Genomic DNA, 72,089 nt, shown 5'->3' with positions numbered 1-72,089 from the left:
TTTACAATTTTATTGAAATTGCTGATCAGTTTTCTATAAATATTTCAGACTCAAGTTATCCTGCTGCAAGGCATAAAAGATATAACACCAGCATGAAACTAACAAGAGATGAGCATTTTGTGGTATTAAATGTGAGTTTTTCACTTTGCATTTTCTGATCCATCTTGTTCAAATTTGACAAAACAGCACTGATAATTACATAAAATTGAGAATGGAAATGGGGAATGTATCAAAGAGACAACAACCCGACCATAGAAAAAACAACAGAAGGTCACCAACAGGTCTTTAATGTAACGAGAAATTCCCGCACCCGGAGGCGTCCTTCAGCTGGCCCCTATATATAAGCTCTATATGCACATTCATGAATTATTGAGTTGCACTTTGAATTTTTTCAATATTTGAGTTCTTCAATTAATTACATGTATATTCTTTAATTCAATGCAGGTTAAATATTTCTTAAAGATACCCAATTATAAACATATCTCTTCTTGGTTATTTCTTGTAGACTACTGTCTCGATGACAATGGTTGACAACCAAAATGATGTGAATGAGGAAGTGAGGAGGTAGAGAAATGTATAAATGGCAAAACTTCTGAGCAAAGTAAAAGCTACAAAATAGTCAAATGCCCTAAAAACTGAAATTACAGGTGATTTCATGCTCTCATTTGACTCATGTTTTTTATACCTTATTTTCAATAATCTATAGGTACATTTGGCTAGACAAACACATATTCAGGACCACTGCATGGCTTATGGTCTCAGCATTCCAGGAAATCAGTTACAGCTTGCATGTTCCCATTCGCATGACCAACGTTGCAACAGTTGCTTAGAAACTAAAGAAGTTTAAGAGAAGGTGATTAGTGTGGCAGAAAGTAAGGAGATGGTCTTATGTAGACGAAACGCGCGTCTGGCGTACTAAATTATAATCCTGGTACCTTTGATTACTATTAACAAAGATGCGATAATGTTTAAGGTATAATTCAAGTTTTTTTTAAACCATATGTTATGCTACGTTATTTAAGAACAAAATTTAACAGCAGGAACAGAAAATAAATCAAAATCAACATCAATATCTGAAAACCGATTAAAAAATTTAAGATTACTAGTAGTTCGGAACTGTTCCATGTGTGTCCCCTCTGTCATGCTTTGTGTTGGACATAGAAATACCAGGCCTCTGTCCTACCTGTGTGTCAATCCATCTCATATATTTAAAAATAATCATCAATATTTCCCAAATGATTGATAATCAAAATATTATTTAAGAAAGATGGCAAATATTCATCCAAACCAGTAAAAAGTACTCAAATTTTGCAAAGTTTAGGGATATCCTATGAACTTAGTTTACATATGAATTTAAGGGCTGTGCAAGGACTTTTCATTAAGAAAGACCCTGTAGTAGTAATATGAATTTCATTTATTAATGACAACATATTACAAATTTTAAGAACATGTTACAACTAGTATCTCAATTGTTTGTAAAACAATAAAACAATTGAAAGGTCTTTCCTGTAAAAGTGATGTTTTCGTAATGTACTTTGTACGACCTTTCGATTGATATACGACAAGCATACTTTCTGAAACTTTCGGCTTTTAACACTTAATGACCTCATCCTCCTACATTTTTGAGATCGAAAGTAATATATATGTAACATTGAGAAGACGAGCTTTCATTTGATATGCGACAACGCCATGTTCTAGAAAGTATGATTTTAGCACTTAATAACCCTAACCAACTATTTTTTGGAGGTCGGGAATTTGATATTTCAAATATACACACATCATGACCTTTCATTTGATATACAACAACCCTATCTTAAAAGAAAATTTATTTTTTGCACTCTATGACCCCATCCAACCTATTTTTGGGAGACGTCAATTTGAAATTTGAAATGTACGCTTTATGTTCTTTCATTTGATATGCAACAATCTTACCATCTGAGAAATTTGAATGTATGCACTAAATGACCCCACCCGTCCCCCTGATAAAGCCATAAAGAAAAAATGCAAAACCACCCCCTGCATAACCAAATATGTAAATGTCAAATGTCAGTCTTAAAGCTATGAGTTATGTTGATTTTTGCTTTTTCATGTTTATTTATTATTCTCTTTATTTAGTTTCAGAAACCAGTACCAAGACTATTAGTCATGTAAGACAGAAAAGAGAAACAAGGGGTGATTAAGACAATGTGAAAATTTTCAAAAATCGCTATGAAGTTGGAAAAAGAGCAGGTTTATGAACCAGTGGACACTCTTTTTATTATAAGGAAACGTGGAACACATCTTTATAGATGTTTTGGTTATGGGAAGCCCAGGAAGAGATTTATTAATGGTTTAGTTCTCACAGTCTATCCCCCATATGCACACAGAAAAGAGCAATCAATGCCGGAGGTGGAAAAAGACACTAAAGTAGAGTTTTTAACACCAGGGAAAGACCATTTCAGTTTCAGCAGGGGTAGTGGCAAGACCCTTGCAGAAAGACAAAAGGATACGTTTGGTTCATTTAGATTTGAACATCTTATATTATCATCGTTCTTTTATTGAATTCAAATTAAACCGGTGTTATTCATTTTAAGACTAGGTAATTTTGTAACAAATTTCATTTGTGTTTTAATTTCATGAATCAGATATGAAGATTTCATTCCTTTGTCTGTTGGAAAGAGGACTGTTCCGCAGTCAACAACAAATGGAGACTGCATTTTTAATCCTATTTTCATCACATTTTATGGAGATGAAATGATGGCAATGATGCTAAAGCTGGCTGCAGAAGTCAATATGGTTGATGAATTGGTACCATTTACAATTATGCAAGTTTAATCTGTAAATGGTTCCAGTGTGTTTATAAAGTATGTCAGGAGCTCAAAGTATAAGGCCACTGTGTTATATGCATCTTTGTCATCTAAGAATACTATTTCCATGTTCATTTAAGAAATAGATATATTGAAGCCTAATACCTGGTTCACTCTGAACGGCTCATAAATATCGGGGCAAAACCAATCAATTGGAGGAACATGTTATGAGGGACGAAGAGGTATTTTTACAGAGCTGTGGAGAATATGAACCATGTTTACAATCCATATTCTTGTCCCGAAAAGGTGTAAGAAAGAGCAATTGTGTGCATATGTCATCTCTTTTGTTTGTTTTGATTATCTTCATTCTTTCTATTCTCCTTTTCTTCCAAAATGGCCAAATTAACAGTGGATAAGGATAGAAAGAAGAATATTCAATATTTATGGAAAAAGATTCTGAAAGAAATTATGGATGCCAAAACTTGGCCTACGAGTGTGAATAGATTGTTTTGGACTTTTTGGAATTTCATGTTCTTTGCAAGAGCTAAGACACTAGATGCAACATTATTTCTTGACAGTGCAAACCCCAGCAAACAATTGCAATTACTACAAATTCGTAAATTATATGCAAATGTGGAGGGAACAGCTTGGGTCAAGGAATGTTATGGAACGATAGATGACCACCATTCAAGAGATAATTAAAAAAAAAACTTCATTGACTTGTGCTTTATCTGACCTCCGTATTTCAGCAGAAGATGATTTCCTTGACTGACTTCGACAAAACTGGTTACTTTTAATGAGTTTAGATTGCGTGAAGTGCACATGAAAATGCACTCCATACAAGCGCACAAAGGCCAGTGCTGGTTATTCATTAATGTGTTCAAACGGCCATCAATTTTTATTGAGAAAATTCTTTTTACATGGTTTTGCATACAAAACAAAGAGATATGTCTTCTTTATGACGAAGTCTTCAGATGACCACACATTACACCAATCTGTAATTAGCGCGAGGATGGTATACACCCATACGGGCGAGTTATGCGAGAGTTATATAGTGTGAGCATATCAAAACCTTGTATTTGAAGGGGATGCTGACATTGTTGAAAGTTTATTTGGGTGGAAAATAAAGTAGTGGCCCATAGCTAGGAAAAGTTTTAAGACTTGAAGATGGTCTTGTCCATATACATTGGTACAAGGGGTTAAAACAGGACCATGGATCCTTCTACTAACCTGTATCAAGGTAAAAGAGAAGAGGAAAGCCTGGTGTGAGGCTGTTTATATTTAGAAGACTTTGTATCATGGTTTTAATCTGACAGAAACCAAAAAAACTCCCTTTAAAAATAAAGGAAACAGATGACACTTTTACATAGACTTTCGAAAATTAATGACACTTTTTAAAGAACAAAATTATTGTTAATGCTAATGTAGCTTTATTGGAATCCTTGTGCAATTATGAAGAAATGAACTTATAATAAATTTTTATCAGGTTATCAGAGGTATGCATGTTCCCATTTTGCAGCACCCCTGTTTAAAATTGAAGCAGTGGGCAGACTTGCTTACACAATGAAAGCATGCACTTAGGAATCATATAAATGGAATTCTGATTTTGTTAAGAAAGTTTTGTTTTGTCTGATGCTTGGTCCGTTTCTGTGTGTGTTACGTTTCGGTGTTATGTCGTTGTTCTCCTCTTATATTTAATGCGTTTCCCTCGGTTTTAGTTTGTTACCCCGATTTTGTTTTTTGTCCATGGATTTATGAGTTTTGAACAGCGGTATACTACTGTTGCCTTTATTTACCATACCCAATTTCTAAATTAAAGTTTTACAAAACAAGTACAATTTCAAAAGCCAAGACTCTATATCGGTATCGTATCCAGAAATGATGTACAACAAACCCAGTAAATCTCAGCACATTTAATGAATTATTATAAAATATAAAAATGTTGTATATATTTAATACGATTTTAATTTTTATCACGTTATCTTAGTGTTGATTTTTATTTGTAAATAATTTTGTCGCCGTGATCACTCCATTCAAAGTAGGAAACTTCCAGAATGAATTTAATTTTTCTCGTATATCACCGCTTTTTTCTTCAACACTACATTTGAAGCAAACATATGAACCTATTACACTGAAGGAACAGAATAAGACTGTTGATGATGGATCATCTCTTTCAAGTCACAATGCACAGTTAGTTTTAGAACTCCCATTCAAACTCCTGCACTAACCTCAAGTGACAGCTGTGGAAACATTCACCATTCACTCACATGTAGACCAGTTTTGTAAGCTTTTGTAAACAATTATGTCTTTTTTGGGGGTTATTTATTAACATGATAAGAACAAAATCATAATACGTAATGTATATTTTTAACTTTTTTTAGATGCAAATTCATTACCGCCAGAGTAAAAGAAAAACATATTTACAAGGACCTACTAAGCTGGCCTGTAGGGCTCTTGATATGAAACAGTACAAGACTGCACTGAACCATCTACTTCAAATTAACGAAGGATGGTATTTTGAACACGGTGATATGTTCAAACTGTATTCAATTTTGTGTGAATTGTGTACAAGCCATAACATAGCCCTAGAAGTAACAGAAATAATAAAAGAACAAGAGTGTGAGGAAATACAGAGTATTATTTTCACAGCGTCACGTCTCCAGTCCAAAATAGACATTAACTCTCCAGAAATGTCAGAATATATAGAAAACATTAAATCGTCTGCTTTCTAAAACAACACACCGAATATATGTAATTTTTTTTTTCCTATTCTTGATTAAATCGAATAAAAATATTTAGCCTAGCCTTGCTTGTTATTTTCAGATAATCAAAGATGCCCAGAAAAGCAAAACCATTGTACATGAAATATGACAAAGAAAATATGACAAAGAAAATCTGGAAAATGCCATTAAATCTATTAAAGATGGAGTTTACAGCTAAAGAAGAGCCAGTCAAGTATTTGGGGTTCCCAAAAACACAATCATTGACCATGTTAGTGGCCGGATTGAGTTGCATGTTTTTCATGTAAAACCTGGGAGGACACCAGTAATTCCAATTGAAATGGAGAATGTTGTAGCGCGAAAAGTAGTTGAGGTTGTCAATAAGGGATTCGGCATCACAAAAAAACAGCTGCAAATGAAAATATCACGATTCTGTAAATTACAAAAGATTGAGACCCCTTTTAAGAGGGGAATACCGGGAGATGACTGAAGGCGAAGTTTTAAATCTCGCCATCCTGAAATAGCTCTGAGTACTTCACACTCAGGGATGCTTAATCGGGTCGTCGTAACAAAGTATTTCGAGGATCTTGAAAAAGTCATTACTGATAACAATCTAACAGCTGTCCACATCTGGAATATGGGACGAAACGGGAAAACAATTCGAACACAACCCTACAAATGTTTATGCACGTGAAGGTTCCAGAAATGTCCCAGGCCGAACAAGTATTTCGCTGGTAAATGTTACCATACTAGCATCAGTAAATGCAGAAGGGAACGTTATGCTTCCAATGTGTGTGGTTAAAGGGAAGACCAATATATCAGTTCAATCCTTTTGTTGCTATAATACGGTTTGGTCTTTCCAAGAGCGTGCTTGGATGTGTGACATTTTTGTGTACGTAAATTGTTGTTTTTGTTTGCCCGATGTTTAGATAAAAATAAATATTGGGATTGTTTGAATTTGTTAAGTGTTCAGTTTTCACAGATTAAAGCAGGCAAGGTTTCAGATGTATAAATTGTAGTATAAAATTGGTATGGTTGGCAATGTCACAAACTAAAGTATTTATGACAATAAAACTCTGAATTTGATTGACTTTAGAGGTCTCCAGTGAAAGCAGAACAGTTGCCGAGCTGGCACCAGTTTATCTTGCTGATCCTTGACCTATTAAATACAGAAACTGTCCAGAATACGATGACCACATCGTAAACACTGTAACGAACTTCGGCAGTGTATCATCAATGGATTTATCAATAAGATACTTGAATGAAAAAGCTGATATTCAGGTAAGTGTGACTGTTTATGAACATTGTTTACAGTGCAGTCGCAAAAGTTGGTGAAATTCGATCCATTTGAAATCTGTTCGATATTCATTTCATTTGCAAACTTAATACATCTCATTTTTTTGGTATTTTGTGCGATATGTCTAAAGTAAATACATTTTTAAGTTATTGTAATTTTTTGATTGATGCAAATCGGTTTACACGTAATACGTTTTTAACTGGGTTTGTTTTCACGTAACATTTTCTATAAAGTCAATTTGTTTATGACCTTCCTTACCACCTGCTTTGCAAACCAAGTCATAAGGTCAATTGCTAAAATTATGCCCATCAGCTAGACATTTCGAGCACTTTTTGTGACGATTGCTTGTAGATGGTTGATGACGGTACATGACTGTGGCTCTGTATTTCCCTATAGTAATAGAGCGAGGAATGTCTTGGGATAAAGGACCCTGACATATGATTTTTTCACCAGTGAGGGTTTGTGATCTCATTATCATACCTAAGACGTTCTCTAAAGTAGTTCATTGTTACAAAACTCCGTTCTTCTAGAGCTCTCAATAGTTGGCCGTCATCGGCAAAGAGTGGAACATCTTTCACTCTAATTCTTACAGTGTCTATGTTCTCATATATGGTTACCCGAGGGTACCTTGAGTAAATGTTGATTTTTTACCCCGAATTTCCACTCCCTTACAGATTAGGTGGTCTCCAGCGGACTCACAATCGAGGTATATTCGCAAGAGGCCTCTTATTCGTTGAAGTCCTATAATGGAACGTACCTCAACTAAATAACCTAGGGTTTGGTACATTTCAACATTTGTAAGGTGGTTTTGTTGTGACCCGATCTGTTTCTTGAATGAAGACTGGTTTAACTCCAGTCATTGTTAAAGAGCTTATTGTCTTTGGATCAGTTTTGGTTGCTCAGCATACGACGCCATTTTTTCTTCACCCTGGCTCTCCTCATTAGATTTTGCCATTTTTCAAGAGTTTTAAGAATATTCTGGTATATTAAGATCGTCTGTAAAGTTGCTGTAGGTTTATTATTATCTACAAATTATGACCAATTTAAGGTATCATCTAATATATTTATCAAAAAGGTGGTAATTTAACTGAAAAATGTAGCACAATTGTCAAAAATGCAGTTTTAAGTTTACTGTTACCATTAATACAATTATCTTTAAAAATATGGTCGATTTAACGTATCATCTAATATATTTATCAAAAAGGTGGTAAATTTTATTGAAAAATGTGGAAAAATTGTTGGTGATGCAGTTGTAATTTTGCTGTTATATGCAATATAATTATCTATAAAGTATGGCCAATTAGATTTTCATTTTCAAGGCTTGTGTGTATTTTGTTTTTGAATGACAAATTTTACCCCTTAAATCTCCCAACTCCTTTTCTAGCTCATTATTTTCATTTAACATCATTGTAATTCTGTCATTCAAAATTTCACCTTGAGTTTTAACATGATTTTGTCAATTTTGAATTTGCATTTTACACCTTTTAAACCTGTTGTTGACATTTCTTGGGTTTAAAGAGGCAATTTCTCTCTTTAACTCATTAATAACATTACACTTATATCTAATTTCATTTTTCAGTTTCTGATAGTCTCCCATCTGGCCCTCTAAGGTTGCATTGTTCAATGTCAGCTGCTCAACTTTATCAGTAGCGTTAATTAGGGAGGCTATTCTCATTTTTCTAATTTTCTGCTGTTGAGAAGTTATAACTGTTTTCAAATTTGGTTTTGTTGATTTACCATGAGTAGTTGGGTGATGGCATTGGCAACTCATAAAAGTGAACAGATCATCAACAGCACCTGTTCTATAATGATTGAACTTCTTTTGAATGTTGTTCCATTGGAGACGAATAGATTTGATGGAAACAGATGTGTGTAAAAGTGTATTCAACCAGTATTCTGCATTTGTCCATGGCAGGTTTTTGTCATGCAATAATCTCCTTAATAGAACATCTTCCACAGACAATGAAAGTGGAAATTGGCAATATATTTCTATCAACAAGACATTCAGCAGTAATGCCATATTTTGGGTAAATCAAGGGCAATTCCAGACCAGGATCCTTCTGCAAATCTTTGAGGGTTGCTTATTTATCTCCACCACTTTCTAAATATTTTCTCACTTTTCTAGTTAAGTTGCTAATTTTTTTGGGGATAATTAAAGATGTAAGTATCATTAATTTTGTTTAGTATAAACGGCAAATTTTGTTGTACATTTTCCCCCTTAGCTACAAGTCTTTCAACAAGTAAACTGTATGGTATGTTACATCAAGAGCTGGTAAAGGTGAATCACAGTGTAAGTTGTCAAGTATATCGAGAACTGCTGACTCCCTATCGTCCACTAAAAAAAAACCACACAAAGTACTACATTGTTAAACTTTAATTTGGGATAGTTGTGTTGATATGAATTCGGTCAACTCATTTAAAGGATAAATTGGCTTGAAAGTTGGAATATATAAATAAAATAATACCCCAAATTGTTTATCTTTTTTTTCCTCACACATGCATGTACATTAAACTAAATTAACTTGAAATTAAAATTTGTTGGAGCAAATATAATTAATAACATTTAGAATGGAAATGGGGAATGTGCCAAAATGGACAACCCAGCTAAATAGCAGACAATAGAAGGCCGCCAATGAATCTTCAAAGCAGTGAGAAAATCCCGAATCCAGAGGGGGCCGTATCTGGCCCCTAAATAAAATTGTGTACTGTATTAGTTCAGAGTATGCTTTACATTTGTAAATATCTTAAAAAAACTGAAAACCGTTACTTAATTCACATACATGTATGTAGTATTGTTATTCTCATGTTAAAACTTTATTATTAGTGTAATTTATATCTTCTACATATCTCTGTAATCACATAAAGAATAAAAAAAATCATATAAAAAATTAGATATAAAACTATACTTCCCTGATATAATAACTGAACAAACTTCAAACAACAAACATAACTTCAAATAAGTAGCCACTGAAATATTAAATTAGATAAAATACATATATGTCAACTTATAAATGCATAAATAAAGATCAATAAATATTAGGCTTAATAAAATAAATATATGTGTCAAATGTTTAATGTTGAAGCAAGTAATATTAGGTACTCTTTGCTACCCCCTCCCATTATAGTAGCCACTTCAATTAATATTTAGGGTGATCATATAAAATAGAATAATATACAAATTTGACAATTAAACCCCAAAGGACACATATATATTTTTAATTTTGACCTACATAAAAAATGGAAATCAATATTGAATAACGAAGTTAAGAAGATGAAATCATTCGGGCACTCAACTGTTACAACTAATAGGTGATGCTCTTTATTTTCATCTCATGAATCCTTTAAATTATTTGGTAATATGAGAAAATACAATCCAGAATTGATTTCACAATCACTTTACTTTCTATTGCGCATGCATTGCGTTACTATAAATATCTCAGATATTCCGTAATTACCTGTGAAGTTGAGGTAAACAAAGTCAAAGGTCACGATACTTCCCAAAGAATATGTTATACTCACATATTAATAAAAATTAAATTACCTATGAACAAGTTTTGAATTAGAATCAGAAGTCTGGAAATCAGTGTACTGGAAATATAACGTAAAACCGAGATACATGTATCAACGTAAAGAATCGCTATCACATTCACTGAATGACGTTGTTGATTTTGACCGCCATTACGCTGTTTGATAAAAATAGACAACGGGGTCAATCAACTTGTTGGACAAAAAACAGTGAACCAGGCGGTATTTCTTCTTTAAACTTTACCGGAACAACAAAAAACATTGAAAGTTTATGCAGATTGGATTTTCAAATTTTTAACTTACTGTTTACATATTTTTTTCAAAGTTGTTATCAGGAAAATTATTTTGACAGTTCGTTCTTGAACCCTGGTTGGAAAGAAAATTATATTTTTAGAACCAGGGGAACATCCGCCGTTCATTGGTTGTTATTTTAAAGATGTAATTTGATTGGCTCACTGTTTCTTTTCATTGCGATCACGCGTGTACTAAATTATTTCGTTCCGTTGTACTTCAACGGGAAGTGCAGCGGCACGAACGCTAGAGTTTAGCGACGACGTTCACGATAATTACAGAATAAATCAGCAAATTCACACAAAATAGAACAGTAGGGAATAACAAAGGAGTAGGTTCAGTAAAACCCCTTTTCGGCCCAAAAATTTAGCAGTTTTAGAAAATTGTGAATATGTAATCGTTAAAAGAGGGGCGAAAGATACCAAAGGGACAAAGGGTTCCTGCATGAAGTCAGCCTCATAATAATAAAGAAACAAGTCGGCGAGTAAAGGGGCACAGTTTGTTCCCATTGGAATGCCGACAGTCTGTTGAAAAACACGTCCTCCGAACGTAACAAATATGTTGTCAATCAAGAAATCAAGCATCTTGATAATATCAGTTTCAGAGAATTTTTTGTTTGAATCAGAGTGATTCTTTATAAAAGTAGGATTTATCCCTCCCTAAGACAAGATACTTGTATCTACGTTGGCCATTCTTTTTTATGAAGCAAAGTAATATCAACTCTTTCAATTTGTCTTTTAGTTTGGAATGTGGAATACTTGTGTACAGGGTAGAAAAGTCAAAGATATTTATTGAAAAGAAGAATGCTTCTGCTACATAACTATGGGCTGATTTTGACAATATAATGCACATATATCGAGTACTAGCATCATTAAGTCATGCTAAATTACTGAAATTTTCACAATTTTTGCATTTTAGTAAAATTTTAGACGGTTTCCGTCTTAAATGAATGTGGCCGCATTCGTGTTCATCCATAATATTGAAATGTAAATTGTATTTGATGATTATAAATAATATATATAAAGATTGAGGATGAACACGGATGCGGCCACTTTCATTTTTGACAAAATCTATCTGAAAAGTGACGATATTTGGCATATTTGATAGATTTGTCATATTTAAGCTTGAATCGAAGCGTTTTTAATGACTTAATCAGTTAAAAGCTTGCACATAAACTAACTGAATCAATTAAAATAGACACTTTAGTGTTTAAAAAATGTCTAAAATCTTTCGTTAGATTCACAAAAAATTGAGGCCGAAATCAGCCCTTACCGGACCTACTCCTTTAAGGCAGTAATTTGTATTTTATTTAAGCACACAATCAGATAGAAATTAAGACATGACAGTCAAGTTTCAGTTCGTAAAAACGGCTGTTCCAATGCAAGACGTCGTGACATTGGAGTCCCTAACAATGTACACATTTTCTCTCAAAACAATTTTGTTGATAAATCAATTTTAATTTGGACTTAGTCCAGCTAGATTGTTCGAGTTTATCCCATATAAACAATTTATCAGGTGTTTCAGCATGATTTTCAACATTCTGTGTCCTGTATGGATCTACAATCAAAATTGCGATCTGCAATTAATTGCCGGTGTTGTGCAAAAAGGTCAATCACAAAAAAAGTCCCTAATCAAATGAAAATATCAAACACATCAATCTCAAAGCTTCGACACATCGCTCCAATTTACACAATACCCCAAAAGGCAATTCATGAATTTATTTTTTGACATAAGAAGCACGTTCCGAATTTTCTTTGAACAGCGTATTAAAGATTATTGGCTTTCAGGATTTTCAAAGAAAATACCAAGGATGGTTGTTTTTAAAAAAAGTCTTAAGAGGAAAAGTTTCAATGTCAATTCTGTCCTGTTGAATTTTGAAATAAGGAAGACATAAACCGCCATTTAATTGAGTGCACAGATTCAAGGCTTTTCTGTGAGCTATGTTCATATAACGCAAATAAGAGAGCTAATCTCACCTTGCACTTTAAGAAGGTTAATTGTAGTAAGGATAAGTAAGATGAATCCGAGGAAGCTGAGAGTGAGATTGATGATGAAAAGCAAATACCGATAAAAAAAATCAACTGTGAAGATTACGTGCTATATATTTCCCAGTGATCATCAAAATTCACATATGCTTGTGCTTCTAGAAGTTATGTCTAAACGTTAATTGTATTGATATTGGTTGTATCAATGGATAGTAGAATTTACATCATCTACTTATGGAGAAAAAAATTAGAGGCGTGAATACACAGAAGACAGGAGTCATAAAACCGGTACAGGAACATACTGTCTCATTTTTGTGAAAGAAAATCACACTAATATGATAATAGATTTTATCCAAAACACTCAGAAACAAACATATTTCTAAGGCAATTGGGGACAAACGTTTTTTATGCATTGATGCAGGGTGTTAATGGTTTTTATTAGTTTGTCAGTACCACGTCTATACAGACTTTAAATGTCCAAATGATCGGTCTCTGTAATCACAGGTTATCCTAAAACGGAGGAAATAAATTATTTTTTCAGTGGTGCGAGTTTGTAGTAATTTTTTTTTAATTTTTTTTTCGATTGATGCAAGTCAAGTTTTTTCTCTGTTTGACACGGATGCTACAAAAACAAAAACAATAAGTTATAAAAAAAACTATGATAATTAAAAATATTTCTTTGATTGTTCACGTTTGTAGTATTTTTATTCATTTTTCAGTGGTGCAAGATATGTCTCTGTTCTACAAGGGGTGCTAAAAAAAAGGAGCAAGTAACTAAAAAAAGAAAAGAAATCAGTCCTCAATTCCCTAATGTTTAAACACATTTCTTTGAGTTTGTAATTAGAGTTGTGCGAGTTTAATAACGTAATGCAAATTGTAGTAATTGGTATGAGTGTGCGTTGTGGGTGGTCTTGGACCACGATTTCATAAATTCCATTTCAACTAGCTTAAAACGTAAACGAATATAGTAAGGAATCAGAACTTAAATTGGTGTTTAATTAATAAAGCTACTCATCATGCTCATATTAAAGCAAATATTTTATGAATTTATAAAGTACATTACATACACACATTAGTATATAATACTTCAATTGATCGTCGGCTTGGAGACAAAAATTGCAGTCTATTAAAATTTATTATTATAGATAAGTAAAAATTGTGAAATTTCCAACTTTTTAATTAGTTCAATGTGTGGTTCCGATAATTCTTCAAACTTCCTTTTCCTAAATACTAACGAGCTACTTTTGTTTAAGCTATGGCTTTTTTGCTCTACTTCACCAAATTCCAAACTGCTAATCTAAATTAAAAAAAAAGGTTATATAACAAAAATCAATTAAGTTCAATTTATAATTTGCTAAAACAAGCAAACAAAAGTATTTTATAAAAGCAACCAGTAAACTCAAATTATAAAGATTGCATTAAACTATATACTTTGCAAATGATTTTGGTTAATTAATTTAATTGTAAAAAATAATTTACATAGTAAGTGCATGCAATGTATATTCTTTACTTCTAAACTTCTGTTTTAAATAAAGTGTAAGTATTTCCTAAATTTGTAAAATAAAAAAGGTTACAAAAAAAAAATATAAATACTTACATCTGTAAAAAACTTCTCAGCAGCCCAAGACGGAAATCTGTTTGAACTGGCTCCTCTTTCATCATTAGATACAGGAGGAAAAAGTGCATTTCTACATGCAATAGATTTGAAAATTTCTATTTCTTCTGAATCGTACTCTAAAATTCTTTTAATCTTTTGCTGATTTTCCAATATAAAAGATTGGTCTTTGACTGTAATTAAATTAGTTTATTAAATTTAGCCCGACAAGTCTACTCAACTAAAATATTATTAGTTATTTTTCTTGGAAAATGCCATAAACTGGGGAGAGTTAAATTATTAAATATCAGTAAATTATTAATCATTAAATATGTTATAATAAATACACAATCAAGTTGTGCTATAAAAATATTGTGGATGTAATTTTTCCATTTTTTTTTTTAAATAATTTATTGAAATAAATATAGTTTCAATATTACATCGTATGCGGTTGTAATGTTTGTTTTTAGTTGTAAAATGTCTCATGACACCATCTTTCAATTTGTAATACGCCAACGAGAAATAGCCCAAAAGTGAAAAAAAAACTTTCACACCATGTTTTGTACAATTGAAGGCAATCAGTATAGAGTTTGAGAAAATATTAGTGGTTATGAATCTTAACTTGATAACTTGATAAGTCCAGATTACAAGGGTAGGCAAGTGTTATTATTGTTCTTAAAATAGCTTATATCTATACTATTAAACGAGAAGACCTCATTTTGGGTGTCGCTTCTCCTCCTTCCACAATAAATTAATCATCATGCCTCTGTGTCCTATAGGTAACATGTATAGTCGTATTTGTCATCCATTCTTATAATCATTCAGTTGGGGTTATTTTGGGATAAAAACGAAAAAGAATGCGTCCGGATATTTTCCCGTCATTGGACAAAACTTTAAGTCAGATTAGACTTCCGGTTTGTGTTTTTCTGTACTTTGAACATAAAAAGACTATGAACAAAGTATATACATTTGCTTTCTGCTGTCAGTTTGAGTTCTAGCATGTATCATCCTTGCTTAACGTGTCTCAGTTTGGGTTATTTTGGGAGGAAAACGAAAATGAATAATATTTGCTATTTACTATCAATTAGTTTACAGTGGCGGATCCAGAACTTTTCATAAGGGAGGGGGGCACTGACTGACCTAAAAGTGGGGGTGGGCGTTCCTCTCATGCTTCAGTGATTCCCCATATAATCAACAAAATTTTTTCAACGCCCCCCCCCCCCCCCCCCCCCAGGGATCCGCCTATGGGTTACTATCAACGGCGGTGGAAAATAGGGGGAGGGCAAAAAATGTGCCCAGTCCCTAAGTACCTTTGTCTTTTGATATCTCTCCTGAAATTCTCCAGTCAGTATATTTTTTTTACAGTTTACATACGCTCTATTTCCCGCGATTTTGCGGGTGTGTTCTAGTATTTTTTTAAATTGATAACTTGTATTTCAACAAACATTTTTGTAAAGTAATATAACCAGTTGCTTATAAAAGAGAACGATTTTATGGTGTGTTGTATTACCTTTTGTCAGCTGTGACAAGGCTGATGTTACAGGTGCAGCTTGTGGTTGTCCACAATGCTAGTATAAAAACATGTTATAATTTGTGTTATGGGCTTTAGGACTAAAATCTATTTCTGTGTTTTTCTGTGTTACTTATAATACAGGTCAGCAGTATTTATAATGAATATATTATGGCAAATGAAATTAAAATAGAAAATAATATGTTTTTTTTTATAAGCCAGAAATCAGAGGAACTTTCCAGAGCTATCAAACAATGGATAAGGAAGAAAAAAGAGAGCGCTTCTCAAACGGTCAAAGTGCACAGACCTATTGTTGTAAGGGAAAAGAAAGGGATTACTAAAATAGCAGTTAAAATATATTTGCTACTAATTAAACGAATAAATTGATTATTAATATCCACAAAGGAATAACCAGTTGCTCCGCAGGGCGCAGCTTTATACGACCGCAGAGGTTAAACTCTGAACGATTGGGGCAAGTATGGACACAACATTCAAGCTGGATTCAGCTCTAAATTTGGATTGTGATTAAATAGTTGATACAGCATAGGTTTCTGACACAGAATGAATGTGGTCTAATGAACTTTAAAAAAAATTTGCCTTTGAGCAATTCACTATGCTGTTGAATATTAATCCTCTCAAAAAAATGTTTGAAGAAATTTTCTTTTTATTTATGAAATCTGAAATGAAAAAAATTAACCCCCAATTTTTTTTCACATCCCCTTTTCCCTTATTTCAAAACTGATCTCAATTCAAATTTCTAATGAAGTTTGCAACAATAACTACTCATTTAAATACATCATAAAATATTAAAATGTAAAAAAAGTGCTTGTTATTACTGAATGGTAAAGATTGTTTTAATCTATCAGTTGGTAGTAAAAGTGAATATACATTGTACATTGTATAAAACAATGATTTATGTTGATTCAACTACTATTCTGGACAAAGAAAGATAACTCCAATTGAAATCCAATTGGAATTTCTTGCTATTGCACAATATTGTGCAATTAGATATTTCTTGCTATTGTGCAATACTGTGCAATTAAAAATATTTGCTATTGCACAATACTGTGCAATTGAAGATTTTGAAGATTTCTTGCTATTGCTGAATACTGTGCAATTGAAAATTTCTTGCTATTGCACAATACTTAATATAATAATTTTGGATCCTGATTTGGTAAAACTTGAAAACTGGGCCCATAATCAAAAATCTAAGTACATGTTTAGATTCAGCATATCAAAGAGGCCCAAGAATTCAATTTTTGTTAAAATCAAACTTAGTTTAATTTTGGACCCTTTGGACTTTAATGTAGACCAATTTTAAAACGGGACCAAAAATTAAGAATCTACATACACAGTTAGATTTGGCATATCAAAGAACCCCAATTATTCAATTTTTGATGAAATCAAACAAAGTTTGATTTTGGACCCCGATTTGGACCAACTTGAAAACTGGGCCAATAATCAAAAATCTAAGTACATTTTTAGATTCAGCATATCAAAGAACCCCAAGGATTCAATTTTTGTTAAAATCAAACTAAGTTTAATTTTGGACCCTTTGGACCTTAATGTAGACCAATTGGAAAACGGGACCAGAAATTAAGAATCTACATACACAGTTAGATTCGGCATATCAAAGAACCCCAATTATTCAATTTTTGATGAAATCAAACAAAGTTTAATTTTGGACCCTTTGGGCCCTTTATTCCTAAACTGTTGGGACCTAAACTCCCAAAATCAATACCAACCTTCCTTTTGTGGTCATTAACATTGTGTTTAAATTTCATTGATTTCTATTTACTTAAACTAAAGTTATTGTGCGAAAACCAAGAATAATGCTTATTTGGGCCCTTTTTTGGCCCCTAATTCCTAAACTGTTGGAACCAAAACTCCCAAAATCAATCCCAACCTTTCTTTTGTGGTCATAAACCTTGTGTCAAAATTTCATAGATTTCTATTAACTTAAAGTTATAGTGCGAAAACCAAGAACATGCTTATTTTGGCCCTTATTGGCCCCTAATTCCTAAAATGTTGGGACCAAAACTCCCAAAATCAATCCCAACCTTCCTTTTGTGGTCATAAACCTTGTGTTAAAATTTCATAGATTTCTATTCACTTTTACGAAAGTTAGAGTGCGAAAACTAAAAGTATTCGGACGACGCCAACGTGATAGCAATATACGACGAAATTTTTTTCAAATTTTGCGGTCGTATAAAAATAACAGACAATTCAGAAATCAGATGGCATGGTGACAACAGAGAAAGTCGATGGCTTAGAGACAACAATAAGAGCAAATGGCTTGATGACTATCACTGTCATGTGGCACAGCTTCAATATTTTCAATGTCTTGACTTCCTTGTTGACACTTCTTAAACGGAAGGAATTGTGCAGTAAAATTACAACAGAGTTGGCATTATTCCTGCCCACTCTTCCTATTTCCTAAACTAAATCCAGTAAACTTTTCGGTGACCCATATAGTATGATGCTATGACATACTACCACATCAATACCCATTTTAATGCAGTGGTTGAAATTACAATTCTAATATCAATAGACATTTAAACATAGACTCTATTATTTTATTTTTATTTTTGTCCAACCAGAGACTTACACATTGGCACCTTACTTGTAGTGTTTTTATACAATTTTAAAACTTTATTTATGTTGTTGGCATACATCAATGTTTTTGAAAAATCCTGTCCTTAACGTTCAAACGAGTCTATAATCAGAATTTTCACTTTTTTAATAACAAGTTTAATATTGCTCTTGTTTGGAGACGCATTCAATCATAAAACTCAATACTGGAATAAGCTGGGAGGGGCACATTATCTTTTTATACGAAAGCAAACATTTTTGGTCGTATATTGGTATCACGTTGGCGTCGTCGTCCAAAGACATTTGGTTTTCGCACTCTAACTTTAGATTTAGTAAATAGAAATCTATGACATTTAAACACAATGTGTATGACCATAAAAGGAAGATTTTAGGTGTTTTGGTTCCAAAAGTTTAGGGATTAGGGGCCAAAAAGGGCCAAAATAAGCATTTTTCTTAGATTTCGTACAAAAAACGTTAGTTTAAGTAAACAGATTTATGATCACAAAAGGAAGGTTGGGATTATTGAACATGACAAAAAACCTCTTCCTCCCTACATAAAATTGAAACGATGTAGAGAATTCATAAAAATCCTGTCAAAATAAAAATAGTGAAAATAATTCTTTGGGTGCGTACCTTTTTGAGGCATTATTCTTGATATATCTTGTTGCATGTAGAATGTTTTTATCTTCAAATTGTTGTTATTAATTCTTGTTTTTTTGTTTTCCTTATTGATTGAATCGTCTATTCCTGAGGTTTGTTTCTTTCTTTGTCTCTATCTGCTTTTCAAACATTGATCCAAGCGCTCTTCTTTTTTAGGGGTATTTCTTAGTATTTAATTACTTTCACACATTTTTCAGATGTTCCCGGCAACATTTGTCTCAGTTTGCAGGTTATGTTACTTTCTGTTTTCTTGCTGTGTTATTTTTGGGTTGTGGATCAGAATCTATGTCTTATCTCATGAGTTCTATTCTTTGTTTTTGCTTTCTTTCTCTATCCTTCTTTTTAATGAAGTTTTTTTCAGTATGACATGTTGGCTCTTTCTTTTTGCTTCATCAACCTATTATATTCTTTTTTGTACTGACATAATGTTGTGTACTCCTTGAACTAATACTGCTCTTTTTTACAGGAAGTTTAACTATTAAAGTTGATGTACTCGTCTCATCATCTTGTGTATCCATTTTACGTTTTAAATATTTTTTTTGACGAATATTTTGCAACTGAAGTTCTTTGTCATACTTCTGTAATGCCCACTCTGCAGGTTTTTTTCTTTTGCAGTTCTTTTTTCAGTTTTTTTCTCCTATTTTGACTTCTACATTTTTGTTTTTGTAAATACTGCTCATATTTTTCAGGGTTCTCTGTCTTGAATTTATTTCTATATTCTGTGGATTTATGCGGCATTTTGTAACTGAAAAAATGAAAAAATGTTTATATATATATATATATGAATGCTGTCGATTATTACAACCAGTAATTTAAGTACAAATATAGCTGAAAATGTTTGGTATCACCTAGAAGCCTGATAAAATAGGAAATCTTGACATAAATAGTACTTTGAAGGGTGAGCTTTTTGCAAATTATTTAAGTTAGGTTGGTGACTCATCAATCTAATTGAAATTAAATCTCTCACTCGCTATTTTTTTATTCTTGGTCGCTGCGTGGGAGATCTAACAACATCCCATTTGACAGGGCGTCAGAGCTCAAAATTTGAATAAATTTGCCACCTTTTTCTGACCAATGAAAATCGTTTCCGAGATTTCTTTCAATCCAATCAGCGATCGTTTTATTACTGATGTTCGGCTCGGCATACAAAATGGCGACGTCCAGTGATTCGAGTGAAATAAATGAAGCGATAATTAAAATTCTTCCTCAGTTCGGAGTTAAAGAGTTAAAAGCAGAACAAATGAAAATTTTGAAATGTATGATATCGAGAGATGATTGCTTGGCCGTTTTACCAACAGGATTCGGCAAATCCTTGCCTTTTCAAATGTGTATTCCTGTACAACGTGAATTGCATATTAATGACATTGGTAAAATAATAGTGTGTTGCCCGCTAGTTTCAATCATGAAGGACCAGGTTGAAAGACTCCAGAAGATACCAAATCTTAAAGCAGTGTATATAGGTAACTATAAATTTGCTTCAGCTAGAAATGTGCAGTCATTTGGGAAGGGGTCCTGTACATGTGTACATTTGTACTTGTCTATTTTGGGATTCTGCTTATTTATTGGGGGTCTACATTTGTATGTTTTGGCCTGCTTTTACTTTAGTGGCCCATATAGTTTAGAGAATGGGTTAATAGTAATTAATAAATACTAGTTGTTAGGGGTTAGGGTTATTTAAGTGCTCTATATGGATTGGGACCCCTCATGTGGTTCCTGTATTTCAGGGTAATTGGGATTAATTTACATCTTGTACATAATGAATATGAGACTATTTATTTTATCTAATGCAACCATATCCAAACACATTATTCTGACTCGGTGTCAACAAGTCTTTGCTTTTAATACTAGCCGTGTTATCATGTTATGTAGGGGGAAAAGGCACGTACCAATTTTTTGTTGGACTCAAAAAAGGGGGTCAATTTACCGTCAAACCACTGGGTGGAATAATTGTACAACTTGGGGAGTCCCGGACCGCTAATAAGTCTACTCTGTTTGTCTAAAAAGTCAACTCTGACAAAGTATTAAAAGAGTTTGGACTAATTCAATGATGAAACATTTATTACCAATAAGAAATCACAGACAGTCTATTTAGGTCTCTATTAAAGACAATTCAATACCTTTGATATTTTTGGCACATCCCCGTTTTTAGGAAGTTACGTATCCACCCCATGACATGGAGATTACTAACAAAGATTAAAAAAAATGACCAAGCGTGGAGATTTTAATTTATAATTAGTCTAGATTGACATACAGTAACTAAACCAATTTATCCTTAATTCTATTCATTTTTTATATAAATATAAAAATAAGAATGTATGTCATGTATGTGGTATGATTGCCAATTAAACAGCTCTCCAAAAGACCAAATGATGTAGAATTTAACAATGATAGGTCACCATATGGCCTTCAGCAATGAGCAAACACATACTGCATACATGTAGTAAACTAAATACAAGGCCATTAATTAATTGACCAATGCAAAACAATTCAAATGAGAAAATACATCAGGCTGAATGATTTTGCATAAAACACATGGAAACTAAAATAAAAAAAAATGTGAAATATAATGATGCACATGGTGTCTTGTCCTATGGACACATATTTTTGTATCTATAATGAATATTTTCTGTTGAAGGCTCAAGTTCTGATATCAGTGAGGACATGAAGGATGTTAACATCATCTATGCATCTCCTGAGACACTGGTTGGAGATCCTATCTGCAGAGAAGTCTTAAAGACTTTACATGTGTCCACAATTGTCATTGATGAGTTTCACACTATTGCAACTTGGTAAGAAAATTTAAATGATGCTTTTTAATCAACAAAAAAATGTACACTTACATGACTTAAGCTTACAATGACGGTAAATTGAGAAAACAAATCTTTCTTAACCTGGTTATCTTACAGAAAAATCTACTTGTTAATTAGGTGTATTGTGACCAGTGGGCTTCATCAGCTGTTTCAATGTTATAATTTTTAGTTCATGTACAAATTTGTATAGTGCTAATAATAACAAAATAAAGTTTAAAGTTGCACAATATTATCAATTCTCATTTTTGCTTTTCATTGGGGAACAACCATTTAACTGCAAAAGGGGGGGGGGGGGGGGGGGGGGGGCTATGTTTTTTTCCTAAAAAAATAATCTGATTCCCAATTTGATGAAAAAAAATATTCTGTTCAAGGAGATGACAAAAAAAATATTCTGAATCCAGATTCCAGATGGTATTAAATTTAGAAAAAAAAATAATCTGATTGATAGCTTTGACAAATCAAATAAAATTGTTTGTGCGAACCACGAACAAAAATGTCTGGCCCTGACAAAAAACATAGCCCCCCCCCCCCCCCCACCCCCCCCCCCCCCCCTCTTGAAGTTAAGTGGTTGCTCCCATAGTAGGTGCCCTTGATTGGGTGATTTCAATTGGGATCAAATATTAAGTTGCAACATGCAATATATGTACTAATCAAGATAAGTACAACCATCTAATTATATTAAGCAACATGAAAATGAGATGGCTTCTACTACCAATGTGAAATGATTACTAAATTGAATGCTATTCACCAAAAAAGATGCAAAGCATATCTAAAATATTTCTTATTATTGCATAGCAATATAATATTGCACTAGTGCAATAAATCTTCAAAATTCATGACGTCATCAACGACAAAATCTTAGTTTAAACCAATTTTCACTTTCAAATATTATATTGCTATACAATAAAAGGGTTATTGCATGAATATTGGGGAATATTGTCCCTCGTAGAACATATATTGCACTCGCAAGCTCGTGCAATATAAAATTCTACTCGGGACAATATTCCCCAATATTCATGCAATAACCCTATAATATAAAAATAAGAAAATGTGGTTTGATTGCCAATGAAAGAACTCTTCAACAATGAACAAATGACATAGTTAATGACTAATGGGTCTTCAACAATGAACAAAAACATACTGCAATGAAAGCAATAATAGGCCTTATTTAACATTGTTTAAGAACAAAACAATACATTTTGTAAATGAAAAAAAAATATAATGATATACAACAGCAAACAACAACCACTGAATTACAGGCTCCTGACTTGGGACAGCTAGACACATACATAATAAGATGGAGTTAACATGTTTGTTGTTGCAAAACCCTCCCCTAGCCTGGTGCAATGTTTTAACTGCATTATGAAATAAGAACAAACTATACATATCTGTTGCTAAATTATCTAAATTTGTATTTCAGGGGAGAAGATATTGATGGGAAACTAGCATTCAGAAAATGGTTCCAGCACATAGGAGAAATTAGATCCATATGTCCCACTGCCAGTGTTCTCGCATTAAGTGCAACATGTACATTAAAAATAAGAAAGCGTGTAATGAATGCCCTAAACCTAAGCCCAGATGTGACTGACATTACAATGTCACCAAACAAGGAAAACATTAAGATTGTGGTCAATAAAGTTAACACTGAACTGGAGATAGCTATGTGCTGGCTTATAGATGGCTTGCATAAAGAGAAGGAAAATTTTCCTAAAACATTAATTTATTGTACATCAATTATAGACGTTTCTAAAATGTATAAATATATATCAAATGAACTCCCTAGTTATATTGGATACATTGATATGTATCATTCAGAGAGTACAACATCAAGAAAAGACAAGATTTTAACGGAACTTAAAAAGCCAGATAGTTCTTTACGAATTATCGTAGCCACCTCAGCACTGGGCATGGGTGTTGACATCTGTGACTGCCAAAACATTATTTTGTATGGTGCACCGAAAACCACACTTGATCTTATTCAACAAATGGGTAGAGCTGGAAGAAATGGTAAACCTTCTTTGGGACTAATTCTGTACAATTCTTACAACAGTAGGCATGTTGATGTAGACGTTAAACAAGTGTACAGCAGTAAAGATTGCCGCAGAACAGCTTTACTTCAACCTTTCTTAAAGAAATCCGACATGGATAAATTGAGAAGTGTAGAAACCAGCCACACATGTTGTGATCTTTGTGCTTTAAAATGTAGTTGTGGAATATGTGAATCTTTACCACTTGAAATAATGTTCACAGACACATCAAATATAAGTGAAAGTGAATCTGATTCCAACACAGAAAGTTATGACTGGGCTGAGTATGAAGCTGAACTAATGGGACTACCAGATCTAGACATTTGTGATGATTAAAAAAGAATATGAAATGACAAAAGTAGTAAAATCATGTAAATAAAGCCATTTTTTTCCAAAGTTAACCGCATATAATTTACTGTTTGGTCAAATGAGTTGTATGAGTGTGACAATGCCAATGAGACAGATAAATTCATTTGCCTTTCTGTTGTATCTAAATGGAAAAAGGAAAATGGTTATCATTACCAATGAGACAGCCAGCAACTTTTCATATCTAGGCACCTGTTGTAATTAAACCACCTTTCCAAAAGAAAGTTCACTGATATGTCTGTCCCATAAAAATTTTTCTCAGCCACTTCCTGAAATTTTGTATCAGGCTTCATGTCAGCATTTTAGATGGGTACCTTAAAACGACTAGATACATGTCTGTCAGAACCTCGCTTCAAGCTTAAGGTTCAAGTTATATCTTAAATACTATTTAGCAGTAGGTCAACTATATGTGGAATATGGAATGATTGTAAGCACAAAAGGTGTACATATAAATAAGAAGATGCGGTATGAGTGCCAATGAGACAACTCTCCATCCAAGTAACAATGTATAAAAAGTTAAAACAGTTATAGGTCAAAGTACGGCCTTCAACACGGAGCAAAAGCTCACATCGAACAGTAAGCTATAAAGGGCCCCAAAATAACCAGTGTAACACAATTCAAACAGAAAATCTAAACAGTCTAATCTATTTACAAAACAAGAAGCGAGAAACATATATGAAACACACTAACAAAAGACAACCACTGAAAATGTCTGTCTAGCCGGTATCACACGTCTTTCTTTGACCTCAGTTTCATGGTTCATTGGCCAATGTTGAGTTTTTGTGTTTTATTTTCATTTGAAGAATTTGTTGAAAGTTTTGTGTTAAATTTATCAACAATTTTGAGAGGCTCAACCTCAGGACAATATATTGATAAGTTGATATATAATGAGACCTTAAGTTTAGGATGTTTGTCATAAGACAGACAAAAAGTTTGTAACATCTATATACAAAGTATGAAGCATCCAGGTCTTCTACTACTGAAACACTAAGCTTTTAAGTTGAGAGCTTACGCTGCAAACGATCACCTACCTGACGCCTCATTTTCATTGTTTCATTGGTCAATGCTGTTTTTTTTTTAATTTGATATACTATAAGCTAGGAATACAAGAACTTTATTTGGTTTACAATCTATGGAATGAATCATAATGTAATGTGTATACATGTAAATATGTCTGGTATGCTTCATCTTACCTTGACCTTATTTCATGGTTCATTGAAATGATTTAGTCTGTTTTCCAGATACAATAGGGATAGAACTTCATTTGGTGTATAGAATAATTGTAAGATGTTTACATCTGTCTGGCAGGTATTATTTGACTCTGATCTAATTTTCGTGGTTGGTCAATATTAAGTTTTAAATGGGATAGTTTTTCAGATATTATAAGTTATTTATAGTTGTGTATTGAATAATAGTAAGATGTATCTTACCTTGACCTCATTTCATGGTTCATTGGTCAAAGTTAAAATTTTTTGATTAGGTTTGTTTCTAAGATACTTTTAGCAATAGGCTAACTGAATTTGGTGTTTGGAATGATTGTTCAGCCTGTGATTGTTTATTTCACCTTAAACATGTGAACATTGAATTTAATCAATGCTTGTAGAAAAAACTTATCAACATTAATTCAATTGAGAACACTAGAAAAGGTGAGACATTTTAGTGTGTCCACTCTTGTTATAATTGGGTTGCTGTCTCGTTGACATATACATCAGATCTCATATTATTCATTTGCAAGACAATAATTATATCAGTAAATTATAATACATGTAGCATGAATAGTGATTACTCAGAAGTAAGTTTAAGCAAGTAAATTTTATTTAGAGACAAACAAAGCATAGTAAACATGAGGTTTATAGAGCTCCTAGCCAACTTGATATTCACACATTTTAAGCACATGTCTGCTTGTGAGAAGGTCTTGTATATATAAATTGATCTTTATACGAAATAAGATTTGCATGATTTGGTTTGATTGCCAATGAGAAAAGTTCCACCAGAGACTAGATGTAGAGTTTGACAAGGATAAGGCATGGTTTAATAGCTATATATAGCCAGTGAGAAAATACTACACTAAGACACGGTATCACACAACTACTAAATATGCTTGTCACGTAAACGACGAAATGGAGTTGGCGGTTTATGACGATGAATCATAGATGACAGTCCTGACACACAATTTTCAAACGGATTTCTGTCAATTTTTAAGTCTTTACATTTTAATTTACGATTGATTGTATGTTTAAGTGCACTGTGTTCCAATAAGTCCTTAGCAACTTTTCTCACATCCTCACAATAAGATGGCAAGTGATGAAATCCCTTGCGTTTTCTAGTACCGCTGATAAGCTCGAAATTCTTTATGTAGTTGATTAAGTGAGCATATTCCTTAGAATGTTTGATGATGCTTTCTTTCGTTTGGTGTCCAGTACAAGTGATCTTGCTGTCACGATTGAGCATTTCTAAATGCTCATCAAGAGCTATATTATTATTTTTACCACCCTGTACATTCACAAATCTGTTTGATATCAAGCTTTGAGACTGATCACCAGGAAGAACGCCTGATATTAAACTTGTTAAGTGTACAGAAGCAATAACATATTTCACTTTGTTAGTTTTGTTATAAATGTGCAATTCATACTTGGTTGATCTTACACATCTCTCACCATCTCCCATGTCAACTGCAGTGTCAAGGTTTTTATGAAGGAGTGTTAGTTTAAAGAGCATCAAAATATAGTCTTGTAGCTGATCTTGATCTTTTACAGTAGCTTTTTTCTTTTCTTTTTTTATTTGAACACCGTGTACTTTCATTTCATGGGACTTTAATGAGCCAACATAAGTATATGTCCTTGCACAAAAATGACATTTCACATGTCCATCTTCAAGGTTTGCAGTCCAATAATTCACTTCATGCTCTGGATCTGACAGAACTTCCCTAACAGCATGACATATGTCTTCATTATTTTCAAAAAAGAATTGCTGAAGAATATTTCTACAGATTGTATCAAGCCAATCAATTTGTTTTATTTTGTCCATGTCTTCAAAGTTCTCTGGAATAGGGATGTCTGAGTCTAAATCAGCTAAGTTGAAGTATGTGAAAAACATTAACAATAAAACAGCATCCAAAATTGTATAATACAGTAGCTTATATGGCCTATAAGAGTTTTTAACTTTGCCTTTCACATTTCTCATATTGAGTAGGTTTCGATAGTAGTAGGCTGTACATGGGTCATTTCCACTTCCACTGTTGTATGTCAACTTGTGTATAGCCTGCAAACATAGGTCGATCATAAAATTAAATAAATAGGTTTTTTTTAAGTAAAGGTACATTCTGTTAATAGTTATGGGTAGTAGTCATTGTTCTTATTTGAATTCTATACATTTTAAATATTACATACTTGAATGTACGCATTAAAATATCTGGTCTGCTTATCTTCTGATTTTTCATAAAGTATTGATCATGAGGAAAGACTACTATACAGTATGGGTTTATCTCATTGTTGAAGGCCATATGCTTGCCTATAATTGCTTTCATCCACATTTAAACATTTGTGGATTGTTGTCTCATTGGCAATCATACCATATCTCCTTATTTTTATACAAATCTAGTTTTCCAGAAATGGAAATTAATATTTTACTTAATGTAGACAGAGAAAAGTAAATTTTAATGCCCAAAGCAATGCTTACAGATTAGCATATTAGTAAAATTGAACATGTTGGAGTACATACAAAATGTACATATATGCCAGTTTATAGAATGTTTTAGTAATTTACCTCTAAGAAATTCATCAGCCTATGGAAATCCTCAGTTTTAGAGATGAATCCTTCCAATTTTTCTTTTGCTGTGTCTGCATTGCCCATGGCACTTTGAGCACCCTGTATTCGCTCATCTGTTAGTCTGTCTCCTTTAAAATGATAAATATTGATTTAATTTTCAGATTTTACAATAAAATATTCTTAATCATTTGTAATGGAGAAGAGTAAAGCCTATTGTCAGTTACAACATCATTTGTTTTGCGAAATAGTTGTGTGTAGGTCATATTGAAAAGACATATTGATTGTTCCAGTGTAGAATTTGTAAGCATGTGCTCATAAATAATTTAAGAATTTTTAGATCCCTGGCTTACAATTTATTGTCACTGTACTGTTCAGGACATGATGAAAGAACAGGTTAAATTTGATGTGACCTTGAAACTGAAAAAGTCAATAGTTAGTTGATTGGTTGTTGGTGTTTAATGCCACTTTCAGCACTATTGACTAAATCATGGCACCAATTTTAAAGGGTTGAGGAAATGGAGGTGCCAGAAGAATTATAAAACATGCATACCTCCAAAAAAGACTGGTTCTACTATTTTACCATCCTTCAATGGCACATAATTGTCCGACAGTTCTTTTAAAAGTTGAATGACTTCCTGTGTCTTGTTTTCATTACAGTCATATATTCCAAGAGGATACTGAAAACAATATATATATTATAATGAATGGCATGAACAAATTGAAAACAAATCATGTACAGGTTGAAATGTAAAATACCCATACAAACTATTATATATCTTCAATGGTACATGAAACATCACATTCATTTGCCAAATACATGTACATGTATCAAGAGTCTATATATGTCAAAAAATGAAAAAGTTAATTTCCCCACCTCCACAAGGTATTTTTATCTGTATTTTTTTATCTTGAGGTCCTATGTCTAAGTCAGATAAAGAGAAATATGACCTTTAAAGTCACTTTAACAAATGATATAGTTTGATGAAGTATGTTGTTTAATAATTAAAATAATAGGAGTTACAAATACCTGGGCTGTCTTTAATCCAGCATAGTCACTGTAGGTATGGTTTAAATGTTCTGGATATATTTTCTTGAAAAGTCGTCCAATCTGAGGCACATTCTGAATAACAGATGTTGCAAAAATAAAAGTGAGTTCCTGCATCAATTGTTTTTGTTCTGTTAAAGATGGAATGAATGTTAACAGGTCAAGGTCTGACACATCTAGGAAACTTTCACTTGTATTTTTTTTCTGCTGGAACTCTGTCTACAATGGCATACATGTTAAACAAGTGTAAGGAAAGTGTTTTCTGATCAGAAGTGCGGTAAGATGGGAGGATGTTTTTATCCCAGTTATCTCCAATTAATTGGTATTTTGTAGTTCCACCATTTGCCCATGAATCTCGAATAGACAGTATTTCTAAGTCAAGTTTGTCTTGCCAGCTTGCTAACTTATTATGAATTGTCTGTGGGTGCACACAAACTCCGATTTTCGCTAGTCTTTCAATATCCTATAATTATAAAAAAATGAATAAATTATAGTTAATAGGTAGCATAGATGCCTAAAATAATTAAATACAAATATATGCATCTAAGACATGTATAAACTGATGACTAAATGTATCCATCATGTTCTTGTATCAAGAATAATGTAACCATTATCAATAATTAGCAGTCACTTTTATATGTAACAAGACACTTTTCTTAAAAGTGCCCAACAAAGTAGAAACATGTAATTTGTTCATTGTTTTAATTGAACTACATGTACCACGTACCTCTGTATCTTGTGTAGATGTTTTTATATATTTTAATGTCTAAAGTTTTAGAATGTTAGACAAATGATATAGCTACTTAGTGTTTAGAAAAAAATATATCTTTGCAGATCCAAATATAAGATTCTTTTTTTATAATGATGATGGAATTGTGGATATATGTCATGTTCAGCAGCAAGTACATCATGATATGCCCCTAAAACTGAGAGTGAATATTGTACAATTCTTATAATAATGAATACATTAACCATTAACTTGTATAAGAAATAATGAAGAACATACTCTTTGTGTACAGCCTCCATGAGTCAAAAGAAATCCAACCATGTATTGTATTGCTGACATTTCTTGTGATCGTCCATGTAATCCAATTGCAGCAGTTACCATTATATGCATGAAAGGCTTGGTATTAACACTAGGTGGAATATCACTAACTATTGATGATATTATAGCCAGCATTGATGGGCACATCATTTTTAACTCATTGTACATATGGTCCCAGTTGAATTTGAAAAAATCATCATAGCCTTTCTTTTGAAATAAAGTTTGGGTGCCTCTCTTGCAGATTATCTTGCATTCTTCTTGTATTAACCCTACAGTTCCATGTACAACTTGCATTGGGTTAGACTTGCATACAGTTTGTACAATTGTTCGGTCAATATTAACATTATCAGTTCCTCTTACGAGAGCTCTGCAAATGGTTTTATAAGCTTCTGCTGTTATAACTGAAGTTTTCTTTCCACTTGGATAGTATATCGATACCTAAAGGAGAATATATAGTAATAAATAATTTTAACATAAATTATTTTAGATATATCCATGAATCAATATAAACATCATAGCCGAGATCTATGAATATGATTTTTATTGTTAAAAAATTATTTTGTTTTTATATAAAAGCATATACCTAAAAGTGTATTGTCATGCATTTTGAAAATGTATGGCCCAAGGGTTTCCACTGGCGCCATTTCACATTTTGCGGAGAAAAAAATTGTGGCGAAAAAAATCATCAGGTCCTATATATTGATTTAATGTACATGTGTGTTTATATGTTTTGAAATTGCAAATGGTGATGCTTTCTCAGATTGTCTATGACATCCTTTCACTTAATCTGTTGGATGATTGTGATTGCTGCTTTCTGAATCAATAAACTGTTACACATCATTCAGATACACAGTACATGTATGTCATGCATGTGACAACTGTCAACTCTACATTCATGACTAAACTAAATGCAAAAAAACAGAATTTTTAAATTTAAACATAAATTATACTGAGTAAAAAAAGTTTTGCAACATTTAAGGTACCTATTTTAAGGACATTTTCTATCTGTTTATATCAATGGCGAATCCAGGACTTTTCATAAAGGGGGGGGGGGGCGCTGACTGACCTAAGGGGGGCCGCTCCAGTCATGCTTCAGTGATCCCCTATATAATCAACCAAATTTTTCCCACGAAAGGGGAAATCACAACATGCATATTGCTTAAAGCACACATGAACTTAACATGTTAACACTTTTTTGACAAAAAGAAGAAACGAGTTAGCTAAGTAAAGGAAGTTTATGGTAGACAATTAAACATACATGATACAACTAAATTCTTTTCAATATTTTTTCATTCAAAGACTATTGTTGTGTGGTCAAAAATGTGTTGCGAAACTTTTTTTTCTCATTATATAACAAAAGCAGCATGATATGATTAGGTAAGATCTATTTTGAATTCAGAGATCTGATCTATAAAGATTAAAACTTATGTTACAAGAAAAACATACTTTCATATAAATACATGTATCTGTATACATGTATACATATGCATTGTGCTATTAAACTCATTATTATCTCAATGTATTATTTGATTAAAAAAAAAAAAATCCTTTAAATGGTCAACAAATTTAGAAATTTGGAATGAATTTGAAAACTTAATCATACAATGCTGCATAAAAATGTATCAAACTGAACATGCTGAACAAAAAACAAAACATTTTTTGTTAAACCTTGACAGTTCCGTCCTTGAGAGATGAATTCTGGTTCTCTTTTTCTTGGTTATAAAACCCAAGAGATCTCTTAGCAGATTTAAAATCTGGTGCATTATCTGGTGATGATGATATATATATACATTTGTAGTTAACACAAACATTTTGTTTGTCAAATAGTAAAAAAAAGAAATTGAGGTATGATTGTCAATGAGACAACCCTCAACATGACCAAGGTTCAAATGAAGAGTGTGTAATAGGCAACAATCATCAATGATTAGCAAACCAATAAAAGCATTGACATGAAAAACATGAAACAATTCAACCAAGAATTGTACAATGTAAGCCTTATTTGTAACATAACAGTTTACAAATTTTTATGTGCCATGTGCATTTACATAAATAAATAATGTCTCTCCAGTGGTGCTCAAGCTCAAGATGAAAATATTTGTAAGGTCAATAAATTATACAAACATATTGCAGAGCTGATAAACATGTTACATGGAACTGACCATGAAGCAAACCAAAGTACAAAAATGTATAGCCAAAATTAGCCAAGGAATCAGCAAGAACTGGGCTGTACATTCCTTAATTTCATACTATTTCTACAATGAAACAATACTTTTTTTTCCATATGAACCCCATACCTTTTTTTTTTCCATATGAACCCCAAATTCATGAAACTACTGACATGACATATTAAAAGAAAGTAAGTAAATGTATGTTGTTACTGTAAACTTACCAATTTTAATGCTTGTCTGTGTTGGTATTATTTTAAGCGGCAGTGCAATGGTTGCTTCTGACATGTCTGGCAAGTTGGTAGGTTGGCTATACAGAGGTCTAACATCATGAACCTGGGTAGATGTATGTGCAAACAAATTTGGAATTTGCACTAAATGCCTCAATTCTATGGACGGAAATTGTTTGTTTTTCTTTTTAGATGGATCTGGCGTTGATGGAGACCTTAGGAGTCTTTTGTTTGAAATGTCTGAAACGTGAGACACACTCTGAACGGCTGAGTAACTCTTTAAAATGTCCGCCTCGTGTCGTTTTGCCTCTTCTCTTAAATGATTAACCTTTTCAATCCGCCGGAAACATTTCTTACACACCCCATTGTTTGTGTCATCAACAGTTTTAAAATCGGGGATAACTTTTCGGATAGCGATTACTCTTTCCGTGGTCAATTTATATTTTTCATGAAACAGTTTTTTCTCAATTTTTTGTCCATTTTCATTAATTTCGGTTACAATAAACGAAAAGTTGCATAAAATACACACGTTAGATCGACTATAAAGTCGTCTAGGTGTTGACAATCCACCCGAAGCCATTTGTTACATTTGTACTGGGGGCTACCATTTTGTTTAGTTTGTTGTTATGAATTATTTCCCTTTTACGGAAGTCGATAAAAATTGCGACTGACTGTGCCAGTCTACTTCACAGTGAAGATTTTGGGAGCACTGTTTTGATTGGACAATCGATTTTGAGCTCTGACGCCCTGTCAAATGGGATGTTGTTAGATCTCCCACGCAGCGACCAAGAATAAAAAAAATAGCGAGTGAGAGATTTAATTTCAATTAGATTGAGTAAAAGATTGTTTCATATCATTCATATTTTGCAAATTAACTTCCAATTTGAAATTTAAAATGGGTCTTAGATTTTTTTTATAAATTTCACTCAGAGTTTTGAATACAAGCTATAAACCATGCAATGACCATGTTAAATAATTCAGATGAGTAAACCAATGGACACATTTAAATGTGTGTACACAACAATTTTGAAATACATTTTACACCATTAAGCAACATGCACTAGATTACAGGCTTCTGTTTTGTGGGACAGGTACATATATATTAAAATAAAATTATAAGTACGTCTGAACAAGTGACAACTCTAAAAAAAAACTCTAAGTAAAAATTATATATATATAATATAAGACTATATAATTACTCTAAATAACAGCCCAACCATGTTAGATCTGTACACTTGCTTTTGTTTATGTATACATATATAAAGTCTGTGATGGATTCTATAAAAAAACTATAACACATATTATAATGTATATGTACAATATAAATAAGAAGATGCGGTATGAGTGCCAATGAGACAACTCTCCATCCAAGTAACAATGTATAAAAAATTAAACAGTTATAGGTCAAAGTACGGCCTTCAACACGGAGCAAAAGCTCACACCGAACAGTAAGCTATAAAGGGCCCCATAATAACCAGTGTAACACAATTCAAACAGAAAAACCAACGGTCTAATCTATTTACAAAACGAGAAACATATATGAAATATACTAACAAAAGACAACCACTGAACAACAGGTTCCTGACTTAGGACAGGTGCATATAATATATGCAGTGGGTTTAAACGTTTTACCTGGCGCCAACCTTCACCCTAGACCTGATACAGCAGAACAACATTACAACAATAAAAGACGCACTATAAAATATTAATTGAAATGGCTTAACTCTATCAAAAATATTCATATGAATAAAAAAAAAATACAAACACGAGAACAACACATCTCGTGACAAAGCACAAATACAACAATAAAAACCATGTGTCCATACAATAACGACGTTGGATTATAGCTCTTCATCTTTTATATTAGCTTTGGATTTCAAATATTTTGGCCACGAGCATCACTGAAGAGACATATTTTGTCGAAATGCGCATCTGGTGCAACAAAATTGGTACCGTTGATTTTATTACTACCACTGGGTCGATGCCTCTGCTGGTGGACTATTAGTCCCCGAGGGTATCACCAGCCCAGTAGCCAGTACTTCGGTACTGGCATGAAAATACGGATTATTTGTGTTATTTAAATTTGCTGTTACAAAATATTAGAAATTATTATAAATTAAGGAATGTATCTCCCTCATGCAAAGCTCTGATTCCTTTCACGAATTTGACTATACTTTTTTGACCTTTTGGATTATAGCTCTTCATCTTTTATATTAGCTTTGGATTTCAAATATTTTGGCCACGAGCATCACTGAAGAGACATATTTTGTCGAAATGCGCATCTGGTGCAACAAAATTGGTACCGTTGATTTTATTACTACCACTGGGTCGATGCCTCTGCTGGTGGACTATAAGTCCCCGAGGGTATCACCAGCCCAGTAGCCAGTACTTCGGTACTGGCATGAAAATACGGATTGTTTGTGTTATTTAAATTTGCTGTTACAAAATATTAGAAATTATTATAAATTAAGGAATGTATCTCCCTCATGCAAAGCTCTGATTCCTTTCACGAATTTGACTATACTTTTTGGACCTTTTGGATTATAACTCTTCATCTTTTATATTAGCTTTGGATTTCAAATATTTTGGCCACGAGCATCACTGAAGAGACATATTTTGTCGAAATGCGCATCTGGTGCAACAAAATTGGTACCGTTGATTTTATTACTACCACTGGGTCGATGCCTCTGCTGGTGGACTATTAGTCCCCGAGGGTATCACCAGCCCAGTAGCCAGTACTTCGGTACTGGCATGAAAATACGGATTATTTGTGTTATTTAAATTTGCTGTTACAAAATATTAGAAATTATTATAAATTAAGGAATGTATCTCCCTCATGCAAAGCTCTGATTCCTTTCACGAATTTGACTATACTTTTTTGACCTTTTGGATTATAGCTCTTCATCTTTTATATTAGCTTTGGATTTCAAATATTTTGGCCACGAGCATCACTGAAGAGACATATTTTGTCGAAATGCGCATCTGGTGCAACAAAATTGGTACCGTTGATTTTATTACTACCACTGGGTCGATGCCTCTGCTGGTGGACTATAAGTCCCCGAGGGTATCACCAGCCCAGTAGCCAGTACTTCGGTACTGGCATGAAAATACGGATTGTTTGTGTTATTTAAATTTGCTGTTACAAAATATTAGAAATTATTATAAATTAAGGAATGTATCTCCCTCATGCAAAGCTCTGATTCCTTTCACGAATTTGACTATACTTTTTGGACCTTTTGGATTATAACTCTTCATCTTTTATATTAGCTTTGGATTTCAAATATTTTGGCCACGAGCATCACTGAAGAGACATATTTTGTCGAAATGCGCATCTGGTGCAACAAAATTGGTACCGTTGATTTTATTACTACCACTGGGTCGATGCCTCTGCTGGTGGACTATTAGTCCCCGAGGGTATCACCAGCCCAGTAGCCAGTACTTCGGTACTGGCATGAAAATACGGATTATTTGTGTTATTTAAATTTGCTGTTACAAAATATTAGAAATTATTATAAATTAAGGAATGTATCTCCCTCATGCAAAGCTCTGATTCCTTTCACGAATTTGACTATACTTTTTTGACCTTTTGGATTATAGCTCTTCATCTTTTATATTAGCTTTGGATTTCAAATATTTTGGCCACGAGCATCACTGAAGAGACATATTTTGTCGAAATGCGCATCTGGTGCAACAAAATTGGTACCGTTGATTTTATTACTACCACTGGGTCGATGCCTCTGCTGGTGGACTATAAGTCCCCGAGGGTATCACCAGCCCAGTAGCCAGTACTTCGGTACTGGCATGAAAATACGGATTGTTTGTGTTATTTAAATTTGCTGTTACAAAATATTAGAAATTATTATAAATTAAGGAATGTATCTCCCTCATGCAAAGCTCTGATTCCTTTCACGAATTTGACTATACTTTTTGGACCTTTTGGATTATAACTCTTCATCTTTTATATTAGCTTTGGATTTCAAATATTTTGGCCACGAGCATCACTGAAGAGACATATTTTGTCGAAATGCGCATCTGGTGCAACAAAATTGGTACCGTTGATTTTATTACTACCACTGGGTCGATGCCTCTGCTGGTGGACTATTAGTCCCCGAGGGTATCACCAGCCCAGTAGCCAGTACTTCGGTACTGGCATGAAAATACGGATTATTTGTGTTATTTAAATTTGCTGTTACAAAATATTAGAAATTATTATAAATTAAGGAATGTATCTCCCTCATGCAAAGCTCTGATTCCTTTCACGAATTTGACTATACTTTTTTGACCTTTTGGATTATAGCTCTTCATCTTTTATATTAGCTTTGGATTTCAAATATTTTGGCCACGAGCATCACTGAAGAGACATATTTTGTCGAAATGCGCATCTGGTGCAACAAAATTGGTACCGTTGATTTTATTACTACCACTGGGTCGATGCCTCTGCTGGTGGACTATAAGTCCCCGAGGGTATCACCAGCCCAGTAGCCAGTACTTCGGTACTGGCATGAAAATACGGATTGTTTGTGTTATTTAAATTTGCTGTTACAAAATATTAGAAATTATTATAAATTAAGGAATGTATCTCCCTCATGCAAAGCTCTGATTCCTTTCACGAATTTGACTATACTTTTTGGACCTTTTGGATTATAACTCTTCATCTTTTATATTAGCTTTGGATTTCAAATATTTTGGCCACGAGCATCACTGAAGAGACATATTTTGTCGAAATGCGCATCTGGTGCAACAAAATTGGTACCGTTGATTTTATTACTACCACTGGGTCGATGCCTCTGCTGGTGGACTATTAGTCCCCGAGGGTATCACCAGCCCAGTAGCCAGTACTTCGGTACTGGCATGAAAATACGGATTATTTGTGTTATTTAAATTTGCTGTTACAAAATATTAGAAATTATTATAAATTAAGGAATGTATCTCCCTCATGCAAAGCTCTGATTCCTTTCACGAATTTGACTATACTTTTTTGACCTTTTGGATTATAGCTCTTCATCTTTTATATTAGCTTTGGATTTCAAATATTTTGGCCACGAGCATCACTGAAGAGACATATTTTGTCGAAATGCGCATCTGGTGCAACAAAATTGGTACCGTTGATTTTATTACTACCACTGGGTCGATGCCTCTGCTGGTGGACTATAAGTCCCCGAGGGTATCACCAGCCCAGTAGCCAGTACTTCGGTACTGGCATGAAAATACGGATTGTTTGTGTTATTTAAATTTGCTGTTACAAAATATTAGAAATTATTATAAATTAAGGAATGTATCTCCCTCATGCAAAGCTCTGATTTCTTTCACGAATTTGACTATACTTTTTTGACCTTTTGGATTATAGCTCTTCATCTTTTATATTAGCTTTGGATTTCAAATATTTTGGCCACGAGCATCACTGAAGAGACATATTTTGTCGAAATGCGCATCTGGTGCAACAAAATTGGTACCGTTGATTTTATTACTACCACTGGGTCGATGCCTCTGCTGGTGGACTATTAGTCCCCGAGGGTATCACCAGCCCAGTAGCCAGTACTTCGGTACTGGCATGAAAATACGGATTTTTTGTGTTATTTAAATTTGCTGTTACAAAATATTAGAAATTATTATAAATTAAGGAATGTATCTCCCTCATGCAAAGCTCTGATTCCTTTCACGAATTTGACTATACTTTTTGGACCTTTTGGATTATAGCTCTTCATCTTTTATATTAGCTTTGGATTTCAAATATTTTGGCCACGAGCATCACTGAAGAGATATATTTTGTCGAAATGCGCATCTGGTGCAACAAAATTGGTACCGTTGATTTTATTACTACCACTGGGTCGATGCCTCTGCTGGTGGACTATTAGTCCCCGAGGGTATCACCAGCCCAGTAGCCAGTACTTCGGTACTGGCATGAAAATACGGATTTTTTGTGTTATTTAAATTTGCTGTTACAAAATATTAGAAATTATTATAAATTAAGGAATGTATCTCCCTCATGCAAAGCTCTGATTCCTTTCACGAATTTGACTATACTTTTTGGACCTTTTGGATTATAGCTCTTCATCTTTTATATTAGCTTTCGATTTCAAATATTTTGGCCACGAGCATCACTGAAGAGACATATTTTGTCGAAATGCGCATCTGGTGCAACAAAATTGGTACCGTTGATTGTATTACTACCACTGGGTCGATGCCTCTGCTGGTGGACTATAAGTCCCCGAGGGTTTCACCAGCCCAGTAGCCAGTACTTCGGTACTGGCATGAAAATACGGATTTTTTGTGTTATTTAAATTTGCTGTTACAAAATATTAGAAATTATTATAAATTAAGGAATGTATCTCCCTCATGCAAAGCTCTAATTCCTTTCACGAATTTGACTATACTTTTTGGACCTTTTGGATTATAGCTCTTCATCTTTTATATTAGCTTTGGATTTCAAATATTTGGCCACGAGCATCACTGAAGAGACATATTTTGTCGAAATGCGCATCTGGTGCAACAAAATTGGTACCGTTGATTTTATTACTACCACTGGGTCGATGCCTCTGCTGGTGGACTATTAGTCCCCGAGGGTATCACCAGCCCAGTAGCCAGTACTTCGGTACTGGCATGAAAATACGGATTTTTTGTGTTATTTAAATTTGCTGTTACAAAATATTAGAAATTATTATAAATTAAGGAATGTATCTCCCTCATGCAAAGCTCTGATTCCTTTCACGAATTTGACTATACTTTTTGGACCTTTTGGATTATAACTCTTCATCTTTTATATTAGCTTTGGATTTCAAATATTTTGGCCACGAGCATCACTGAAGAGACATATTTTGTCGAAATGCGCATCTGGTGCAACAAAATTGGTACCGTTGATTTTATTAAACCTATCTGGTTAAACTTTTTTTTATTGGATTCATAAAAAACAAAACAAAAAAGTCAATCATATTTAAATGATTAATAGTTGGAAAGTAGAGCAATAACAACATTATATTACAAATCTTAAAAAGCAACATAAACCTTGTTTGGTTTTTTTTGCATTGAATCCAAACAACACAAAATAAACATAAAAATATAAAATAAATTCCTGACCTGCCGGATCATGAAATTTTTTCAATGTAAGGAGAAACCAACAATTAGTTTACTTTGGCCTAAGACCATAACATGCATATGTCCATCCCACACTTTTAGCGCCCTCACACCGTAACATTAACTGAAGGCCTTTTTATCAAATTTTAGCAAGGCTATATAATTATGAAGTTAACAGACCATTTTTGTGGTAGTTATTCCCCTTCGACCATCAATTGCCAATTAGGATTTGGGACAAAACACATTTTTTTACAGAAACAATTACGGTAATTATGTGTTATTGTCTTAGATTATAAACTGTTGGTTTTATAACAATTACTAGCTTCTAATTGTAATGTTTTCCAGTCATAAACACCACACTTAATATTCAATGATAATCCCTAGGGCATAGCTAATTACTGTTTCTGATAAAAAGTTAATCATTGTCAATAGGTGTTACCTGTGTTGCATGCACCAGGTTAATATTTTAATCAATGATTTGAATTTAAACAAATTACTTAATCACTTATGAGGAATACTTTTTCTACTTTTAATAAATGTATACGAAAAAATAAGATTTAAAATATAATAAAAGCTGAATTTTGGTAAAATTCGTTGAAAATTTATCAATACACAGGGGCAGATCCACCCATTTTATAAGGAGGGTTCCAAACATGACCGATACAAATAAATTGTTATCCCTTTTCAAAACACATATAAATAGAGGAATATTAACATGCATTTATTAAACCATTTTTGTTAAACAAAGTAATCTGTATCGGAAGTGGTAAAATAATAATTTTGTATAAAACTAGTGTATAGATATCAGTTACAATAAATATTTCATACATTTCAGCCTTGGTTTCATCAACAGATGAACAGACAGACGAAGTCATTGATCACTATACCCCACTTCGGGGTGTAAAAGTTGATTATTCAAATTATGTAAGTTAAAGATTTTGATTTAATCTTTTAAAATATTATCAGAATGATTTTCAATAAGAAGAATTAATGTTCTATTAGAGAAAAAAAATTGAAAATAATATTCGCTTTCCTGTATCTTTCCACATTCATGTAATTGCAAGGACACACGTTTTTTTTTCTTCTCAATTTTCCAATTCAAAAATATAATCGAATTTGCTCATCATGTTTATGATAGCTAGAAGTTTAAATAAGGAATGTGTCATGGTAACCAGTACTTCGGACCAGTGACAGGCTGTTTAAGTCTAGAACAGCTGAGGATGAGGAATCCACTGGTCCAAATGTTTGGTGTCAAAATCGTCATAAATAAAAAGCAAACTTGAAATCATCATTACTTTTATTAAATAGAAAAACTATGTCAATGTATATTCTGGAAACTGGCAGGGTATATATGCCATTTTTTTCCCCAATTTGTACCTCAATAATGTTCGTTGCAATTTTTTTTTCTGTGACGTAATGCATCATAGAAAAACATGATAGAGGCTCATTAAGGGTAAAAAACAATGAGTTGCCTTAAATTCCATGTTTTTTTTTATGTAACAACACATCAAATAAACATAAGTATTAAAAAAAATGTTTAAATGTGTTGTTATAAAGTATTGTCGACACGCAAAAAATATTTTTAATGCAAATATTACAAAATGCTTCACATACTCGTATCCCAATGTGGGAAATATATGATTTGTCTATGTTAATTGCATGGTTGAATGTTCTGGAAACACATCAAGGCACGGGTAATCCGTTATATAATTGTAATTCAGTTTTCAGACAGGGTATATGATGTGACATTCCTGGCTTTGGGTCTAAAACCTGAATAACATAATATATACATAATAATGTGTTCTTTTTTAAGGTGATAATTTCATCAGAGGACAATTTACCAAATGGTTACGAGCGCATCACAGATTGTAGTGATGTGGCAGTGCCCCGCAAATGGCTTATTCAAATCCTTGGAGTTTGTAAGGGGAAATCAAGTTCCTACTGTGTTAAAAAGTTTATTGATGGGTTTTTTGAGCCAGAAGAATTTATTTAAGTTTAATGATGCTTTAAATGCTGATAATATCAATGACTTGTATGAGCGACTTGATTCACTTGATGTTACATCTGTTACCAAAGATATGATTAATGACTTTGTTGTTGAATGTAATGATATTATTATTCATGCTGCTACTGATAGTAATATGTTAAAAGAAATAAATGTTAGTGAGAAGAAATGTAGAAAAAAACCTAAGTGTAAGGTTAATAAACCATGGTTTAAGGCAGATTGTAAAAGAAAAAGGAGTGATTATCACAAAGCCAAATGTTATAATTGGCGTGTCAAAACTGTTGATAGCATGAATAACTTAGTCAGATGTAGTAAAAATTATAAAAAGGTATTGAATTGTCAATATAATGAGTATAGACGAAACTTTGTCAAGAAACTCCGAAATCTTAGTCTGAATGATCCAAAGTCTTACTGGACATTGTTGAATAGGTCAGGAAATTGTAATGGTAAAAATAAGGTACTTGAAAAAGTGTCGAATGAATGTTTTTTTGAGCATTTTAAGAAGTTAAGCAATGCACAAGAGGACAATGATTGTGATTTTGTAGATGTTGATAGAAATACTGTTACTAATCTGAATATTAATGTAAATGCTGTTATCACCGAAAAAGAGGTTGAAAATGCAATTAAGAATTTGAAAAATAACAAATCATGTGGTACAGATTTAATTTTGAATGAATTTTTAAAGTATTCAAGCCATAAAATGCTTTCTATATTTGTGAAGCTGTTTAATATTATTTTTGAAGCTGGTATTGTGCCAGACTTATGGTCGATTGGTGTTATATGTCCAATTTATAAAAACAAAGGTGATGTCACTAACCCTGACAATTACAGGGGGATTACAATACTTAGTTGTTATGGTAAACTTTTTACAGCTGTACTAAATAACAGACTTAATGTTTATCTTGAAAATATGAATGTTTTCTGTGAAGAACAGGCAGGTTTTAGAAAGAATTATGGAACTTATGATCATATATTCAATCTTAAATGTTTAATTGATTTGTACTTACACAAGAATAAACCACTATATTGTGCCTTTATTGATTATCGCAAGGCTTTTGACTCCATTAATAGAACAGCTTTATGGAATAAGTTACTGCAAAACTGTATTGATGGTAAAATGTTTAATATTGTACATGCTATGTATGAAAATGCTAAATCTTGTGTACGACAGGGTAGACAAATGTCAGATTATTTTCAAAGTAATGTTGGTGTTAGACAGGGAGAAAACCTGTCGCCTGTACTTTTTTCGCTGTTTCTTAATGATTTAGTCCAGTTTGTATCTAATGCATTTGATGGGTTGTCAGATGTTTGTAATGCTGTTCATACTGCTCTTGATACTGATGAAATTTCTGTCTATTTAAGATTGTATCTATTATTATATGCTGAAGACACTGTTATACTTGCTGAATCTAAGGCTGAGTTACAAGCTGCACTTAATTCCATGTATTTATATTGTAAGACTTGGAAACTTGAAATTAATGCTACAAAAACAAAAGGTGTTGTATTTAGGAAACGTAAATCCCCTGATAAACCTGTATTTACACTGAATGGGGAGGTTTTGAATATTGTTGATGATTTTGCTTATTTAGGTATTATATTTATGTATAACGGTTCCTTTAAAAATAACCAGAATAAATTGTTAGAACAAGGTAGAAAAGCCATGTACAGTATGTTAAGAAAATGTAGAAGTCTAGGATTGCCTATTGATTTGCAATTACAAATGTTTGACACAATGGTAGCACCTATATTGTTATATGGGTGTGAAGTGTGGGGTTATAGTAACAATAATACTGTTGAATCTTTATTCTTACAATTTTATAAGATTATTTTAAATGTTAAGAAGTCAACTCCAAATTGTATTATATATGGAGAACTAGGTAGATATCCTATTGATGTATTTATTAAAAGTAGGATGATTGGTCTATGGAAAAGATTCATGTGTAGTAAGCAAGATAAGATTTCATCTATTTTGTATAAATTGTTATACACCATGCATAACAGAAATATGTACCATTCAGAATGGATACGTTGTGTTGAAAATACTCTAAATGAATGTGGTTGTTCTGAATATTGGTTAACTCAAAATGTGTCTAAATCTGTCAACCTAGCTAAGATTGTAAAGCAAAGGTTATGTGACCAATTTAAGCAGAAATGGTGTGCTACTGTGTATGAATCACCTAAATGTCTCAATTATAGAATTTTTAAAAGAAAGCATTGTTTTGAAAAATATTTAATAGAACTTCCTACAGATTTAAGGAAATCTTTATGTAATTTTAGATGTGTTAATAATAAACTGCCAGTTGAAAAGGGCAGGTTTTGGGGAATAGCAAGAGATGATAGAATTTGTGATATTTGTGACTGTAACTCATTAGGTGATGAATTTCATTATTTATTCCAATGTTCTTATTTCAAAAACGAGAGGAAAATGTTATTGCCAAAAGAATTCACTACAAATCCAAATGTTGATAAATTTCATGCTTTGTTTAACTCAGACAATTATAATGTAATATTCAAAGCTGCAAAATTTTGTAAAATCATACTTTCTTTAGTAAAATGATTGAAGTTACTGTTTATATAATATGTTCGTCTTCCATATATTTGGAAATGTATATCATGTATATATGTTAACTTGTTCATTTAATCAACCTATTTTGTTATATTGTGTTAAATTGTATTCAATTGTATTTGTTCACATACCCTGGTTAAGGGTCTTGAGAAATAAAAAACTTGAAACTTGAAACTTGAAACTTGAAACTTGAAACCATAGTAAAGTGTTCATGACGTACCCTTTTACAAATTTACATAAGTAAGGGATATTTGATTGGTTCAAGTGATAACATTATCTAGTAGAAATACTTGAACTGGTTTTCATCACCATGTGGTTTGCTAAATCAAATAACATCATTATTGGCAGATTATGTCGGGGTTGGTGAGGTCAGGGGTAATCGGTATGCCCTCAACACCCCCTGAAAATATCAAATGAAAATTTTATCAGATTTTTTTTAATATTTTGCATTATTCAAGCAACTACCTTAGACCATGGCACAACTCTAGAACATTTCAAGTAGAATAGTCAAACTCAAATACATCAAATCCCATATAATATACATCAGGCATTCAACAAGTCTCCATCTTGATAACTGGACTCTCTTTATCATTTCTATCAAACTCATAAAAGAGTTTGATTAGTGAAAACAACCATACAAGTTTGAAGAGTATATGATGATTTTATTATCTGCACAAAGAGCTAACAATGTACCACTTACATATACATTAAACAAATTCTAACTTGTATTTACTTTAAAATCTTTGACAACAAATTTCCTAGATTATTTATGTGTAAAGTGTAGGTCAAAGTGACCAAACATTTGATATGACATTTACATTTATCTAAAATGTTTAACAAAAAATTCATCTGTCTTATACATTATTCATATGATTCTGTCTATGACTTTTCAGGTGGGCCAAGAAAGCATGAAATGCCCATATATATACTAAGTAATACTTAAGCAAAAGCTTAAGGCATTTAATTAAAAGTTTGTAAAATAGCACTGTTAAAAACTTGCATGATGATAACCTAAGGAATTAAAATATTGCATAATGAACAATTTTCCCCTGTATATAATAACTATAACATTCATTTACAAGGATTCCATTTTTTTAATTGCACTCATTTTCAAGTTATATTTGTCATCTTCATTTTGAGAAACTGTAATGTCTTCTTTACACATTTTTCTATCCTTTTGAGACAATCTAGAGAAATAACCAGAAATCTGGGAGCCAGTTAGATATTCAGATTTCTTAAATCTTCTCTCACCATTTTTCACTTCCACCATCATTAACTTGGCTGCCTCAAAAGGATCAACCTTCCTGCCAGTGTGTTTGCCTATATCAAACTGGTCTTGCATGAATTGTTTTTGTTCAACATTAAAAATCGTTTTCTTTTTCTTCATTTTTAGAGCCCAACCAATTTTTACTGTATTTGCAATTTCAGAAGTAGTAGAACATGAAATATTTACAGTTTTTGGATACAGTTTATCCAATTTAACACTATACTCTGATTTTGATCTGTCCATCAATGACTGCTTTTCCAACTGATAGTTACAATTTCCTAGGATAATGTGTTGTTCCAGACCACTATTACTTTCGAACGACCTGTCACAACCCTCTATAGGACAACTGTAAATATTTTCTTCAGATTTTGCTTTCTTTGCTGGGGGTCCACACTCTTCCACTTCTTCTTCCCCTGTCATATCATCTGAAATGTAATTATGAAATGTTCAACATAGGAGACAATAAAAATATAGAATGTACATGCCAAATTTTAGAGAAGTTGATTGCAGAGAAAATTTTAAAAGCTCCATACTAATGTAGGCAAGAGAAGTCCAAGCTATGACAATATACAATTATGGCCCATTGAAGAGGTGAATATCCAAAATTGTCAAACAACAGAAGGTTATTTCATTGAGGGTGCAGCCCAAAGTGAAATAACTTTTGAGGGTTTTTGGATATTCATCGATTCTAAGGGGCCACAATTGTTTAATTATACCGAACTAACAGTGGAAGGGCATTTCGAACATTTACTAGTCTATATTTTTTAACATAAAACACGGACTGACATTTGAAAATACAATTGTGTTCGTTTTTCTGGAATTTACAACAAAAGTAGAATCTTTTTGTAAAATATTGATGGCCCTGAAAAGGACCCTTTATAAGAGATTTCATCGGCTGCTGGCACTCTCAGTTCTATTTATGTCAAATGCCATATTTCCTCATCTTTCGGTGGGCTTCTAGTGTAACGTGAATGCTGCCATTTTGTTTATTTACGTCTGTGACGTCATTTTCAGGGGAGGTAACTCAAGTACAAATAAACAAACTCAAAAGGTTATTCACCGGTGAATAATAGGGTTATTCTCTGCTAGTGCAAATTTTTAGGGTTATTCGTCCTTCCTTGCAATTGAATGAAAATTAACTGAATTATTCCATGTTACGTGATTACGTTTCAACCAATAGAACTGATTGAAATATATGTAAGGTATAATAATCTGTGTTATACAATGTATGATATGAACAATTTATGCAGGTGTTAAATGCATTAAGTAAATTATTTAACAAAATTTGTTCAATATAAAATCCAAAGACGTGATTTGATTTCCAAATCAATGAGACAAAATTTTCACTAGTGACCAAAGTATGATGATGAAAGCAAATAAAGGGCCACCATATAGTCTTAAATAATGAAGACAAAAAAATACTGTATAGTAAAGCACTAACTGATATATCGGCGACACCAATTTTTTTTTTCATAAAATTTATATACTTTATTACAATTTTTATATACACATTATCCTACCTGAAGAAAAAACATTGCAAGATTTCTCCAACCAATTTTGAACTGTTTTCAACTGGGAAACATTCATATCTTGACAGATATCTGTCCATGGAATTAATTTCCCTGAAATAAAGATTAAACAAAAGTGCATGCATATGGTCTTATAATTTTCTATATTTAAAACCACAATTTAAATGATATTTCCGATAATTTCATCATGAATTCGAGATTATAAAAAACAAGTTAGGATACCTAATATTGTCACAAATGTGTTTGATGTTCCCTATCATAAGGCTATTTTTCTATACTTTTCTGAACTTTTTTTCACCTACAAAAACTAAATGAATTCTAACCAAACATTATTAAATTTATGTAATTATTGATGATTCCTTTATGAGGGTTGATTTCAATTTGCTTAATAAGGGATTTTGGATGGAGCAACTGTTTTTTCTTGAAGGCTGTTTCAGAATTTATTCAAATAGGAGAATTTCAGGCATGTCCTTTATATATGAAAAAAAAACATTTATGTTTATAGTTTTTGGATTATCATTTAATGTATTTTACCTGCTCCTATTCCATATGCTTTCCACACTCTCAAGCACGAATCCTCAAATTTGAAATTATGCAACTGTGATATTCCTGGTATTGATTTAATGCTATTTTGAACAGGATCCAGGTCAATTACAGGAGTTACAACTTTAACTCTATAGTTGAAGTTCTTTTTCAAATCAATAGCCTGAAATCAAACAAATCATATATCAACCCATTATTGATTCAACTCCTAAAATATAATCCTCTTCTGGGAAAATGGAATTATCCATATACATTTTACATTTAAAACTCTTTTAAGATTGATGACTTATACCAAATTAACTTAAATAGGTGGATTTCTTAAAAGGTCAAATTTAAACTTGCCCAACCAAGATATCAAATGTGGGTCTCATTGAGGTCTAAGCGTGACGCGGGATTGCCGATTATTTGTAAGCGTGACACGTGAAAGTCAAATTATTGTGTCGTGAAAACGGTAAATGAAATCTTGCGGGACCCGGGAAAGGACAAAAAAATGAGAATTGCTTACGTATATAGTGTAAGCGGGATACGGGAACCTAACAAAACAATAAGCGGGATCCGGGATCGGAACCCCCCAATGAGACCCCCTCAAAATTAGAGATATAAATTAGTGAAAGCACTTTATAGTCTAAATAACATGCAAACCTGATTACGAACAGGCTAATGTAATAAATTTTAATTTGTTAATAATTTTTTTGAAACCTCAAATTTCTTATTTTTTACATTACCAAGAACCATAACTCAGGAATAACAATTCATATGAAAAATCTGCTTGTGTGTGCTAAAAGGTATGTCACAAAATTTATAAGTATCAAATTATTTCTCAATGGCTTTATGATGCTCAAATAATTGAATGTAAATCAATTTGCTAATGTACAAATTTATGTAATGAAAAAGGTAAAACTGAATGACATCTATGCCTTTTTGGTGAGGATAGATTAAATTTAACAATAATCATTTTAAGAAATTTTCGAAAATTTTTGTTAGAATTGTTAATCTTATGTTGTAATATAATATTGGACCACAAACAATGTAATACAAACTTTTTTCATCTGTTCTGCTGTTACGACATCATTTCCTTCATTCACATATCTCTTAATGATCGACTTTAAATGTGATGCTCTACGATCACAAGGTCCTGCAGAAACAAAAGTAAAAACATACCAGGTAATGAGTTATTTCAGGACTGACATTGATAAGAAAAGCCAAGACATTCACATTAGTAAATATTGTCATTATTTTGGTGCATGGCATAGCTTACTTAATGATATGCTCATTCTTACAGAGATCTTATTTTAAAAGTTGACAATTGAACAAGATCGCCCAATTTTTATACATATAAAACATTGTCTACATAAATACTGCCGTTCGTTTTCTTGTTTTTTTTTGTTTTACATTGTCATTTTAAGGCCTTTTATAGACCAGGTGACTTTGCCATATGGGCTTTGCTCATTGTTGAAGGCCATACACATGAAACAGTGACAATAAATGTTAATTTCTGTGTTATTTTGGTCTCTTGTGGAGAGTTGTTTCATTGGCAATCACACCGCATCTTCTTTTTTTTATATCTTATCATCATGTTGAATTGGCAGCTGTCTGTTCTTATAGTTACTACAGCTGTGCTATTTGAGCAGTCAAATTGCATTGACTGTATATTCATATGTGATATACAGTATCCGACCGTATGTTGCCTTGTTTATGACGTTGACAATGCGTTTCTGTGTTATCTTATTTATGACGTTAATAAAAGATACAGGTTCCTGGAAATTTTACGTCATCCGCTCTAAATTAAACACTGATAGTTTTTGCTCTCAATACTTCATTTAGAATAGTTATAAAAGTTGCAGTATATAAAGAATAACCATACATTGTCTCGAAATATAAATATTATTTGTAATCGGCTAAAAACAAGTAGAAATGCTTGAAACAGCCTCGCTTTCTACCTGTTTCTAAGCCTTGTACAAATAATTGATATTTCGAGACAATGTATGGTTATTCTATATTTATCAAGATTGTGTGTTATACTTTTGCATTCATGGTGAAAAATTCAGGTCAATTTTCCATTACATCAGGGGTTATTGAGTCTGTCATAACAATTTCACTCATTTTCAGTTTTCACAGATAATGATGCTGAAAGCAAAATGAATATTACCTTTCCCATCTTGTGCTTCACAAAAGTTATAGGTTTTGATTGTCCCTTTCAAGGTTTTGTGTAAGGCAGCTATGGTAGTGGTACTTTTGTAGCAGCCTGCATTGTCAGAAAACAAATGTACATTCGAAAGACCTTGGTTCATTTGAATTAAATCTTGGACAACATCAGAAATGATAGAAGATGTCACCGATGAATCCTGAGCAACAGTTGAAGAGAACACATGTACATGGGTGATAGACTGGTATGTGTCAGATGGTCCTTTCATCAGTGAAACACTGATATGCCAGTTTATGCCTCGTTTTGCGAACCAATCTGTTTGCCCTTCTCTGAATTTGCGGGGCAAGAACTTCATTGCCCAGTCTATGGTTATCATAACATCTTTTTTTTCTTCTATGATTCCAAGAGTATGCCTCCTTGCCTCTTCCTGATTTCTTGAGCGTAATATGTGTCCTTTCCACTCTTTAATGTCATCAACTGCCTTTTCTACCTGTGTTAATGAAAATAAAGGTGATTGTCTTTCAAATAAAGCAGTCTAGATGTAACTAATACTCACACTATCTTAAAAATGTAAGAATAATTATAAATTTTGATCTTACACTTTGTGTCAGGAATAACAAGAACAGGTTTATTGAAAACAAAACTGTTACTTGGGAGGACACTGTACTCAACTTTATTCTAGGTTTTACTTATTTTGATTTATTGCAGTCAAATTTGAGGAATTAATTAATAGGTGAAAAACGCTACAATTTTCAGTTCGCGCTAAATTCACATGGTTACCAAAATAAATGTCTATTCATTTTTCAAATCAACTTAGATTTGCATAAAATGTTTAATTGTATATTGATATCATGTTTCTGATTTTAGTCTGAACTAAAAGGTCCATCATTTTTTTTTTTACCTTAAACATAACTTGATCTGTGTGATCCCATTCTTTGTTGTTGACTTTAACTAGAACATCATCCATAAAAGATTCTAATAAAAGACACTGAGTACAACAAAGTGTATGTTCATGTTTACAGTCATTTCTGAAATTACTGTCTATATCACTCAGTGCATATGATCTGCAATGGTCTGCAATTTGAGCCATGTCTCGTACATGTACCTGAAGAAAATCAAAATTATGGAGATCACTTACGAAAAGATTATTTATACACGTGATAATATTGAGAATTGAAATAGGAAATATGTCAAAGAGACAACAACCCAACCAAAGAGTAAAAACAATCAATATTTGACCTTTGATGGCAATGTCTAATTTCAATTCTAATGCAACATCATTTGTAAAGTTCATTTTGATTGGATAACGCCAAAAATTTCCATTGCATCAATTCGTTAATGTCAATTTCTGGTCATACAAAAAGTAGCAAAAAACAACAATGTCATTAAATTTCCATTATTTTTACCTGGGTTCAGAGATGAAGGTCATACGAAATGTTGTCAAAGGTGAGATGTATTATAGTAGTATAAAATACCTTATAATCAGACTTTAAGTATCTTTTAACTTCAAGAAGATCAGCCTTCATCTTTTTGATATCCTCATCTTCACAATCAAATCCTTCCAAAATTTCTTCAATATCTCTAAACGCTCTTCCACCTTCAGCCACATAATAGTCCAACCCTTCCACACTATGTCTAACAGAAGCGGCACACTCTTCTAGAATCTTATACATTGTACTTGTGCCTGAAAAAAAAAATTTCATTATTATTCAGAATTTTGAACATGTTATTTGAGCAATCATTAAACAGTTTGTATGTTTATCATGTTAATGAATTAAGAATAAGAACCCTGCATTGTGTAAGACCCACACGTTGAGCCAGATTTTAAACATGCTAGTCACAAGGTAACAGTCTGCAAGAAAACTTGTCACATTACTTGTACACATTATTCTGACTCTGAGCTGACCAGTCTTTGTTCTTACTCCTTAATGCCACATGTTTAGCAGAGAAGCAGCAAATACCAAGTAATTTAGAACTTGAAAATTCCTGCTGTAGATGAGTTGCATGGGTGATTTAAAATATTGAAACACAGGAAGTATGTCACTTGATATTGTTCCAGTTGATATAAATGTATACATAACATGTTTATCAGAACAACAATTTTTTTTCATTGTTGAAAGCCATACAGTAACACAAATATACATATAGTTGCTTATTTTTACATCTCTTATTCTTGTTATTGGCAAGCAGACCACATTTTCTGATTTTCATGAATATAATTTTGTCTTATGAATAACAAGCAATTGTAAAAACTAGGAATAATACAAGAAACAATGTACATGTGGTTTCTATTTCATTGTTGAAGAACATAAATAAAAATTACATTTATGAATTGAAACATTGTGATTTTGATAGTGCTTTACATTCAAAATTATATGAAAGCAATCAAACAATCAAAACTAATATTTCTTAAATTTTGATATAAATATTTTTATCTAATTACATGAATTAATCATGTTTATATATGCATTAAGTTCATCAATTGCAATATTAATTGCACAATGATCTTAACAGTACTTATTTAAATACCAACCCAATGGTCTGATTTCTTCATCTTCACAAAACTGCTTGTACTGTCTGATGATACTTGTTGGAGCAATAGCCCTGATCACATTTGGTGTAGAAATAATCTCCCCAGTAGAAAGTTTCAGTTTCCTTTCACCGAATGGCAGGTCTTTGATAATGTGTGATGACGTAATGAAGTCAAGAAATGGTTCTAATTGACATGGGTCAATTTTTTCTCTCGTCTGTTTCATTTCTTGAATAGGCAGGCCACATCCAACTTCAGAAATGTGTTTTTTTGCTGCATAATACCTGTATGAGGTTAAACCAGGTATCATCTAAAAAAGGGGAAAAAACTTTGAATTTACTGTAGTTTTTATGTATAACAGTACATTTATAAAATGATTCAAACAACAAAAATAATAGCCTCCATGTTGTATAGCTTAATTTGCTATATGAGTTTTGCTCATTATTGAATACTGTAGTATTCCTGTAGTTGCTAACTTCTATGTCATTTAATCTCTGGTTGAGAGTTGTTAAATTGGCAATCATACCACATCATGGCATATGTTCTTCTATCTCTATAAAGTTTGAGTACCTAAGGCCAAATAAAAATATATGTGTGGTTCCAGTAACCCTACCGTCCCTACTTTTTCGGCTTAAAAATAGCCTACCCAAAAGATTTTATTGTCATTTTTCATTAAGCACTGTTAAAGTCAGAATGTTGCTCCCATAGACTCAATGTTAAAAAAAAAGACATAAAATAAAAAATAAAATTTCTACCTACCTACCCTAACTTTTTTTCAGATGTAACTGAAACCACACATACTTTTTATTTAGTCTAAGATGAATGTTAAGGCTACATTCTTATACATAAATTAAGCTTCATGCTCAGTGGAATGTTAGTATTAATGTTGGTGACTTTCTGTGGTTGTCTGTTCTATGGTCGGGTTGTTGTCTCTTTGACACATTCCCAATTTCCATTTTCAATTTTATGTAATAATTTTTACGTGTACTTTACCTGTTTCATTTGGCTGTACGTGTGTTCAAAAGCCAAAATTGATAAAATCTGCCTTCTGAAAGTCCAGGTTTCTGCTCGGTCATAGATTTCTTTTAGTATTGAAACATTCACTCCACATGATCTAGATGATTGATTATTTTCAACTGCTGTACTTTTACAAAGACTTTCTACAAATTTTTCCATAAAGGCCTCTTTTTCTTTAGGACAAATTGCTTCAATTACTACTGCAAGGCAATCATTGGCTTTTTGTAAATATCTCCTTTGTGTTCTTTCACTAGATAAGAATGAACCTTGCATGTGTTTGACAGGACTAACACCTGACTGTTGTAAAAATATGTTCAAGTTAGACAGCTTATCAGTTTGTACTAGGGATGAATCTGAAATCTGACTGTTTTGACTTGAATCTTCAGTTATACATGTAGATGTAGTTTGGCTGAGGGTTGGTAGACTTTCAACATGTTCCATGTCCTTTAAGTTCACATTTAATTCATCCATTTCATCTGAATCCCATTTCAGCTGTGCCTAAATGAAAGTATACAAGCTGACATGTAGATGATATAATATAATATTCAAAACACAGTAGAGACTAACAAACTGACACAAATGTTATGCAAATACAGACATGTGATTTAATAATGTATAAATCATGTAAATATTTCAAAAGTAAAGGAGATTAAGTGAATAACCTTCAAAAATCTTATTTGAAATCAAATATGTCTTTTACCTGATGATTCCAGAATAAAATATTTTTACACAACCCATTTTTCATGTTCTGATATTTTACCCTGTTTCATGGTATATCATATTTAGATGTCAGCAACTTGTGATCACTAATTGTATTACATGTAGGTAAAAAAATCAGAACACAGGTTTTATAGTTCTTAACCAGAAGATGAAATTTATGACCCTTTGACATATGAATTTTACCAATTATCATATTACATTCATAACATTGCACTCTGTTGATAATATATATATATATAATACATGTACATGTACATATTGGATATTACAAGTAATTAATACCAGAAATACTGTTGTTTATACCTACATATATTGAAAGCAATACACTGTTAATTTCCAATCAAAAGACATGAAAGATACATATATGGGTTTTGCTCAATGTTATGGATTGTTTGTTTATCATATGATAAATATTTGTCTCATTGGCAGATCATATTTTCACATGGACATGGTATGATCTTAATATTGCATGTATGTACAAATGTATGTACATGTATATTGTAATTTTTGTAAAAACTGGCATTTAAATATTCATTTAAAAATCTACATACAATGTTTTCTATAAAATCATCTTCTTCCAAATCTGTACATGGTGGACCACAAATAACATCATTACATTTTTCTTCATTGCCCTTTTGTCCTAACCATTTTCTTCTACATACTCTGCAAATACCTGTAATGCAATTGATAGTTGTTTACATGAATACATTGTAACATAAATTTCAATATGTTCAACTTCTACAATTAGTATTTTTTTGATATATCATAATTCAATAATATAGAGTTATTGCATGAATATTGTGGAATATTGTCCTGAGTAGAATTTTGTATTGCATGAGCTTGCGAGTGCAATTTATGTTTGTATGAAGGACAATATTCCACAATATTCATGCAATAACTCTTTTATTGTATAGCAATATATAATATTTGAAAGTAAAAATTGGTTGAAACTAAGATTTTGTCGTTAATGACGTCATGAATTTCGAAAAATTATTGCATTAGTGCAATATTAGAATTTATTGCACGCTTACTTTTTGTTACTTTCTGTGGGAAATATTATATTGCTATGCAATAATACAAAGTATGTAGTAGCCGGTACAGACAATGTATGAACATGATGAAGGTTAAATTAATATAGTATTATTCATTTTAATTTCAATTTATTAACAGATTATAACTTCAGCAGTGATGTTGTATTTAAAATTGTGCATCCAGCATATTTTAGAACATACATTTGTATAATTACATGTACATTTAAAATATCTAATCTATACATTAGATGAGAGATTGAGTCTTCTTTCAATCAATATAATGATTGGATATAGATAAATCACTCAAGTGCAATTATGTATCAGCAGCCAATCATGCATGTCTAAGGTATAAATCAATATTGTCATATTTTCTCAAATTCAACAAAAAGATTGGTATCTAGATGGTACATTGGATTTCCCAAATTAGGCAATTTAGGATGGTATATTAGTATCATAGATTCATACTGCAGGAAAGAATTATTTGATTAAAAGAACATACATGCAAATGAGATACATAAATAATTAAAACATGAACAATGAACATGTATATTATTAAATTAATTTATCCTGTAATCAGCCCTCTATTGTACAAATAACGGGTACATGTATACAAATAAATTTTTGCTTTATTTATACATATGCTGAAGCTAAATTTGGCCTTTTTTATGCAATATATTGACGGCTAAATATAAATGTACATTTGTAATTGCAAGCAAATCACCACCCCTACCACAAATGGAAAAGTTTCCCCTGCCCCTGCCCCTGCTACATGTATGCCTGTAAACACCCCCCCCCCCAAAAAAAAAAAAATAAAAATAAAAATAAATATATATATTCATGTCATGAAATTTTATATATGTTCTATAACTCTAACTAATTCAAACTTACATGTTCCTATGGGTATCACAACTCCAAACTCATTGTAGATTGTTCTCATTTGGTCTGATGGTACTCTTCTGTCACCACGAATTGCCTGGCCAAGTTTGCTTTTAGTTTTTTGTTTTTCATGATCATGTTCTGATGCAAAAAAGGTTGGTACATTGCATGCATACCTTCTCAGTCTTGATTTGTGTTTGTCTTTAAAAAGCTTAACATGAGAAGGGCAGATACTGTAATTTTTTGAGGTAGCAGGACCCCAAAAAACTCCGATATCGGACTGTATTATCAGTTGATCAACTGTACTTAAACTTTCAAAGTTTAGATGTTTACCAACTTCATCACATATTGGTGATCTTTCATAGAAATGAAATGTGCAAATGTTCTCATCCATTTATATCATTTTAAAAACAAATATTTCTCTGACCAAAGTTGTTATGCATGATAGTGATGTAAACAAGGTAAAACAAGTCTTTCTAATGGAGAGTAAGCAAAGGGGAAGTAACTCTGTACTTCCAATCCTATTGAGAATAGTAAAATCAAATTATTTTGCTGAAACTGTACCGTAATTTCCTTTAAAGTGGTATTTAAGGATATAAATAAAAAAAAGAAGTTTCTTTTGATTGATTTTTATGTACATTTATTTAACAAATTGAGTAAGAAATGGAAAAAGCAGATATATATTCCGTTTATGACATTCCAAAATAAAATAAAAAAAATAGATATAAGTTTCCCCAAACTGAAACTTTACAAAAGTATTAGTTAGTATACTGCTAAATTGCCAAACTTGAAAAAAATAGTCCTAACCCATGTGCATTTTCTATAAATTTCATTGAAAATTCACCATTTTTAATAGTTTTCTTGTTTGGCAAAAAATTGAAATTTAGTCTTTTTGGTGTAGTTTTAATCAAAATCTATGAAGATGTAACAATCTTTCATTTTGAATTTATTGAATAATCAGACAAAGTCTATTGAAAGAACATAAGATGAAAATATTCAAAGAAACACAACATATAAAAAATTAGCACACAAAAAATGCCAATTTCTGCTTTTTTGCAATGTAAAAATTGCAGGAAATTATTTTGGTCAAATTACCATGGCAACCATATTTTTTTTCGATTAATTAGTTATGTTTTTTTTTAATTAGACATAAATATAATCATATATGTGCAATATAAAGAAGATTGAAGAATATGCGTGGCCACACCATTTTGATGGTTACAGGGAACTGGTATTAAAATCTTTAATACAAGCTACGACAGGCAAAAGCTACCATTTCCCCAAAGACAAAGTATTCTTAATCTTATATACAAAAAGATTGATCAACTAGATCTTTCAAATTTTAGGCCTATCTCCTTATTAAACTCAGACTATAAAATACAATCTTACATATTACCTCAAAGAATAAAAGTTGTACTAAATTTAATAATAAACGCAGACCAAACAAACAATATATTGGCTTCAATCTCAGACAAATACAAGACATCATAGATTACGCCGATACATTTAATGTTGAAGGTGCAATTTTGTTTCTAGACTTTTCAAAAGCATTTGATACTTTCAAATGGACCTTTATGTACCAAACTCTCACACATTTCAGCTTTAATAGTTCACTTATTAACTGGATCAAGACGTTATATTCCGATATAAAAAGCTCAGTGTTCAATGTTGGATGCATTTCTGCACCAATTAGTCTAAAAAGGGGGTGCGTCAAGGATGCACCTGCTCTTCCATGATCTTCGTGATCGCAGTTGAAATCATGGCATGTAAATAAAGGAATGATTATAACATTAAAGGTTTTGAAATCAAACTTGACCATTTAAAACATAATTTGAAAATTTCCCAGTTATCAGATGATACCACTCTGTTTCTTAAATCAAAAAATAAAATTATAGCAGCATTAAACGTTATTGAAATATTTGGCACATTTTCTGGTCTTAAATTAAATAAAAATATGCCCCTGCTCTTCCATGATCTTCGTGGTCGCAGTTGAAATCATGGCATGTAAATTAAGGAATGAATATAACATTAAAGGTTTTGAAATCAAACTTGACCATTTAAAACATAATTTTCTGATCTTAAATTAAATAAAAACAAAACGGAAGGCATTTGGATAGGAAAACTGAAAACATTTAAAGATAAAGTAGATAATATAAACCCGTTAAAGTGTTAGGATTGTATTTCGACAAAAAAAAAAAAAAATGCGCAAAACTAAATTAGGAAAATAAGGTTGAAAAAGCAAAAAAACTCATGAAATCTTGGGAAAAAAGACATCTTACTTTTAATTTCATTTGGAACGGTAAACAAGACAAATTAAAAAGGTCAACTCTCATAGCAGATTACAGTACAGTAGGACTCAATATGATTAATATCGACAGTTACTTTAGTGTACTTGAAATTAAATGGGTATCAAGATTAATGGAATCAAAACATGAACATTTGTAAATTATTCCGAGATACTTTTTTGATAAATACGAAAAAAAATATTCTTATCTTCAAAATTATAACTTAAAAATTTAAAACCACTTAAAATTACAACTGAATTACCAGAATTTTATCTGGATATTGTAAAATGCTGGATACGGAAAGGTGGAGGTCAAACTAAATCACCCACTAACTTTAGAAAAATACGCAAAGAAATAATATGGGGTAATAAAAACATAAAAATAAAAAATAAACCATTACTGATGCTCAATTGGATCAGAAGCAATATAATCTATATTAATGAAATTATTGACGAAAACGGTCAAATCAACAAATCAAGGACAGAAACCTTATAAACACTTTCTTCAACTGATGAAAGACACAGCAAAGGACGTGAAAATAGCCGGCAATTTCTCAAATATAGGAAAAATGCCATGAACATTCCCACAAATAAGCAGTGAATCCAGATATAAAAATAAATGAGATAAATCGGAATTTGAAAGTTTAGTAAAATTGTCCTCACAAATGGAAACAGAAATAACAAGCAAACACAGTCCCAGGTTTATTCAGCATGTTTCAATACTGCCACCGTATAGCATGTCCTGGACTGAGACTGGAATTAGGATATGACACGACTTGGCAAAGTCGTCAGTTGTCCATTGGGATGCTACTGGTGGACTCCTGAGTCGTAGGAATGACCAATATAAGTTTTATTACTACGAATTAGCATAACCAAATCCTGTACCCGGTCAACCATTAATACCTGTGTGCGGTATGATTTCATCGTTACATTCTACCCCTCTAGTTCGCTTTTGGCTTGCTGAATTTCGAAGGGTCGAAAAGAAAATTTACGGTCACTCTAACATCTCCATACCAAGACAAGTAACAAGCGACAAAAGATTTTTTATTCAGGCATCACTGTCTGAGTTCTACAATGGAAATCTTAACAACTTCCGCACTAGAGCATTTCGTATCATAAATGGCTGTGCAAAAGGTGATTACCTTCATTTGATAATTCCTCATGCATGCTTATCCCATGTTATGAATTCGTTCAAGAAAACTACTTTGCAGCTTTACAAGTCCAATTTTGAATTTGGCATGTACTGTCTCAGTGTTTTGTTACACACTTTATATTTTCATAAATATGTATATATATTTTGTTTTTATCTTTATAACTTTACCCATTATGGTAACTGTGGTTCCTTCTACTTTAACAGCATCTATGATTTCCACCGCCTCTGGTAAAGCATCAATGTGGTTTTTTTTTGCTTCTGCATTGGTCACGTCACTAACAGTGACAGCACTGGTCAATGACACCACAGTCGGCCTGTTTATCACAATTGTGTTGTCTGCCTTCTTTATATAATTCCCGAGCATCACGCTATTGTCAAGTTTTAACATAAACATCTTTGCACTGTCATAGCAGATGGCTGTTTTGTAACCAGTACCATCTGCTACTGCTATCTTGGTGGAGGTCTTCTCCGTCCCATCCCTCTGGTACTTGGTTGTTGCAACGACTGCTGCAACCTTTACCCTGAGCGGTACATGGTATGGTGTGTTACCAGACAGTTTCATCAATTTTTCTATTTTATTCATGGTCTATGTATATATCAAATGTATAAAAACAATGATATAAACTCTAGATAAATGTACATAAAATGAAATTTGGTGATTTGTTTTGGTTGCTATTTATATTTGGTTCTGATAATTCTTATTTAGACTGCAAAATCTACCATGTCTACTTTAAAATGTGTTGGTATTGAATTCTGTCAGAACTATTATTAAAATGTACAGTATTGTTACATTATATTAACTTATATATCATATATGACCTGTTTTGACATTTAACATTTGAACTAAGTGACATAAATATATACACGTATACACAATTTCATACAAGCAATGACGAACTGAATGCATGTGTTGTATGACAATTTTCATTTTATTTCTAAAATTGACTATTATGATCAAGCATTTGAAAATTGAAAATAAGGTGTCCAAATTCCATTCCTCGAAGCTAAATAAATTTGAGTAGAATTTAACTTGTTCATTTAGTATTTCGTCTATGTTGTATTTAAAATATAAAAAAGAAGATGTGGTATGATTGCCATGGAGACAGCTGTCCATTTTCTGTTTTAATTCGACTTCATAATTTATTTTTTCCGTTTTGCTTTTCGAGATTGAAGAAGTAGCTCGACGATTTTTCCCCTTCTTCCGCCCATTTTACACGCGCCCTTATTTTAGACGCCTCTGATTTGTTCTCATAGTAATTTTTAATTAGTAATTCTATTTCTGATATCTTATTTTCAACCTCCCCCGAAGTGACTGATTTAAAGCAACATCAAACACAGTTATCAAAAAATTGTCCAATTTACATTAAAATGTGGAAAACATTATCAATACACTGAGGGCAGATTTGGTGTACATATAAAATAAAAAAATTGTCAAATTTACGGTAAAATTATCAAAAAAGTTGTAAAATTTACGTTACAATGTGAAAACATTATCAATACACGTTTGCAGGTTTGGCGTATATCTATATCGATTTCAAAAATTATCAAATAAATTGTAAAATTAACAGTCAAATGTATAATCTGGGACTTCTGAACATGCTGGGCCCAGACACATTTTCCTCTTCGGCTCTTTTTAATTTCTTTTCCTGCGGGCCACATGTTTCGATTTTCTCCCTGGAGGTATAACCAGGTAAGTGTCTCGGGACAGATCCCGAGCTTCGTCTACTGTTTTCGTGTGAGTACTCTGACGATGAATAAGCAAATACTCCCTTCGGAAAAATATGCTGTCACAGTTTGGCTCGTTACAACGAACATACCTCACATTGCTGTTATGTACAGCATTTATGTGTCTTTTCAAATTCCTCCTACTTTGAGTCACAATAAGTACAAAATCACTTCTGGCATTTTGTATAAAGAATATCCAAAAAATCTCTTAGGTTTGTTAATAGTTCTGGTTCTCGTTTTTTTTTATGCGGAAATGGTCATGTGATTTTTAATTCGCGCTCTTGGTCAGGCTGGTCGGGTACCTGATTCCGGGATTCCCAAATTAGTCGGGCATGTATCAGAATGATTTTCGCCATCATTTGCCGAAACCGGTATTATTTCAGGCGGATATATTTCTCTTTCTCCAATAATTCTTGGTAGATTTTCGCTCACAGAACTATTTTTATCATCGACATCAGCTGTAAATTTGGCTAAATCCGGAAATTCAACAGGCTGTTGCTCGGACATATCAGGACGGGCGTTTTGTTGATTAAACCAAACCATTATTTTAGATCCCAAATATGGTTTTAAAATATCACCATGAACAATAACTTCTGGAGAATTCTTAGCACACTTCACTTAAAACGATATGTCACTAAGCTTTTCAGTTATTACTGAAGGTCCAGTCCTATGGCGAGCAATTTTGAGCTTAATCCCTGGAACTTCGGTGTTGACATGAGTATCAATAATGTTCAGTAAGACCCCTTTTTGGCCTCAAAATATAGCAGTTTTAGAAAATTGTGAAAATGTTATCGTATAGATATTCATTGCAAAGTAGATTGCCTCTGCTACTTAAATATGGGCTGTTTTTGCACATTTATCGGGTACTAGCATCATTAAGTCATGCTAAATTACTGAAATCTTCACAATTGTAGCATTTTAGTTAAATTTTAGACGGTTTCCGTCTGAAATGAAAGTGGCCGCATTCGTACGTGTTCATTCATAATATTGAAATGTAAGTTGTATTTGATAATAATACATACTATATATAAAGGTTGCGGATGAACATGGATGTGGCCACTTTCATTTTTGACAAAAACAATCTGAAAAGTGACCATTTTTGGCATATTTGATAGATATTTCATATTTAAGCTTGAATCGGGGCGTTTTAAATGATTTATTAAGTTAAAATCTTCCACTCCATTGAAATAGACACTTAAGTGTTTAGAAAGTGTCTAAAATCTTTCGTTAGATGAACTTGAAAATTGAGGCCGAAATCGGCCCTTAACGGACCGGACCTACTCCTTTCATGTTAACAAAACTTTAGAATTTTTCGAAAAAGTAAGGATTTTCTTATTCAAGGCATAGATTACCCTTAGCCACATTTGGCACAACTTTTTGGAATTTTAGATCCTCAATGCTCTTCAATTTTTTACTTGTCTGGCTTTATAAATATTTTGACATGAGCGTCACTGATGAGTCTTATGTAGACTGGCGTACTACATTTTAATCCTAGTACTTTTGATAACTATTGATAAACTAAATCAACCAAACTTACCACTTTCCCCAAAAAATTTTGTGAAAGGAATTCTAAATCCCTAATGTAGGTTTGAGTTCTCTTCTGAATATTAGTCTGTATCATCTCGTTATATAAGTATAAATTTTGAATTCTTGATTTTTTTTTATTTATACATTAGATCACCTATTAAAGTATCTTTAAAATATGGTCGATTTTCGGTCACTTCTAATATAATTATCCTATAAATGGTTAAATCAAATAAGAAATGTAATTTTAAACAAAGCTGTGTTTGGTTTATGTTGATCTATAAGATAATTGTCACAACATTTAAGAAAATTATCTTGATCAATGACCGATTTCACGTAACATCAAATAACATAAAAAAAGTTGGCAAATTTACAGTAAAATGTGAAAATTTTATCAATACACTTATGGCAGGTTTGGTGTACATTCTATACAAATATCTATGAAATATGGTCAATTTAGGTTTCATCTAAAACAATTATCCTAAAGTGATTAAATTAACTGAAAAATGTTCAATTTCAACAAAGCTGTGGCTGGTTCATGTTCATGTCTGATACAACTGTAAGTACATATAAAAACATTACCTTGATCAAGGTATTATCAAATACAATTTTCACAAAAATTGTCCAATTTACAATAAACTGTCGAAAAGTTTGATGTACATTCTATACAAATATCTATAAAATATGGTCGATTCAAGGTTTCATTTAATATAATTATCCTGAAAATGGTTAAATTAACTGAAAATTAATTCCATATCTTTGTTGGATTTGAACTTTGTTTTGTCTATTTTCTCCTTGTCCAGTTATTCAAATGTGCGAGTCTAGCGAGGCGGGCATACAATTCCACACCCCTGTTATACATGTATTACCAAGTTAAATTGCTTTTAAATTATTAATTTCTACATTATTTCATAAGCTTTGTTTTTATTGTCTGAAAGTAAAATTATTTTCAACTTTTATTTATTTGTATAGGCCAAAAAACAATATGTGTGTTAACGGTCAACCGATCGACCCTAACATTTTTTCCGGCAATTTTCTGAAATTCCGGAAGTTCACGCCTTTTTCGTCACCGGTATGTACTGTATTAAACAACCAATGCATACAAAATGTGAGATATTTAATTTGATGAAATAATTTAACATAAGGGGTCCAGCAGATTGCCAGCAGCACAACAAACAACAACAATATCATCACACACAGGCAAACACGAAATAGGGATTTCGTTTTTCAAAAAACGACATGTTTTGAGGCGTCCAATTGCTTGCTCAACATAATTCCTAACATTTGCTATTTTGGAAGTTTCCAAAACATCTCATGAAGGCATAGACAGTTTACCACAAGTGCTTAAGTCTTCTTTTATCTTAAAACCCCTGTCCGCCATAACTTGGTCATTTGGTTCCAAGTTAAAAATAAAGGCACAGTTGTTAAAGATAAATTTGTCGGACGCTCTGCCACCGTAGCATGGAGAAACATAGAAAAAACATTATATTTGGAGTAATGGCAACTAAGAATTTAATTTTGTGTAGCCAACAATCAGGCATACAAATTTCTAAGGAGACAGTTCCCGATTAGACTGTCAGCAGCTAAAACCATTCACAAATCACAGGGTTCAACTCTTGAAACTGTTGCAGTCCACTTTGGAAGCAGACGAAATCAGCACATGCATTATGTCGGTATGAGCAGAGCTAAACATATGTCGGGGTTAAATATTTTGTATATCAGATATATTTAAATTATTTTCATGAGTTATATTTTTTACAAAGGTATACCAAGAATAGGTTCCTGTTTCATCCAACAGTTTAGCTGTGCAATATGCATCATATAACAACGGATTAATTTCTGTGTTAGATACTCTTGCCATATATTTTAGTGCTTGAACCTTTACATATACATCTATTGGGTATTGTCCTAACTCTGCCCTTGATGCAATGTTTACTGCTTTTTTACTTAAACCTAGAATTAATTTGCAAAATTTTAAATTCATCTTTTCAATAAAGCTATTATCAATTGATGTTAGTAAATCAAAATCTTTATGATTATTTATTGCTCTACTCTGAGATCTTAATATTTTTTCATAGTAGTCCATATACCAAATTTCTGAGTTATACATTAACATAGGTTTTATTAAAGATTCAAACAGTTTTTTATGTATATTTATAGATATATTTTCTATATTATTCAAATATTTAAACAAACTGAATAGAACTTTTGTGCCTTTTTTTGATAGTTCCATATGTGATGTATGGAATTTACCAGAAGCCTCTATAATATTACCTAAATATTTATATTTTAATACTTTTTCTAATTTATAACCATCCAAAGTAAACTCTGCTTTAGTGTATGGTATGTTTTTTTGTTGAAATACAATCACTTTAGTTTTATTTATGTTGATTGACAACTGCCATTTTTTACAATAGTTACTTAATTTCTCTAATGACTTCTGTAAACCCTCTGCACTTTCAGACAATAAAAGTAAATCATCGGCAAACATAAGACAACTTAATGACATGTTTTTTTACTGGTGTACAGTCACTATCAAAAATTTCAGGAAGGTCATTTATATAAATATTAAAAAGATTTGGGCTAAGGCTGTCACCCTGTTTCAAGCCTCTATCTATAAATACTGAATTAGATATGTTTTCTTTATATTTTACTGAAGCTTCAGTGCATTCATACATATTTTTTAACACTTTATATATTTTAGGTCTCATATTATCAGTCTTGATCAATTTATATAGAAGGCCTAGTCTCCAAACTGAGTCAAATGCCTTCTTCAAATCTACAAAACATCCAAATAATTTTTGGTTTTTATTATTTATATATTTATTAATAACTGTTAAAATAAACAAACTATCTGAAGTTCTATTATTCTTTCGGAATCCAAACTGTGCTGGATTCATGTTATCTTCAAAAATTATTATCAACCTGTTATTTATAACAGAATTAAATATCTTACTTAAACAATTCATCAGGGAAATACCCCTATAATTAGCTGGATCAAGTAAGTCTCCCTGTTTAAAAATAGGTATTATATATGATTTATTCCACTGATCTGGATAAATTGAACTATCTAATATTAGATTAAAGAAATTTGCTAATGAAGTAAGCATTACTTGACTACTGTTTTATTATTTCATAACAAATAAGTATGGGCCAGTACTTTTACCATGCTTTAGTGATTTTATAACATTTTTTATTTCAGATATTTTAATAGGGTTATCTGTTTGTTTTTCATTTAATTTTTGTTCCCTGTTTTCTACCTCTTTAGATATTAAATTTTTGAAATTTTCATCTATTTTATCTGGTTCTCCTTGTGTTTTAAAGTGTTTAGCTAGCAGATTAAGATCAAAAAGTGGTGAATCATTTGAGTTTGTTTCTCTTTTATTAATTCCTTAAGATATTCCAAAATTCCTTACTCTCTGTAGGAGACAGATTTTTAAGTTTATTTAATATGTTTTGTTTATACTGCTTTCTTTTAAATTTATATGCTTTTTTCAAAATTTTACTATAATGAAAAAATTTTAATTTCAAGTTTTGGTCAAAGGGAGATAATTTTAGTTTTTTGCCCATCTTTTGTACAGTTTTTCTTAATTCCAGATATTCATTATCTGTCCATGGTGCTTTATTTTTTTTTCTTTACCTTTTTAAAACAATTTTTAATCATACACTTTTCTGATAGATTAGTATAAATATTACATATTGCATTACTTGCAAGATTTATTCCTTCTGATGTTTTCTCAAATTTGTTCGTCTGAAACCTGCCTATTTCTTCATATATATCTGATTTAGTCAGTTCCATTTCCAACAATTTTTTTAGAAAGTTTAGTCCATTTATAATTAAACTTTTGTTTTATATATTGGCTTTGAAGTTTACTCATCTGAAAATTACATGTTATGTAAGTTACCAACTGGCAGTGATCTGAGAATGGTGATGGATCTTGAACTTTAAAATATTTCACTGAAGAGAGCAGACTCATACTTGTAACTGCATAATCTACAATACTACAACCTTTTGTATTAAAACATGTTATATTACCCAAAATGTCTCCTATAAATCGACCATTTATTAGTCTGAGTTGGGCAGTAGCACAGAGATCTAAAAGTTCTCTCCCTTGAGAGTTCAACATCAAACTGAAGAAGGATACGCCCGTGAAAAAAGACAGCCGTATCGCTTCTCTTAAGTACCTCAAACCTTGATGAATACCCCATAATCCTACCAGATAATCATCATGTTACTTCGTTGATTGTTTGTTCCTATCACGAAAATCAGGGTCACGTAGGTAGACAACAGGTGCTTGCAGCCACACGTATGAAATACTGGATTTTAAAAGGACCTAGTCTTGTTAAGAAAGTAATCGGACGCTGTATTCCATGTAAACGTCAATACAGTCCACTCTGCGTACAACAAATGGCACCTCTTCTTGATGAACAGATGACTGCTGACAAACCCCCGTTTACATTTGTCGGAATCGACTATTTTGAACCCTTTTTGGTTAGGTTAGGTCGTTCACACGTAAAAAGATATGGTTGCCTATTTACATGTCTCACAACCAGAGCAGTTCATCTAGAGGTGGCCCACACCTTAACCATGGAGTCGTTTTTATCCGCTTTTCAACGCTTTATAAGCCGACGAGGTGTACCAAAAAAGATGTACAGCGACAATGGAACTAATCTTTTAATTCCAGCACCTATACTATCACTGGGACCTTTTCCATGTCCAGCTTCAGTGTAATGATAATTAATTTGTATATCAAACTTTTCTTGAAGAAGAAACAGATGAGAGAAGGCATCCTTGCATTTGAACTGAGTTGCACAGTTATCAGAAAAGCGATGTATAACCTTGACTGATGGTCCTGGACTGTTTCTCAAATGAATCAAGAGTTGATTGGTGAATACAAAGACTGCACTAGCATTGTGCACTAAGTGATCTGATAAAATTACCAGAGATTCCTTCTGTATAACTGGGTTTTCTTCAGTGCTTTCTGATGTGTGACCAACAATGTAGATTGGGAATACAGTTACTTGCTTCTGAGCAAAGTGAGCAGACTCTATTTCATCTTGGGGTTGCAATGTCATGTTTTCGGAATAATCCATAACCACAAGGCAATGGTCATGGGGAAGAGATTTAATTAAGCTTGCTTGAACCCTGTTTTGGAAATTTGCACGAAACATGTGACCTGTATATGACTCCATTGCTTCAGCTATATCTGTTATTACATCCTGAGTTGTTGCCTTCTTCTCTACCTGCATCCAGCGTGTTGTTTTCTTGCTGTGTCCATCCCTATTGGTGTAAGTTTCTTTTCTTGTTTCCCACTGATGAAACTTTAACAGATCATTGGTATTACTATCTGTGAATGCTGTGAACAAGGGCATACAGTAATCTTTTATATTCTGTTTACCACAGAGGTTACATTTTCTATCAATACACTCTCTAGCTGGATATTCTGAATACTTACATAATGATATGTCTGACAGCTCTTGAGAGGACTTGGGTAGAACTTCATCATGTTCAATAAACTTGATCTTTTTGTTCAGAGCATTTACTTTTTGTTCCATATTGTAATCACGTGTGCAAAAACAAACTCTCCTGCAGGCTAGATCCAGACATTTAAAATTCTTTGGAATCATTTTGTCAAATGTTGTGAACATTTTATGAAACGAAGGGTTTTCTTTCTTAAACCTCTTAAACGTTTCCTTCTTTGAACATAAGAGATGTCTCTTTGCGATACGTTCACCATTGATGAGTACTGTATCTTTTTTATTAGGCATAACCCTGGAATTTTCTTCTAAATAGTCCATCAGTTTACTCCTCCATTGTTGTCTAAATTGATATGGCTTAGACAACCTCTTGAATTGGTGCTCTTTTCTCTTTCTATACAAGTTTACAGTTTTATTTTGATTCCAAAGTTCACCTGATGAGAATGCAAGTTGCTTTTTGGCATTTCGAAATTCACGACTTGGTCGGCCAACTTTATTAATATGCAGAGTTTTTTTAAGCTTTTCAATTTGTAACTTACCAATGTTGTCTGAGACATTAAAATTCATAAGCTTTGATTTACGACGAGGAGTGGCATTTCTTATCAAATGCAAAACTGTATTGGCCCAAGCACCTGGACTCTCTGGCAAATGTTGGCGAACGCGTTGTGCTCTTTTTCTTGTGGAGGTTTTAGTGGCAGTTGCAGTTCTTCCTTTTCTCTTTGTGATAGATTTTGTATCCTTTTCATCACTTGCTAATGTATTCTTCTTCTTTGTCTCTAATTTTCTGCTTTTTCTTTTCCACATTCTTTGGCTTTCTTTGACCTTTTCATCTGCTTCATGGTTGTTTTTTTTCCTCTCAGCTTTTATCTTTGCTTTGTAAGTTTTATTTTCTAGTTTTTTTTTAAGTTTATATTCTGCTAGCTTCTTTGAGTTACATTTTAATCTTTCTCGAAATAGTCTGACTCTCTCTTTTGATGTTTTTTTCTTTTTCTTTTCATCTTGAGCATGATTTTTGCTTGAATTTAGCAGCCGTTGCGATCTTTTTGTTGGTGGCAGCTTCACAATCAGCTTCATATTTGTTTTGAAGAAACCCTACATTGAAGATATGCTCAAACTAATGACATCATTATAAGGTAACAGCTATTTGAAACCTTAATAGTGAAAAGCCATACATTGACGTCAGGAGTGTAACATTTTTATGATGAAATGAAAATACTGATCTAAACCCAACTTAAACAAAGTTTAACAAACAATTTTACACTTTTTTCAGCAAAACTGAATATAATCTCATTTAGGATTTTACTCAAACTAAGCTGAGATCATTTATATTTGAAAATTATCAATTTATTTGCTCTTGAAAATGTTTTATTTCAATATAATTTATAAATTTTAAGTTATTTGAAGAAAAACAAGTTGAAAATAATTTAAAAATGAAAGCACTATACCTCAACTTTGCACAGATGACAATTCTACACTATTACTTGAGTAAACCAGCATGGGCCTTTCAGTCCCTTTTGTATTTTCCCACTATTTATGGCAATTTCAGCATTGTGGAGTGACTGTTCATGTGTTCGTTTTGGACTTGTTGGTCCGTCGAATTGGAAGGGGTATATGTGGGATATCCCCTTTCCGGATTTTGCTGTTTCTGATTGGCTTAAATGTGTTACACTCCTGACATGGCAGTATTGAGTATACAAAAGCAATAAAGGCCATAATAATGGCATGCTTGTAACTGATGATCTGCAACAGGTGGTGTTTACTGATTTCCAAGAAAAAAACTACAATAACAACATTGTGTCTAAAAAAATTACATTGTAAACTTAATTGTTACACTCCTGACAAACTTGGGTGGTCTTCTTCTTGTACCCATAGTATACCACCTGTAGAACTTCAGGGTTATCTGGATGCACCTGCACTAAGCTAAGATACTAAACAAATGAAATAAAATAGTAAAGATGTGGATAAACATGGTATTTCACCTACAAAGACATTTTCTGACAACATATTGTCTTTTACAGACATTTTTTTTTTAAACAAACTTTTTTGACTTACCTTATGCTGTCTGTAAAAATGTAAAAAGATGCATGAATTGAACAAGAAATCATAGCCAAAATATAATAGTTTTATTAGAGATATTGTTTGGTATTGTATCTGCAAGTATTTATTAAATGTCATCATTGAATGCACATGCTTTCTTGTGAATGTCACACTAAAAGCGTTACACTCCTGACATTTTTGGGTACATTTTTGGACAATATTTTTTATACAAAGCACATATTGCTACTATCTTTGGTAGTAAGAACTAACTTATCATGATACATTATCTGACCCAAAAACATCACAGATAATGAATCATACAAGAGACTGGCAAAGGTTTAAGGGAAAAGCATCATTTTTTTTTAAATAGTCCTTATCTTTCATCAAAAGAAAGTTTTGCACTGAATATAGACCTGCTACGTTAAGAATGATAACTCTACATCTTCAGTAATAAACTTTTTATTTTGAATTCTTACAAGAACAATAATTGATGTGTTGCGGTGTAACCATATTAAGTTAATCAAGATCTTAATGAACCAAGTGTCCCAATTTAGTTTTAACAATCAGCTATTACAAAACGGAAGTCAAGAAACAAAAATAAGCATATAAGAATAGTAAATTCGGAGAACGGAACAATTATATTAATATGATTAAAACAACGACGATAGCTCACTCACATCACATCTAATGCACGTAAATTAATATCTGCGTTTTACATAGATCTGATACCAGTTACCAGTTTTTCGAATTCCAGTTAATACGATAAAAACTAAGAATGGAAATTGGGCACGCGTCATAGATACAACAACCCGCAAAAAGACAGCATTTATTGTATGTGTTATGTTAAAGCTTTCGTGTTAGTTCCGTAGCAAGTCGTAAAAGGGTCGTCAGCACGTCAGAGCAATCTCATACTATACCTTTAGCATTCGTGATTGTAATTACGTAAAGAAACATGTTACATATTAAGAGAAAATGTTGCTTGACACAGATGAACCAGTTTATAAAAAAATATCCTTATGTATTATCTGTTATATATGCACCTATCAATTATAGTCTTTTTTATCAAACCTGTCAATATGTTTGAAGTATATTCTATCATCTTCATACAGTATGTAAATGAACTTAGAAGTGATTATATCCCGTGTTTATTATTGTAGCTTACAGAAACAATGAATATAAGCAAAGAAAAGCAACTTAGACGGCTTTTCAGAAACTTTGCCGACCCCTCAATGTTCAACAACGCAGTGGTCGAGAAAAGGAAGAAGTTGATTCTTGTGATGGTAAATACGAATATATTTTAAAAAAACCCAAAAAAAAAGCCTAGTAATTATATAAGTAACATATAAACGTTTTTCCATGCTTCGCTTTTTTTTCTGCAAGTTTATTTTCAATTTGTGTTTTAACCTCTTTTGTCTATTTTATATAATTTCAATATATTGAGGAGCAAGTTTCTGAGCACTTTCAAGAGCAGCATGCCTTTCACTAACAGTCAAATTACAAATCCATTTAGAGGGTTTGTAGCTTGTCCATATACTAGATTGGAGGAGTTTTATTTGAATAATGTATAAAGTTTAAGAAGTTCATATTATCGAGATTGATAACCTGTCACCAAATTAAGAATAATTAAATCATTTGTTATTTGTTTTATTCACAAGATATTTACTTTTGAAATTGGCAATTACAACGAAATTATCCAGATCATGTTCAATTTGTATTCTTTGTAGCGTCAATTTTGTGATGTACATGTAAGCAGCCATTTGCAGTCAGAATAGTGACGTTATTATGTGCCTAAGTGTAGAAAGAATTCCAAGCTCTTGGAGTATTCCGTCGATATAGTCATGTGCCTTATTGTAGAAAGAATTCCAAGTTCTTGGGACCTTACACACGTTTTTTATGTTCAGGACATCACTATAACATGTCACAATCAAAATCACCAAAAATTGAAGACAGCACCAAGTAAACCATACATATCCCATTTTTTTTGACGATTTCTGTATGTGGCGCGAAAACATAAGCAAAACTTAAGACTTTTCTATAAGTGAGCAAAAAATAAAAGTTCCGAATGGGCTTTGTTGCGTAGAGTTGCCTTCGTAACAACGATTGAAATATTTCAATAAGCAGCTTCTATTGCAGTAGTTTACGCGTTTTATGCAAGCTTCAAATTATTTTGA

At 32.4% G+C, this 72,089-nt stretch overlaps 2 protein-coding genes and 1 pseudogene across 2 annotated transcripts; 1 reads left to right on the top strand and 2 right to left on the bottom strand.

The window, feature by feature from the left end:
* The first annotated feature begins 20,110 nt into the window (after window positions 1–20,110).
* On the top strand, window positions 20,111–24,145 carry LOC139494214 (probable ATP-dependent DNA helicase RecS). The gene is made up of 3 exons (XM_071282387.1): window positions 20,111–20,420; window positions 21,596–21,749; window positions 23,191–24,145. The coding sequence occupies exons 1-3, from the start codon at window positions 20,111–20,113 to the stop codon at window positions 24,131–24,133; spliced, it is 1,407 nt and encodes a 468-aa protein (XP_071138488.1). The 3' UTR covers window positions 24,134–24,145.
* Window positions 24,146–25,960: 1,815 nt separating this feature from the next.
* On the bottom strand, window positions 25,961–33,226 carry LOC139495507 (uncharacterized; annotated as a pseudogene).
* Window positions 33,227–44,687: 11,461 nt separating this feature from the next.
* LOC139495505 (uncharacterized) lies at window positions 44,688–55,782 on the bottom strand. Its single transcript, XM_071283773.1, has 9 exons — window positions 55,730–55,782; window positions 54,362–54,483; window positions 53,067–53,588; window positions 52,077–52,383; window positions 51,019–51,227; window positions 50,445–50,648; window positions 47,389–47,560; window positions 46,846–46,947; window positions 44,688–45,750 (listed from the first exon to the last, which is right to left on the bottom strand). Exons 1-9 carry the CDS (start codon window positions 55,776–55,778, stop codon window positions 45,134–45,136), a joined length of 2,304 nt encoding a protein of 767 aa, XP_071139874.1. The 5' UTR covers window positions 55,779–55,782; the 3' UTR covers window positions 44,688–45,133.
* Window positions 55,783–72,089: the final 16,307 nt, after the last annotated feature.

Source organism: Mytilus edulis, chromosome 11 (genome assembly GCF_963676685.1).
Source record: "Mytilus edulis chromosome 11, xbMytEdul2.2, whole genome shotgun sequence".
Taxonomy (NCBI): domain Eukaryota; kingdom Metazoa; phylum Mollusca; class Bivalvia; order Mytilida; family Mytilidae; genus Mytilus; species Mytilus edulis.
This window is presented reverse-complemented; position numbering and strand designations above follow the sequence as displayed.

Excerpts from the sequence above, each read along its gene's own strand:
- LOC139494214 (XM_071282387.1), top strand. The coding sequence starts at position 20,111 with ATGGCGACGTCCAGTGATTCGAGTGAAATAAATGAAGCGATAATTAAA. Across the intron at positions 20,421-21,595 it reads TCTTAAAGCAGTGTATATAG|GCTCAAGTTCTGATATCAGT; the intron begins GTAACTATAAAT and ends TTTCTGTTGAAG. Across the intron at positions 21,750-23,190 it reads TTTCACACTATTGCAACTTG|GGGAGAAGATATTGATGGGA; the intron begins GTAAGAAAATTT and ends TTTGTATTTCAG.
- LOC139495505 (XM_071283773.1), bottom strand. The coding sequence starts at position 55,778 with ATGAGAACAATCTACAATGAGTTTGGAGTTGTGATACCCATAGGAACA. Across the intron at positions 50,649-51,018 it reads ACTTAAAGTCTGATTATAAG|GTACATGTACGAGACATGGC; the intron begins GTATTTTATACT and ends GATTTTCTTCAG. Across the intron at positions 46,948-47,388 it reads AGCATATGGAATAGGAGCAG|GGAAATTAATTCCATGGACA; the intron begins GTAAAATACATT and ends TCTTTATTTCAG.